The sequence below is a fragment of the Ambystoma mexicanum genome, chromosome 13, assembly GCF_040938575.1.
Source record: "Ambystoma mexicanum isolate Mex_15411 chromosome 13, UKY_AmexF1_1, whole genome shotgun sequence".
NCBI classification, from domain to species: Eukaryota; Metazoa; Chordata; class Amphibia; order Caudata; family Ambystomatidae; genus Ambystoma; species Ambystoma mexicanum.
The window spans coordinates 749,918,350-749,990,438 of NC_090938.1; the positions used below are offsets into that span (position 1 = coordinate 749,918,350).

At 50.8% G+C, this 72,089-nt stretch overlaps 3 protein-coding genes across 3 annotated transcripts; all 3 read left to right on the forward strand.

The window, feature by feature from the left end:
* Positions 1-637: 637 nt before the first annotated feature.
* LOC138521895 (tumor necrosis factor-like) lies at positions 638-6,382 on the forward strand. The gene is made up of 4 exons (XM_069635056.1): positions 638-1,154; positions 2,411-2,453; positions 2,881-2,946; positions 4,587-6,382. Exons 1-4 carry the CDS (start codon positions 960-962, stop codon positions 4,994-4,996), a joined length of 714 nt encoding a protein of 237 aa, XP_069491157.1. The 5' UTR covers positions 638-959; the 3' UTR covers positions 4,997-6,382.
* Positions 6,383-23,225: 16,843 nt separating this feature from the next.
* LOC138521896 (tumor necrosis factor-like) lies at positions 23,226-30,349 on the forward strand. Its single transcript, XM_069635057.1, has 4 exons — positions 23,226-23,735; positions 24,464-24,506; positions 24,935-25,000; positions 28,542-30,349. Exons 1-4 carry the CDS (start codon positions 23,541-23,543, stop codon positions 28,949-28,951), a joined length of 714 nt encoding a protein of 237 aa, XP_069491158.1. The 5' UTR covers positions 23,226-23,540; the 3' UTR covers positions 28,952-30,349.
* An 18,673-nt stretch (positions 30,350-49,022) lies between these two features.
* Positions 49,023-56,000, forward strand: LOC138521898 (tumor necrosis factor-like). The gene is made up of 4 exons (XM_069635058.1): positions 49,023-49,538; positions 50,663-50,705; positions 51,134-51,199; positions 53,880-56,000. The coding sequence occupies exons 1-4, from the start codon at positions 49,344-49,346 to the stop codon at positions 54,287-54,289; spliced, it is 714 nt and encodes a 237-aa protein (XP_069491159.1). The 5' UTR covers positions 49,023-49,343; the 3' UTR covers positions 54,290-56,000.
* The last annotated feature ends 16,089 nt before the right edge of the window (positions 56,001-72,089 follow it).

A 72,089-nucleotide genomic window follows, 5' to 3' on the forward strand; every position in this document is an offset into this window, starting at 1 on the left:
GTATATACTGATAACGACTATCTAACTATATTGCAACCTGTGTATATACTGATAACGACTATGTAACTATATTGCAACCTGTGTATATACTGATAACGACTATGTAACAATATTGCAACCTGTGTATATACTGATAACGACTATGTAACTATATTGCAAGCTGTATATATATTGCTAATGACCATGTAACTACGCTTTGTACTGTAACAAGTGCCACGATGTCCTCGGGCCGTTGTGTGCTATGTAAATATGAATAAAACAAACAAAACAAACTTTAGACTACAACACTGTGCAGTGGTTCGGGGCAGCTGTAATGACACGGGGGATGGGCGGGCCTGCCACAAAGGAGACATTTTGGAATAAACCGCTTTGCGGGCACGGGGAACCCGCATCCGTTGAGACTCAAAACCGAAAGAGGCCTTCAATTTCCAAAATTGCGTGTTTTTCGCCAGTGTCGTTGAATTCCTTCTGCTTTGAATTCCTCTTTTTGAAGTTTCCTTTGCGGCGTGGGGCGCTCGGTGATTGGCTGCCGACCTCTGCTGGAGGAGCTGGGGGCGGGGCAAGCTGAAAGGGAAAGAGGAACTGGCGGTCTCGGCCAATGGGCGTCCTTCCTCTGGGGAGGCTGATGTCACGGGAATTCTCCGATCTCCAGCAGCGCCCCAGTGCAGGGCGCCCTTTAAAAGGGCGCCTGTCCCAGCTGGACACAAACAAGAATACATCCTGCAAGCACTCACGAGGAACCAAGAGGCGGCTCAGCTGTGAGTACAGGCATCCTGGCTAAAGCCTAACCCAAGGAGTGGCAAGAAAGAAGAATACCCAGCCAGTGCCAGGAGAGAGTAAGGGCAGCAAGAGGGGCACGAGCTGACTATACGCAAAGAGCCCAGGAGCCTGGAAGGGCAGCGCCTTGAAGCCGTGCACCAGTCCATCATTCATCCATTCATCCAGGGACACCAAGGACCATGAGCACCGAGAACTTCCTCCACGACATGGAGAAGGGGGGGCTGCAGGTGGAGCGAGACACCTCCCGGCCGTGCCACAACAGGTGCTGGCGGTGGCTGGCCGCTATGTCTTTCGCGGCGCTAGCCGGTGCCACCGTCGTCTTGACTCTGCTGTTCTTCCAGGTCATCCCCTCCCCCCACAGCGCCTCCAAGCAGGTGAGATACGCTGCCACGCTCCTTTCGTTGGCTTTTCTGAGCTTGCAGAATGCGGCCTGGTCTGGGGAAGCATTTCCTGGCCACGTGCATCGTTTGGAGTCTTTCTAGTGCCTGGAGGAGTGGTGTTTAATGCATATATTGATGGGCTCCTGCCAGGATTTTCGAGGCTAGGGTCAACGCTGAGAAGTCCTGATAGTAGTGACTGGCACCGTCAGCGCGGGCTCTTATACACTGGCACAGACGTGTGCCTCCTTAATAATGCAATTCGTTGCCCAGTCTGTCAGCTTCCGTCACCTTGCCATAGCGCCTAGAATCTCAAACGTCCAATCCGTCCTTCCATGCATCCACCCGCTCTCTGCATTCCAGGGTAGAGATGCTGGTGTCCGCCAGTATCCCTCATTCTCATCTGAAGCCCCCAGGCAGCTCTCAGCGTCGCCCCCAGGGTGGCAGCCCCAGCCGTGCATAGCTGCCAGGCAGAGCAGCCCTGGCATAGTTCATGCTGGCACAGCTCATGCTGGCACAGGTGTGCGGAGTTTCCGGCTTGGCCCCGCGCCAGGATGCGCTCACCGTCGCCTGAGAACTCAGGACACGGAATCCGAGCGCTTCTCCTGTTAAGCAGAGCGGGCCCCCTCCTGACCCGCACCTGGCCTCTTGCGACCCCCCCCCTCCACCCCCAATCACCACGGCAGTGGCATCAGAGCACCCGGGCCTGACCCTCCTGCGCCCCCGCCAGCGGCGTCCAGACCTGGAGGAGAAAGGGATGAGCGAGGAAATAGATGCTGGGAACCCAGCGGTGGAGAGGGGGTGGGGGGTGTGGCGGGGACCATAGTCCTGTACAAAGGTGGTGGATGGGCAGCAGGTGTGGGCGTGCCAGGTGGGTGCAACCACCAAGAGGCGAGGGGGGCAGGAACAAGCCGAGAAGAAGACTTTCCATCATTTATTTATTTATTTATTTCTTACTTTCTTTCTCTATTTTTTTCTTTCTTCCTTCCCCTCTTACTTTCGATCTCTCTTTCTCTTTCCCCTCCCTTTCTTTGGTCTTTCTTATACACTGTGTTTCTCCCCTCCACCCTGGACCCCCATCAGCAAGTTTCTCGGTGTATTCTGTTTGATTCAATACAACTGTGTCCCCCCCACTTCCCCTTTTACCCTCATCCCCGCAAGTCAATGCCCAATAAATGCTTTCATATGTTTTTGACAAGTTTTCTGTCCGAAATTCTGTAAATTAAAATGTTCTGTTTGTTTGGTCCCCCTAGTCCGATTGGCAGCACGAGAACTCGCCGGCGGATCCGCATTTAAGTAAGTGTTAAGACCGGGTCTACGATTTCATCAATTCCACCCATTTATATATCCAATGAGAAGGCAGCTCGGTGGGTTGGGGACTTCTGCGGAGATGTGTGTGTGTAAACTGCAGGTCACATGTTGTCTGTTAAGAATCAGCGCGTTAGGTTACGCCGTTCAGCCTCCCATTGTCCGCCAGTCAGTATACAGCATCTGCGCTGATTGTTCTCCCATCAGCTATTCCAGGGAGCTGATTTTGGGGGTCGGGGGCATTTGATAGGACGTTGCCCCCCGTGGACTGATATATGGGCGCCAGATTAGCGGGAGTTTGTTAAGGGGCTTGGTTTCATGCTGGGGGCGTAGGGACACACTGCATTGTGAGGCTTGTGAGGGTGATGTCTGTTCCACCTGAGGGTCTAACTCTGACCCCCCTTTCTTCCTCCAGGTCCCATTCCTCAGCAGCTCAAGCTCCAGGCCATGGAATCGCAGAAACCCGCCGCCCACCTGATAGGTAAGGAGATGAGGGGGTGTAGAGAGCTTCACCCCTTCTCTGGCTGCCTTTCCCACTCTCCTGCCACACTGTTTCCCCTTCCAAGCCACCTACACCAAGCGTGAACCTCAACAAGCTGCCCTTCCATTCTGCAACCCATCCCAACCTACCATGCCAATGCCTGTCCCTCCCTCCAATCATCCATCCACACCAATATTCATCCATCCATCCTTCCACACCAGTATTAATCCATCCTTCCATCCACACCAATATCCACTCACCCATCCTTACATCTACGCCAATATTCATCCATCCTTCCATCCACGCCAATATTCATCCACCCATCCACTCCATATCCACTCACCCATCCTTACATCCATCCACCCACGCCAATATGCATCCATCCTTCCATCCATCCATCCACACCAATATCCACTCACCCATCCTTACATCCATCCACCCACGCCAATATGCATCCATCCTTCCATCCATCCATCCACACCAATATTCATCCATCCATCCATCCACACCAATATCCACTCACCCATCCTTTCATCTACGCCAATATTCATCCATCCTTCCATCCATCCATCCACACCAATATTCATCCATCCTTACATCCATCCATCCACACCAATATCCATCCATCCTTCCATCCATCCATCCATCCACACCAATATCCACTCACCCATCCTTACATCCATCCACCCACGCCAATATTCATCCATCCTTCCATCCATCCACCCACACCCATATTCATCCATCCTTACATCCATCCATCCACACCAATATCCATCCATCCTTCCATCCATCCATCCTTACATCCATCCATCCACACCAATATCCATCCATCCATCCATCCATCCTTACATCCATCCATCCACACCAATATCCATCCACCCATCCATTCATGCCAATATTCATCCACCTATCCTTCATCCATCCATGCACCCATCCATCCACGCCAATATTCATCCATTCATACATCACCCATCCATATATCCATCTATCAATGTTAATATTCATCCATACACCCTTCCATCCATCCGTCCATCCATCAATGCCAATAATCATCCATCCATCCACCCATCTATCCAAGCCGGTGTTCATCCATCCATCCATCTTTCCAACCATCCTTCCATTCACCCATCCATCCATGCAAATAGTCATCCATTCATGCACCCATCCATCCAAGACAATATTCATCCATCCATATATCCACCCATCCACATATCCATCTATCAATGCTAATATTCACCCATTCACCCTTCCATCCATCCGTCCATCCTTCCATCCATCTCTATTTCGATTATTCCATCTCTCTGTTGATCTCTTTGGGTCCATCCCTTTGTCCGTCCTGGCTTTGTCTTTCTCTCTATTACCTATCCATCTCTCTTTCCACCAGCCTGCCACACTTTCCCTGCTCTCGGTCTTTGTTCATCCTCTCTAGTCCCATGATCCTCTCTTTCCACAGGCCTTGTTTCCTTGCATCCTCACCTCCGAGCTGTCCCCACCCATCTATCTCCACATTACTTTCCCAAGTGGTTTTTTGGCCATCCTTCCTCTCCATCTGTCTGCCCACCTGGCTCCCTCTGATAGGCTGTTGCGTTACTATTGGCAACTCACTCTAACTTTCTCCCATTCCTTTTCTGTCCTGGCAGCTGACCTCAGCCACAAGAGCCTGCGCTGGATCTCAGACCGAGGCAACGCCTTCATGGAAAACGGGATGAGGCTGGAAGACAACACCCTGGTCATCCCCGCCCGGGGCCTTTACTTCGTGTACACGCAGGTGGTCTACTATGGGGGGCAGTGCCCCGCCAAAGGCAGCCTGTACTTGGTGCACTCCGTCTACAAGCGTTCGGAGTCCTACTCCGTCGACATGCCCCTATTGAGTGCCACCAAGTCAGCCTGCGAGGGCACCTCCCCCAATGGACAACACTGGTATGAAAGCATCTACCAGGGGGCGGTCTTCAGCCTGGAGGAAGGGGATGTCCTCTCCACGCGCACAACCCAGATCGCTAACTTGGACCCAAAGGGCGCCCAGAATTATTTTGGAGTCATTGCAATGTAACAAGAAAGAAAGAAAGAAAGAAAGAATGAAAGAGAGAAAGAAAGAGAGAGAGAGAACAAGTGGGCGAATGACCAAGTGGACATAAGGAAACTGAAACACTTAAAGGAAAAAGAAGCGATAAAAGAAACTCTGAATGACTACTCAATGAAAACTAAAACAGTTAAAAAGTAAGAGAACAAAAGCAAAGCGAATTAACTCAGCACATATTTATTTTTTATAGATTGTATTTATGTTTAAATATTTATTAATTTATTTAAGTTTAATTGTATAGCCATATTTTATGTTTTGTGACATAATATTAATTTATTCATGTTTATTTGTATAGCCATATTTTATATTTTGTAACATCAAAAAGCGGCTTTGGTATCAAGCTTGGCATTCCGTGGAATCCAAGGGAAGCCCGGCAGTGGCAGGCTGGCCTGACACGGTTGCCCATGCAATGCCACCAACTCGTGTGAAGAGTATGCTTCTGAGAAGTCTCTATGGCAAGATATATGCCCGTCTCATGTGTATCACATTTTGCATATTTCCTCTGCTGTTGGCAGAGAAAATGATAGTGTAAAAATTATGAATTTTGATGCTTTTACTTTTCCAGTCCATGATATTTATTCATGAAATGGAAGAGAACACTTTATGACTTATGTATATTACACGATGCAGCGCTGCAACAGCCATTTTGAAACCACTCCACTATGTCGAGTGCCCTTTGGTGTCAATGCCAATGAAACATCTGCATCTAATGTCACGACCGGTTGGTCAGTATCCTGTAGGAGTTGAGCCAATGTGTTATATGCACCCAGTCAGTGTTAAATATATGTTTCTTGCTCTCTAAGTTCGCAGCGCAACATTACCTTAATTTCAAAATACATCAAAAGGATGACCATGACTATGTGTCAGTGTCACGGGTTGAGTACCATAGTTATGCATTAAGCTGTGACATTAACATTGAGTACTGCTGCAACTATAATGTACTCTGGTATCTATAAAAAGTAAATACAAGTTTTTGGTGAGATTTAATACAACAATATGTCACAATAATATTTATTGTGGCATCCTTTACGTCCTATGCTGGCAGGGATCCTCCAATCCCATTCCTGCTGTTACCGTGGCTATGGTGTATATCTCAAATGTATGTTCTTGCAACATCGTTATGTGTTATATTAACACAAGTTGGTTTATGCCATTCAATGCTGATTTATGTTAAAGTCACATGTTTGCATTGTTGAAATGCTGTCTCACTCTGGCATCTTGGAGGTTCACCTTTTTGCTTCTGTATTGAAATGTGAAACTCTATATTTATGTCTGAACTGCAAAGGGGAGTTCTCCTGTGCATGTGTTTGGATGTATATTGGCACTAGGGGAATAAACTTGAATTGGAGACTTGTAGCCGTTGTGTAATCGTGGTACTCCTTTCACACATGGCTAACCATAGCCAGCGAGGACTGTGCATACCATCCAATTGGCTCACGTGCCTACCCACTTTAATATCATGGATGCTACTTAGTCTCCAGCTCTGCATTTACTTTGAGTCTCGCACTCATCTGTGTTTTCCAGACTCCCGAGCCGTTTTTAAATGCTTGAATGCCCCACCTGGAGGAAACAACTATTCCAACCTTAACCTGTAGCAGGTTCTCACCCCACCACAAGGAAACGACCACTCCACCATTTACCTGTACACATCCCCACAATACCTAGTGGAAACAATCACCCTGACCTTTTCCTGTACATGGTCCCCCGGTTCCGCCAATACCTAGTGGAAGCAATCACTCCAAGCTTTACCTGTACCAGCTCTCCAATCCACCGGGAGGATGAAACACTCCAACATTTACCTCTACCCGGTCCCCACAATACCTAGTATAAACAACCACACTGACCTTTTCCTGTACATGGTCCCAGATTCCGCCAAAACCTAGTGGAAACAATCACTCCAACCTTTACCTGTACCATCTCGCCTCTTCATCTGGAGGAAACAACCACTCAAAACTGGACCCAGGTCCCCACACCACCTGCAGGAACCAACTGCTCCAAACTGTGCCCAGGTCCCCACCCACAAGGAGGAAACAACCACTCCTGTGTTTACCTGTACCGGGTCACCACCCCACCCGGAGGAAACAATCGCTCCGACCTGTACCCAGTCCCCACAATACCTAGGGGAAACAACCACTCCAAGGTCCCTACCACAGCTGGTGGAAATAATCACGCCAACCTTTACCTGTATCATGCCCCCACCCTACATGGAAGAAACAACAACTCCAACATGTACCTGTACCAGGTCCCCACACAACTTGGAGGAAACAACCACTCCAACCTTAACCTGTAGCCTACAGGTGGCTACTACACTCTGCACACATTCTATTTGGCCTAACCCTGCAGTGTGGTCCACAAGTCACCTGGAGGAGACAGCTACCCCAGCACTGGCCTACAGGTGGCTACTCCACTCTGCAGACATTTTATCTGGTCTAACCCTGCATAAGGGTCCACAAGTTACTTGGAGGAGACAGCTACCCCAGCACTGGCCTACAGGTGGCTACTACACTCTGCACACATTCTATCTGGCCTAACCCTGCACTGTTTTCCTCAGGTCACCTGGAGGAGAGAGCTACCCCAGCACTGGCCTACATATGGCTACTACACTCTGCACACATTCTATCTGGCCTAACACTGCACTGTGGTCCACAAGTCACCTGGAGGAGAGAATTACACCAGCACAGGCCTACAGGTGGCTACTATACTCTGCACACATTCTATCTGGCCTAACCCTACACTGTGGTACTCAAGTAACCTGGAGGAGAGAGCAAACCCAGCACTGGCCTAGAGGTGACTACTACACTCTGCACACATTCTATCTGGCCTAACGATGCAGTGTGGTCCACAAGTCACCTGGAGGAGACCGCTTACCCAGCACTGGCCTACAGGTGGCTACTACACTCTGCACACATTCTATCTGGCCTAACCCTGCACCGAGGCCTTCAAGTCACCTGGAGGAGACAGCTAACCCAGCACGAGCCTACATGTGGCTACTACTCTCTGCACACATTCTATCTGGCCTAACCCTGCACTGTGGTCCTCAAGTCACCTGAAGGAGAGAGGTACCCCAGCACTGGCCTACAGATGGCTACTACACTCTGCACACATTCTATCTGGCCTAACCCTGGACTGTGGTCCTCAAGTCACCTGGAGGAGAGAGCTACCCCAGTACTGGCCTACCAGTGTCTACTACACTCTGCACACATTCTATCTGGCCTAACCCTGCACTGTGGTCCTTAAGTCACCCGGAGGAGACAGCTACCTCAGCACTAGCCTACAAGTGGCTACTACACTCTGCACACATTCTATCTGGCCTAACCCTGCACTGTGGTCCTCAAGTCACCTGGAGGATAGAGCTACCCCAGCAATGGCCTACAGGTGGCTACTAACATCTGCACATATTCTATCTGGCCTAACCCTGCACTGTGGTCCTCAAGTCACTGGAGGAGAGAGCTACCCCAGCACTGGCCCACAGGTGGCTAATACACTCTGCACATATTCTATCTGGCCTAACCCTGCACTGTGGTCCTCAAGTCACCTGGAGGAGAAAGCTACCCCAGCACTGGCCTACAGGTGGCTGCTACACTCAGCACACATTCTATCTGGCCTAACCCTGCACTGTGGTCCTCAAGTCACCTGGAGGAGAGAGCTACCCCGGGACGGGCCTGCAGGTGGCTACTACATTCTGCTCACATTCTATCTGGCCTAACCCTGCACTGTGGTCCTCAAGTAACCTGGAGGAGAGAGCTACCCCAGCACTGGCCTGCAGGTGGCTACTACACTCTGCACACATTCTATCTGGCCTAACCCTACAATGTGGTCCCCAAGTCACCTGGAGGAGACAGCTACCCCAGCACTGGCCTACATATGGCTACTACACTCTGCACACATTCTATCTGGCCTAACCCTGCACTGTGGTCCTCAAGTCACCTGGAGGATAGAGCTACCCCAGCAATGGCCTACAGGTGGCTACTAACCTCTGCACATATTCTATCAGGCCTAACTCTGCACTGTGGTCCTCAAGTCACCTGGAGGAGACAGCTACACCAGAACTGGCCTACATGTGGCTACTACGCTCTGCACTCATTCTATATGATGTAACCCTGCACTGTGGTCCTCAAGTCACTGGAGGAGAGAGCTACCCCAGCACTGGCCCACATGTGGCTAATACACTCTGCACATATTCTATCTGGCCTAACCCTGCACTGTGGTCCTCAAGTCACCTGCAGGAGAAAGCTACCCCAGCACTGGCCTACAGGTGGCTGCTACACTCAGCACACATTCTATCTGGCCTAACCCTGCACTGTGGTCCTCAAGTCACCTGGAGGAGAGAGCTACCCCGGGACGGGCCTGCAGGTGGCTACTACACTCTGCTCACATTCTATCTGGCCTAACCCTGCACTGTGGTCCTCAAGTCACCTGGAGGAGAGAGCTACCCCAGCACTGGCCTGCAGGTGGCTACAACACTCTGCACACATTCTATCTGGCTTCACCCTACAATGTGGTCCCGAAGTCACCTGGAGGAGACAGCTACCCCAGCACTGGCCTACATATGGCTACTACACTCTGCACACATTCTATCTGGCCTAACCCTGCACTGTGGTCCTCAAGTCACCTGGAGGAGAGAGCTACCCCAGCACTGGACTGCAGGTGGCTACTACCCTCTACACGCATTCTATCTGGCCTAGCCCTGCACTGTGGTCCTCAAGTCACCCGGAGGAGACAGCTACCCCAGCACTGGCCTACATATGGCTACTACACTCTGCACACATTCTATCTGGCCTAACCCTGCACTGTGGTCCCCAAGTCACCTGCAGGAGAGAGCTACCCCAGCACTGGCCTAGAGGTGGCTACTACACTCTGCACACATTCTATCTGGCCTAAACCTGCACTGTGGTCCTCAAGTCACCTGGAGGAGACAGCTACCCCAGCACTGACCTAGAGGTGGCTACTACACTCTGCACACATTCTATCTGGCCTAGCCCTGCACTGTGGTCCTCAAGTCACCCGGAGGAGACAGCTACCCCAGCACTGGCCTACATATGGCTACTACACTCTGCACACATTCTATCTGGCCTAACCCTGCACTGTGGTCCCCAAGTCACCTGCAGGAGAGAGCTACCCCAGCACTGGCCTAGAGGTGGCTACTACACTCTGCACACATTCTATCTGGCCTAAACCTGCACTGTGGTCCTCAAGTCACCTGGAGGAGACAGCTACCCCAGCACTGACCTAGAGGTGGCTACTACACTCTGCACACATTCTATCTGACCTAACCCTGCAATGTGGTCCTCAAGTCACCTGGAGGAGAGAGCAACCCCAGAACTGGCCTACAGGTGGCTACTACACTCTGCACACATTTTACCTGGCCTAACCCTGCATAGGGGTCCACAGGTCACTGGGAGGAGAGAGCTACCCCAGCACTGGCCTACAGTTGGCTACTACACTCTGCACACTTTCTATCTTCCCTAACCCTGCACTGTGGTCCTCAAGTCACCTGGAGGAGAGAGCTACCCCAACAGTGGACAAGAGGTGGCTACTACACTCTGCACACATTCTATCTGGCCTAACCCTGCACTGTGGTCCTCAAGTCACCTGGAGGAGAGAGCTACCCCAACAGTGGACAAGAGGTGGCTACTACACTCTGCACACATTCAATCTGGCCTAACCCTGCACTGCGGTCCTCAAGTCACCTGGAGGAGAGAACTACCCCAGCACTGGCCTATATGTGGCTACTCACTCTGCACACATTCAATCTGGCCTAACCCTGCACTGCGGTCCTCAAGTCACCTGGAGGAGAGAGCTACCCCAGCACTGGCCTATATGTGGCTACTCACTCTGCACACATTCTATCTGGCCTAACCCTGCACTGTGGTCCTCAAGACACCTGGAGGAGAGAGCTACCCCAGCACTGGCCTACAGGTGGCTACTACACTCTGCACACATTCTATCTGGCCTAACCCTGTACTGTGGTCCTCAAGTCACCTGGAGGAGAGAGCTTCCCCAGCACTGGCCTACATGTGGCTACTCACTCTGCACACATTCTATCTGGCCTAACCCTGCACTGTGGTCCTCAAGACACCTGGAGGAGAGAGCTACCCCAGCACTGGCCTACAGTTGGCTACTACACTCTGCACACATTCTATCTGGCCTAACCATGCAGTGTGGTCCACAAGTCACCTGGAGGAGACAGCTACCCCAGCACTGGCTTACAGGTGGCTACTACACTCTGCACACATTCTATCTGGCCTAACCCTGCATAGGGGTCCACAAGTCACTTGGAGGAGACAGCTACCCCAGCACTGGCCTACACGTGGCTACTACACTCTGCACATATTCTATCTGGCCTAACCCTGCACTGTTTTCCTCAAGTCACCTGGAGGAGAGAGCTACTCCAGCACTGACCTACATATGGCTACTACACTCTACACACATTCTATCTGGCCTAACACTGCAAAGTGGTCCACAAGTCACCTGGAGGAGAGAATTACCCCAGCACTGGCCTACACGTGGCTACTATACTCTGCACACATTCTATCTGGCCTAATCCTGCACTGTGGTACTGAAGTCACCTGGAGGAGAGAGCAACCCCAGCACTGGCCTAGAGGTGGCTACTACACTCTGCACACATTCTATCTGGCCTAACGATGCAGTGTGGTCCACAAGTCACCTGGAGGAGACAGCTTACCCAGCACTGGCCTACAGGTGGCTACTACACTCTGCACACATTCTACCTGGCCTAACCCTGCATAGGGGTCTACAAGTCACTGGGAGGAGACAGCTACCCCAGCACTGGCCTACAGGTGGCTACTACACTCTGCACACATTCTATCTGGTCTAACCCTGCGCCAAGGTCCTCAAGTCACCTGGAGGAGACAGCTACCCCAGCACTAGCCTACAGATGGCTACTACTCTCTGCACACATTCTATCTGGCCTAACCCTGCACTGTGGTCCTCAAGTCACCTGGAGGAGAGAGCTACCCCAGCACTGGCCTACAGATGGCTACTACACTCTGCACACATTCTATCTGGCCTAACCCTGCACTGTGGTCCTCAAGTCACCTGTAGGAGAGAGCTACCCCAGCACTGGCCTACCAGTGTCTACTACACTCTGAACACATTCTATCTGGCCTAACCCTGCACTGTGGTCCTTAAGTCACCTGGAGGAGACAGCTACCTCAGCACTGGCCTACAAGTGGCTACTACACTCTGCACACATTCTATCTAGCCTAACCCTGCACTGTGGTCCTCAAGTCACCTGGAGGAGAGAGCAACCCCAGCACTGGCCTACAGGCGGCTACTACACTCTGCACACATTCTACCTGGCCTAACCCTGCATAGGGGTCCACAAGTCACTAGGAGAAGACAGCTACACCAGCACTGGCCTACATGTGGCTAATACACTCTGCACACATTTTATCTGGTCTAACCCTACACTGTGGTCCTCAAGTCACCTGGAGGAGAGAGCTACCCCAGCACTGGCTACAGGTGGCTACTACACTCTGCACACTTTATATCTGGCCTAACCATGCACTGTGGTCCTCAAGTCACCTGGAGGATAGAGCTACCCCAGCACTGGCCTTCAGGTGGCTACTACACTCTGCACACATTCTATCTGGCCTAACCCTGCACTGTGGTTCTCAAGTCACCTGGAGGAGACAGCTACCACAGCACTGGCCTACATGTGGCTACTACAATCTGCACTCATTCTATCTGATGTAACCCTGCACTGTGGTCCTCAAGTCACCTGGAGGAGAGAGCTACCCCAGCACTGGCCTACAGGTGGCTACTACACTCTGCACACATTCCATCTGGCCTAACCGTGCACTATGGTCCTCAAGTCACCTGGGGGATAGAGCTACCCCAGCACTGGCCTACAGATGGGTAATACACTCTGCACACATTCTATCTGGCCTAACCCTGCACTGTGGTCCTCAAGTCACCTAGGAGAAAGCTACCCCAGCACTGGCCTACAGGTGGCTGCTACACTCAGCACACATTCTATCTGGCCTAACCCTGCACTGTGGTCCTCAAGTCACCTGGAGGAGAGAGCTAGCCCGGGACGGGCCTGCAGTTGGCTACTACACTCTGCTCACATTCTATCTGGCCTAACCCTGCACTGTGGTCCTCAAGTCACCTGAAGGAGAGAGCTACCCCAGCACTGGCCTGCAGGTGGCTACTACACTCTGCACACATTCTATCTGGCCTAACCCTGCAATGTGGTCCTCAAGTCACCTGGAGGAGACAGCTACCCCAGCACTGGCCTACATATGGCTACTACACTCTGCACACATTCTATCTGGCCTAACCCTGCACTGTGGTCCTCAAGTCACCTGGAGGAGACAGCTACCCCAGCACTGGCCTACAGGTGGCTACTACATTCTGCACACATTCTATCTGGCCTAACCCTGCACTGTGGTCCTCAAGTCACCTGGAGGAGACAGCTACCCCAGCACTGGCCTACAGGTGGCTACTACATTCTGCACACATTCTATCTGGCCTAACCCTGCAATGTGGTCCTCAAGTCACCTGGAGGAGAGAGCTACCCCAGCACTGGACTGCAGGTGGCTACTACTACCCTTTACACGCATTCTATCTGGCCTAACCCTGCACTGTGGTCCTCAAGTCACCTGGAGGAGAGAGCTACCCCAGCACTGGACTGCAGGTGGCTACTACTACCCTTTACACGCATTCTATCTGGCCTAACCCTGCACTGTGGTCCTCAGGTCACCTGGAGGAGACAGCTACCCCAGCACTGGCCTAGAGGTGGCTACTACACTCTGCACACATTCTATCTGGCCAAACCCTGCATACGGGGCCACAAGTCACTTGGAGGAGACAGCTACCCCAGCACTGGCCTACACGTGGCTACTACACTCTGCACACATTCTCTCTGGCCTAACGCTGCATATGGGTCCACAAGTCACCTGGAGGAGAGAGCTACCCCAACAGTGGCCTAGAGGTGGCTACTACACACTGCACACATTATATCTGGCCTAACCCTGCAGTTTCCCTCAAGTCACCTGGAGGAGACAGCTACTCCAGCACTGGCCTACTTGTGGCTACTACACTCTGCACACATTCTATCTGGCCTAACCATGCAGTGTGGTCCACAAGTCACCTGGAGGACACAGCTACCCCAACAGTGGCCTAGAGGTGGCTACTACACTCTGCACACATTCTATCTAGCCTAACCCTGCACTGTGGTCCTCAAGTCACCTGGAGGAGAGAGCTACCCCACCACTGGCCTACAGGTGGCTACTACACTCTGCACACATTCTACCTGGCCTAACCCTCCATAGGGGTCCACAAGTCACTGGGAGGAGACAGCTACCCCAGCACTGGCCTACAGGTGGCTACTACACTCTGCACACATTCTGTCTGGCCTAACCCTGCAGTGTGGTCCACAGGTCACCTGGAGGCGAGAGCTACCCCAGCACTGGCCTACAGGTGGCTACTACACTCTGCACACATTCTATCTGGCATAACCCTGCACTGTGGTCCTCAAGTCACCTGGAGGAGAGAGCTACCCAGCACTGGCCTACATGTGGCTACTACACTCTGCACACATTCTATCTGGCCTTAACCTGCACTGTGGTCCTCAAGTCACCTGGAGGAGAGAGCTACCCCAGCTCTGGCCTACATGTGGCTACTACACTCTGCACACATTCTATCTGGCCTAACCCTGCACGATGGTCCTCAAGTCGCCTGGAGGAGACAGCTACCCCAGCACTGGCCTACAGGTGGCTACTACACTCTGCACACATTCTATCTGGCCTAACTCTGCACTGTGGTCCTCAAGTAACCTGGAGGAGGCAGCTACCCCAGCACTGGCCCACATGTGGCTAGTACACTCTGCACACATTCTACCTGGCCTAACCCTGCATAGGGGTCCACAAGTCACTGGGAGGAGACAGCTACCCCAGCACTGGCCTACAGGTGGTTACTACACTCTGCACACATTATATCTTCCCTAACCCTGCACTGTGGTCCTCAAGTCACCTGGAGGAGCGAGCTACCCCAACACTGGCCGAGAGGTGGCTGCTACACTCTGCACACATTCTATCTGGCCTAACCCTGCACTGTGGTCCTCAAGTCACCTGGAGGAGAGAGATACCCCAGCACTGGCCTACAAGTGGCTACTACACTCTGCACACATTCTACCTGGCCAAACCCTCCATAGGGGTCCACGTGTCACTGGGAGGAGACAGCTACCCCAGCACTGGTCGACAGGTGGCTACTACACTCTGCACACATTCTATCTGGCCTAACCCTGCACTGTGGCCCTCAAGTCACCTGGAGGAGAGAGCTACCCCAGCACTGGCCTACATGTGGCTACTACACTCTGCACACATTCTCTCTGGCCTAACCATGCAGTGTGGTCCACAAGTCACCTGGGGGAGAGAGCTACCCCAGCACTGGCCTACAGTTGGCTACTACACTCTGCACACATTGTACCTGGGCTAACCCTGCACTGTGGTCCACAAGTCACATGGGGGAGAGAGCTACCCCAGCACTGGCCTACATGCGGCTTCTACAATCTGCACTCATTCTATCTGATGTAACCCTGCACTGTGGTCCTCAAGTCACCTGGAGGGGAGAGCTACCCCAGCACTGGCCTACAGGTGGCTAATACACTCTGCACACATTCTATCTGGCCTAACCCTACTCTGTGGTTCTCAAGTCACCTGGAGGAGAAAGCTACCCCAGCACTGGCCTACAGGTGGCTACTACCCTCTACACACATTCTATCTGGCGTAACCCTGCACTGTGGTCATCAAGTCACCTGGAGGAGATAGCTCCCCCAGCACTGGCCTACAGGTGGCTGCTACACTCTGCACACATTCTATCTGGCCTAACCCTGCACTGTGGCCCTCAAGTCACCTGGAGGAGAGAGCTACCCCAGCACTGGCCTACATGTGGCTACTACACTCTGCACACATTCTCTCTGGCCTAACCATGCAGTGTGGTCCACAAGTCACCTGGGGGAGAGAGCTACCCCAGCACTGGCCTACAGTTGGCTACTACACTCTGCACACATTCTACCTGGGCTAACCCTGCACTGTGGTCCACAAGTCACATGGGGGAGAGAGCTACCCCAGCACTGGCCTACATGCGGCTTCTACAATCTGCACACATTCCATCTGACCTAACCGTGCACTATGGTCCTCAAGTCACCTGGGGGATAGAGCTACCCCAGCACTGGCCTACAGGTGGCTAATACACTCTGCACACATTCTATCTGGCCTAACCCTACTCTGTGGTTCTCAAGTCACCTGGAGGAGAAAGCTACCCCAGCACTGGCCTACAGGTGGCTACTACCCTCTACACACATTCTATCTGGCGTAACCCTGCACTGTGGTCCTCAAGTCACCTGGAGGAGATAGCTCCCCCAGCACTGGCCTACAGGTGGCTGCTACACTCTGCACACATTCTATCTGGCCTAACCCTGCACTGTGGTCGTCAAGTCACCTGGAGGAGAGAGCTACCCCGGGACGGGCCTGCAGATGGCTACTACACTCTGCTCACATTCTATCTGGCCTAACCCTGCACTGTGGTCCTCAAGTAACCTGAAGGAGAGAGCTACCCCAGCACTGGCCTGCAGGTGGCTACTACACTCTGCACACATTCTATCTGGCCTAACCCTGCAATGTGGTCCTCAAGTCACCTGGAGGAGACAGCTACCCCAGCACTGGCCTACATATGGCTACTACACTCTGCACACATTCTATCTGGCCTAACCCTGCACTGTGGTCCTCAAGTCACCTGGAGGAGAGAGCTACCCCAACACTGGCCTAGAGGTGGCTACTACACTCTGCACACATTCTATCTGGCCTAACCCTGCACTGTGGTCCTCAAGTCACCTGGAGGAGAGAGATACCCCATCACTGGCCTACAAGTGGCTACTACACTGTGCACACATTCTACCTGGCCAAACCCTCCATAGGGGTCCACAAGTCACTGGGAGGAGACAGCTACCCCAGCACTGGTCTACAGGTGGCTACTACACTCTGCACACATTCTATCTGGCCTAACCCTGCACTGTGGCCCTCAAGTCACCTGGAGGAGAGAGCTACCCCAGCACTGGCCTACATGTGGCTACTACACTCTGCACACATTCTCTCTGGCCTAACCATGCAGTGTGGTCCACAAGTCACCTGGGGGAGAGAGCTACCCCAGCACTGGCCTACAGTTGGCTACTACACTCTGCACACATTCTACCTGGGCTAACCCTGCACTGTTTTCCACAAGTCACATGGGGGAGAGAGCTACCCCAGCACTGGCCTACATGCGGCTTCTACAATCTGCACTCATTCTATCTGATGTAACCCTGCACTGTGGTCCTCAAGTCACCTGGAGGAGAGAGCTACCCCAGCACTGGCCTACAGGTGGCTACTACCCTCTGCACTCATTCCATCTGACCTAACCGTGCACTGTGGTCCTCAAGTCACCTGGAGGAGATAGCTCCCCCAGCACTGGCCTACATGTGGCTGCTACACTCTGCACACATTCTATCTGGCCTAACCCTGCACTGTGGTCCTCAAGTCACCTGGAGGAGAGAGCTACCCCGGGACGGGCCTGCAGATGGCTACTACACTCTGCTCACATTCTATCTGGCCTATCCCTGCACTGTGGTCCTCAAGTCACCTGAAGGAGAAAGCTACCCCAGCACTGGCCTGCAGGTGGCTACTACACTCTGCACACATTCTATCTGGCCTAACCCTGCAATGTGGTCCTCAAGTCACCTGGAGGAGACAGCTACCCCAGCACTGGCCTACATATGGCTACTGCACTCTGCACACATTCTATCTGGCCTAACCCTGCACTGTGGTCCTCAAGTCACCTGGAGGAGAGAGCTAACCCAGCACTGGCCTAGGGGTGGCTACTACACTCTACACACATTCTATCTGGCCTAACCCTGCACTGTGGTCCCCAAGTCACCTGGAGGAGAGAGCTACCCCAGCACTGGCAAACATATGGCTACTACACTCTGCACATATTCTATCTGGCCTAACCCTGTACTGTGGTCCTCAAGTCACCTGGAGGAGAGAGCTACCCCGGCACTGGCCTAGAAGTGGTTACTACACTCTGCACACATTCTATCTGGCCTAACCCTGCACTGTGGTCCTCAAGTCACCTGGAGGAGAGAGCTACCACTGGCCTAGAGGTGGCTACTACACTCTGCACACATTCTATCTGGCCTAACCCTGCACTGTGGTCCTCAAGTCTCCTGGAGGAGAGAGCTACCCCAGCACTGGCTTAGAGGTGGCTACTACACTCTGCACACATTCTATCGGGCCTAACCCTGCAATGTGGTCCTCAAGTCACCTGGAGGAGAGAGCAACCCCAGCACTGGCCTACAGGTGACTACTACACTCTGCACACATTCTATCTGGCCTAACCATGCAGTGTGGTCCACAAGTCACCTGGAGGAGACAGCTATCCCAGCACTTCCCTAGAGCTGGCTACTACAGTCTGCACACATTCTATCTGGCCTAACCCTGCATAGGGGTCCACAGGTCACTGGGAGGAGACAGGTACCCCAGCACTGGCCTACAGGTGCTACTACACTCTGCACACATTCTAACTTCCCTAACCCTGCCCTGTGGTCCTCAAGTCACCTGGAGGAGAGAGCTACCCCAACAGTGGACAAGAGGTGGCTACTACACTCTGCACACATTCTATCTGGCCTAACCCTGCACTGTGGTCCTCAAGTCACCTGGAGGAGAGAGCTACGCCAGCACTGGCCTACAGGTGGCTACTACACTCTGCACACATTCTATCTGGCCTAACCCTGCACTGTGGTCCTCAAGTCACCTGGTGGAGACAACTACCGCAGCACTGGCCTACAGGTTGCTACTACACTCTGCACACATTCTATCTGGCCTAACCCTGCACGGGGGTCCTCAATTTACCCGAAGACACCTGCTCCAGCTGTGACCTGTAGGAAGTTACTGCACTGCACAATGAGACCCCCCCCCCCCCCCATGGCCTAGCCTTGCATGGGGGTCATCAAGTCACCTGGAGGAGACAACTACTCCAGCGGCTGCACACACGAGGTTATTATCCTGAACTGTACTTCTAGCAATTTCGTGATTGCTAAATCCACTGCAAAATTAGAAAAATAGGCATTTTTTTTGCCCTTTTTGCAAAAACTGCAGTTACAAAAAAGCAATCTGCATTATTAAAAAAATTACATGATAGCCACGATATGAAGGGAAAGAAGGAGAGCGAGGGAGAGAGAAATAGAGAGAGAAGGAGAGAGAGAGAGAGAGAGAGAGAGAGAGAGAGGGAGAGAGAGCGCGCAGTGGGCCATATGAGTGAGCCATAAAGGGGGAAAAGTGGCCCAGAGAGTGGGAGAGATGGGCCAGAGAGCGGGAGATGTGGGCCAAAAAGCGGGAAGAGTGGGCCAGAGAGTGGGAGAGGTGGGCCAGAGAGCGGGAGAGGTGGGCCAAAAAGCGGTAAGAGTGGGCCAGAGAGTGGGAGAGGTGGGCGAGAGCGGGAGAGGTGGGCCAGAGAGTGGGAGAGGTGGGCCTGAGAGAGGAAGCGGTGGGCCATGAGAGCGGGAGAGGTGGGCCAGATGAGGCGCAGTGAGCCAAAAAAACGGGAAGAGTGGGCCAAAAAAACGGGAAGAGTGGGCCAGAGAGTGGGAGAGGTGGGCCAGAGAGCGGGAGAGGTGGGCCAGATGAGGCACAGTGAGCCAAAAAGCGGGAAGAGTGGGCCAGAGAGTGCGAGAGGTGGGCCAGAGGGCAGGAGAGGTGGGCCAGAGAGCGGGAGAGGTGGGCCAGAGAGTGGGAGAGGTGGGCTAGAGAGCGGGAGAGGTGGGCCAGAGAGTGGGAGAGGTGGGCCAGAGAGTGGGAGAGGTGGGCCAGAGAGTGGGAGAGGTGGGTCAGAGAGTGGGAGGGGTGGGCCAGAGAGTGGGAGAGGTTGCTCAAAAAGCGGGAAGAGTGGGCCAGAGAGTGGGAGAGGTGGGCCAGAGAGCGGGAGAGGTGGGCCAGAGAGTGGGAGAGGTGGGCCAGCGAGCGGGAAAGTTGGGCCAGAGAGCGGGAGAGGTGGGTCAGAGAGCAGGAGAGGTGGGTCTGAGAGTGGGAAGGGTGGGCCAGAGAGCGGGAGAGGTGGGTCAGAGAGTGGGAGGGGTGGGCCAGAGAGTAGGAGAGGTGGGCCAGAGAGTGGGAGAAGTGGGTCAGAGAGTGGGAGGGGTGGGCCAGAGAGCGGGAGAGGTGTGTCAGAGAGTGGGAGGGGTGGGCCTGAGAGCGGGAGAGGTGGGCCAGAGAGTGGGAGAGGTGGGCCAGAGAGCGGTAGAGGTGGGCCAGAGAGTGGGAGAGGTGGGCCAAAAAGCAGGAAGAGTGGGCCAGAGAGTGGGAGAGGTGGACCAGAGAGCGGTAGAGGTGGGCCAGAGAGCGGGAGAGGTGGGTCAGAGAGCGGGAGAGGTGGGCCAGAGAGCGGGAGAGGTGGGCCAGAGAGTGGGAGAGGTGGGCCAGAGAGCGGGAGAGGTGGGCCAGAGATCGGGAGAGGTGGGTCAGAGAGTGGGAGAGGTGGGCCAGAGAGCAGGAGAGGTGGGCCAGAGAGCGGGAGTGGTGGGTCAGAGAGTGGGTGAGGTGGGCCAGAGAGTGGGAGAGGTGGGCCAGAGATCGGGAGAGGTGGGCCAGAGAGTGGGAGAGGTGGGCCAGAGAGTGGGAGAGGTGGGCCAGATAGCGGGAGAGGAGGGCCAGAGAGCGGGAGAGGTGGGCCAGAGAGTGGGAGAGGTGGGCCAGAGAGCGGGAGAGGTGGGTCAGAGAGTGGGAGGGGTGGGCCAGAGAGTAGGAGAGGTGGGCCAGAGAGTGGGAGAAGTGGGTCAGAGAGTGGGAGGGGTGGGCCAGAGAGCGGGAGAGGTGTGTCAGAGAGTGGGAGGGGTGGGCCTGAGAGTGGGAGAGGTGGGTCAGAGAGTGGGAGGGGTGGGCCAGAGAGTGGGAGAGGTTGCTCAAAAAGCGGGAAGAGTGGGCCAGAGAGTGGGAGAGGTGGGCCAGAGAGCGGGAGAGGTGGGCCAGAGAGTGGGAGAGGTGGGCCAGCGAGCGGGAAAGTTGGGCCAGAGAGCGGGAGAGGTGGGTCAGAGAGCAGGAGAGGTGGGTCTGAGAGTGGGAAGGGTGGGCCAGAGAGCGGGAGAGGTGGGTCAGAGAGTGGGAGGGGTGGGCCAGAGAGTAGGAGAGGTGGGCCAGAGAGTGGGAGAAGTGGGTCAGAGAGTGGGAGGGGTGGGCCAGAGAGCGGGAGAGGTGTGTCAGAGAGTGGGAGGGGTGGGCCTGAGAGCGGGAGAGGTGGGCCAGAGAGTGGGAGAGGTGGGCCAGAGAGCGGTAGAGGTGGGCCAGAGAGTGGGAGAGGTGGGCCAAAAAGCAGGAAGAGTGGGCCAGAGAGTGGGAGAGGTGGACCAGAGAGCGGTAGAGGTGGGCCAGAGAGCGGGAGAGGTGGGTCAGAGAGCGGGAGAGGTGGGCCAGAGAGCGGGAGAGGTGGGCCAGAGAGTGGGAGAGGTGGGCCAGAGAGCGGGAGAGGTGGGCCAGAGATCGGGAGAGGTGGGTCAGAGAGTGGGAGAGGTGGGCCAGAGAGCAGGAGAGGTGGGCCAGAGAGCGGGAGTGGTGGGTCAGAGAGTGGGTGAGGTGGGCCAGAGAGTGGGAGAGGTGGGCCAGAGATCGGGAGAGGTGGGCCAGAGAGTGGGAGAGGTGGGCCAGAGAGTGGGAGAGGTGGGCCAGATAGCGGGAGAGGAGGGCCAGAGAGCGGGAGAGGTGGGCCAGAGAGTGGGAGAGGTGGGCCAGAGAGCGGTAGGGGTGTGCCAGAGATCGGGAGAGGTGGGCCATAGAGTGGGAGAGGTGGGCCAGAGATCGGGAGAGGTGGGCCAGAGAGTGGGAGAGGTGGGCCAGAGATCGGGAGAGATGGACCAGAGAGCGGGAGAGGTGGGCCAGAGAGCGGGAGAGGAGGGCCAGAAAGAGGACACGGAGCGAGCAGAGGAGGAGTGGCGGGCTGGGGAGAGGGAGCGAGCTGCAGATTGGGAGAAAGGATAGGGGAAGCGGGCAGTCGGGCGCAAGATACAGAAGGAGAGAGAGAAGGAAGCTCTGGACACTGCAGGTGCGACTGGAGAGCCTAAGGTGTGAGTTGGGAGTGTGACAGCGGGGTGTGCGAGTTGTGTCTTAGCAGTGTGGCAGAGCAAGTGAGTATGCACATGACGGGCAGCGTGAGAGGTTTGGGAGTGTAAGCTGTGATGGGGATTGGTAAAAGTGAGGAGTGTTGGTGAGTGGGTGCTTGGACAACACAGAAGGGGAATATTTGCCCTATTACGACTGATAAAACTCAATAAAGTTAATCATTTTACATATGCATGCACATTAAATTAAAAAAAAAAGTAGAGCACAACAAACGATGTTCTGTCAAGCTATGGACATCAGGCGCTCTTTCTTTTAACTTGATACCTCTTTAACTTGGCACACACCAAAAGTGCTATTGTGACAACCTGGCTCCCCGGCAGCCTCACGCACATTTCCTCTTTCTAGAAGCCTGGCTCCCTAAGACCTCGCAGCCAATAAAATATCTACTGCAAAAAGGAAGCAATACATATCATGGTGTGATGCGAAATGTGCCTGTTTGTGCTGCAAAATTGCAAATTCATGCTGTAACAGTGCAGGTGTCTGACTATAGAAAGAGCCCTTCCTGCCTAACCCTGCATGGGGGCCCTGAAGTCCCCCGGTAGAGGGGTGGGGGGGGGGGGGGATAACTGCAGCCTTCTTATGTTCTCAAACTGCATGGAGGTAATAGCCACGGCAGCAGCTATTGCTCTGCCCGGTCATAGCTCCTAGTCACGGGAATCCAGGCACTTTACACTACAACACTGTGCAGTGGTTCGGGGCAGCTTAATGACACGGGGGATGGGCGGGCCTGCCACAAAGGAGACATTTTGGAATAAACCTCTTCGCGGGCACGGGGAACCCGCATCCGTTGCGACCCAAAACCAAAAGAGGCTTTCAATTTCCAAAATTGCGGGTTTTTCGCTAGTGTCGTTTAATTCCACGAGGTTTTGATTCCTCTTTTTGAAGTTTCCTTTGCGGCGTGGGGCGCTCGGTGATTGGCTGGCGGCCTCTGCTGGAGGAGCTGGGGGCGGGGCAAGCTGAAAGGGAAAGAGGAACAGGCGCTCTCGGCCAATGGGCGTCCTTCCTCTGGGGAGGCTGATGTCACGGGAATTCTCTCCAGCAGCGCCCCAGTGCAGGGCGCCCTTTAAAAGGGCGCCTGTCCCAGCTGGACACAAACAAGAACACATCCTGCAAGCACTCACGAGGAACCAAGAGGCGGCTCAGCTGTGAGTACAGGCATCCTGGCTAAAGCCTAACCCAAGGAGTGGTTAGAAAGAAGAATACCCAGCCAGTGCCAGGAGAGAGTAAGGGCAGCAAGAGGGGCACGAGCTGACTATACGCAAAGAGCCCAGGAGCCTGGAAGGGCAGCGCCTTGAAGCCGTGCACAAGTCCATCATTCATCCATTCATCCAGGGACACCAAGGACCATGAGCACCGAGATCTTCCTCCACGACATGGAGAAGGGGGGGCTGCAGGTGGAGCGAGACACCTCCCGGCCGCGCCACAACAGGTGCTGGCGGTGGCTGGCCGCTACGTCCTTCGCGGCGCTAGCCGGTGCCACCGTCGTCTTGACTCTGCTGTTCTTCCAGGTCATCCCCTACCCCCACAGCACTTCCAAGCAGGTGAGATACTCTGCCACGCTCATTTCGTTGGCTTTTCTGAGCTTGCAGAATTCAGCCTGGTCTGGGGATGCATTTCCTGGCCACGTGTATTGTTTGGAGTCTTTCTAGTGCCTAGAGGAGTGGTGTTTAATGCATACATTGATGGGCTCTTGTCAGGATTTTCGAGGCTAGAGTCAACGCTGAGAAGTCCTGATAGTAGTGACTGGCACCGTCAGCGCGGGTTCTTATTCACTGGCACAGACGTGTGCCCCCTTAATAGTGCAATTCGTCGCCCAGGCTGGCAGCTTCCGTCACCTTGCCATAGCGCCTAGAATGTCAAACGTCCAACCCGTCCTTCCATGCATCCACCCGCTCCCCTGCATTCCAGGGGAGAGATGCTGGTGTCCGCCAGTATCCCTCACTCTCATGATGGGGGCTGGGGGTGGTTGCGGCGGGGACCATAGTCCCGTACAAGGGTGGTGGATGGGCAGCAGGTGTGGGCGTGCCAGGTGGGTGCAACCACCAAGAGGCGAGGGGGCAGGAACAAGCCGAGAAGAAGAATTTCCATCACTACTACTGCTAAGTTTCTCGCTGTATTCTGTTTGATTCAATACAACTCTGTCCCCCCACTTCCCCTTTTACCCTCTTCCCCGCAAGTCAATGCCCAATAAATGCTTTCATATGTTTTTGACAAGTTTTCTGTCCGAAATTCTGTAAATTAAAATGTTCTGTTTGTTTTGTCCCGCTAGTCCGATTGGCAGCACCAGAACTCGCCGGCGGATCCGCATTTAAGTAAGTGTTAAGCCCGGGTCTACGATTTCATCAATTCCACCCATTTATATATCCAATGAGAAGGCAGCTCGGTGGGTTGGGGACTTCTGCGGAGATGTGTGTGTGTAAACTGCAGGTCACATGTTGTCTGTTAAGAATCAGCGCGTTAGGTTACGCCGTTCAGCCTCCCATTGTCCGCCAGTCAGTATACAGCATCTGCGCTGATTGTTCTCCCATCAGCTATTCCAGGGAGCTGTTTTTGGGGGTCGGGGGCATTTGATAGGACGTTGCCCCCCGTGGACTGATATATGGGCGCCAGTTTAGCGGGAGTTTGTTAAGGGGCTTGGTTTCATGCTGGGGGGCGTAGGGACACACTGCATTGTGAGGCTTGTGAGGGTGATGTCTGTTCCACCTGAGGGTCTAACTCTGAGCCCCCTTTCTTCCTCCAGGTCCCATTCCTCAGCAGCTCAAGCTCCAGGCCATGGAATCGCAGAAACCCGCCGCCCACCTGATAGGTAAGGAGATGAGGGGGTGTAGAGAGCTCCACCCCTTCTCTGGCTGCCTTTCCCACTCTCCTGCCACACTGTTACCCCTTCCAAGCCACCTACACCAAGCGTGAACCTCAACAAGCTGCCCTTCCATTCTGCAACCCATCCCAACCTACCATGCCAATGCCTGTCCCTCCCTCCCATCATCCATCCTTCTACCCACACCAATATTCATCCATCCATCCATCCATCCATCCATCCAAACCAGTATTCATCCATCCTTACATCCTTCCATCCGCACCAATATCCATCCATCCATCCATCCATCCACGACAATATTCATCTATCCTTCCATCTACGCCAATATTCATCCGTCCATTCATCCATCCATCCACACCAATATCCACTCACCCATCCTTACATCCATCCATCCACACCAATATTCATCCATCCATCCACGCCAATATTCACCCATCCATCCACACCAATATTCACCCATCCATCTACACCAATATGCATCCATCCTTCAATCCACGTCAATATTCATCCATCCATCCACACCAATATTCACCCATCCTTGCATCCACGCCAATATTCATCCATCCTTCTATCCACACCAATATCCGTCCATCCTTCAATCCACGTCAATATTCATCCATCCATCCACACCAATATTCACCCATCCTTCAATCCACGTCAATATTCATCCATCCTTCCACACCAGTATTCATCCATCCTTCCATCCTTCCATCCACACCAATATTCATCCATCCATCCACGCCAATATTCACCCATCAATCTACACCAATATTCATCCATCCTTCCATCAACACCAATATTCATCCATCCACCCATCCAATCCAATATTCATCAATCCTTCCATCCATGGCAATATTCATCCATGCATCCATGCCAGTATCCACTCACCCATCCTTACATCCATCCATCCACACCAATATTCACCCATCCTTACATCCATCCATCCACGCCAATATGCATCCACCCGTCCATCCACGCCAATATTCATCCATCCTTCCAACCACGCCAATATTCATCCATCCATCCACCCACTCCAATATTCATCCATTCATCCATCCAAACCAATATTCATCCATCCTTCCATCCATGCCAATATTCATCCATCCATCCTTACATCCATCCATCCATCTATCCACGCCTCTATTCATCCATCCTTCCATCCATCCATCCACACCACTATTCACCCATTCTTACATCCTTACATCCACGCCAATATTCATCCATCCTCCCATCCAAGCCAATATTCATCCATCCATCCACACCAATATCCACTCACCCATCCTTACATCCATCCATCCATGCCAATATTCATCCATCCTTACATCCACCCATCCACACCAACATTCACCCATCCTTACATCCATCCATCTACGCCAATATTCATCCATCCATCCATACATCCATTCATCCATCCACACCAATATTCATCCATCCATCCTTACATCCATCCATCCTTACATCCATCCACCCACCCATCCATCCATCCTTACATGACAGTTCAACCAATACCTGGCACTCCTCGTCCACTGCATTGCCGCTCTCTGCCCCAACTTTCAGTGCTATGCAGCCGAAACTCAGCTCATTTTCAGGCTCCCTCCCGTCAACTCTTCTCCTTCTCTCATCTCTGACTGTCTGTCTGCTATCCATGAGTGGTGTGCCTAAGATTATCCCTGCCTTAATGCCATTAAGACTGAGATTCTCCTCATCGGCACACCCGCTACCTCCTTTCCTGTCACTCTCTGGCTGGCCTCTCTTGGCCCTCTTCCTGCTCCCACCTGCGAGGCTAAGAACCTCAGGGTCATCTTCGACTCCACTCTCTCCTTCTCTCCTCACATCTCTGACATCTCTAAGAAGTCAAACTGCCAACTACACCTCCTCAGAGCTATTCCCCCCTTCCTCTCCTTCCCCCAGAAGCTCACTGTCTCTAGAGCTCTGGTTCTTTCCAGGCTGGACTACTGCAACAGCCTCTTTCTAAATCTGCCTGCTTCTACTCTCCACCCTTTACAACTTATCCAGAACAGGGCTGCGAGTCTTGTCCTTGGCCTCAAGCCCAGGGTTCGTATCTCTCCAGCACTGAAATCTCTGCACTGACTCCCAGTGGCTGCAAGGATTACGTCTAATACCCTTTGCATTGTTCACAAGGCCTTCTGGGGCCTGGGTCTGCAATACCTTCAACTCTCAATGCCTTTCTACACGAGGCCTTTGCTCCTTCACCTACAACTCCCTCAGGGTCAGTCGCTTCTCCAAGCAATGAGTTGGTGGTAGATCTCTTTGTTCAGCTGGGGCCTCCCTCTGGAACAGTCTCCCTGCCTTTCTGAAATTTGAGGAGAACCATCTTCGGTTCCGGAAGCACCTCAAGACCTTCCTCTTTGCTTCTCCCGTCTCTCTTCCTCTCCCCTGATGATTTCCTACCTGATACTGCACTGGTCACCTGGCTACCCTCTGATTTTGGGCCCAGGTCCCTGACCACCCAGCTGTATACCCACACTGCCTCCGGCAACCCATGCACTTGTGTCTGTACCTGCAACCCTACAGTCCCCTACATGCACTTATTGACATCCGCCTCTGCACTTAATTCCTGCACTTTTCACCGGCTGACCGCACTACCTGTTGTTTCTTTCACATGTTCAGCACTTTCCACTCCTCTCCTGCCTCCCCTGCACTTGCGCGTTCTCAATGTCACTGGGCCTAGTAAGATCATTGTTTTTGTTGCTCCATTATACCCCTCCCTTGCCTCGATGCACCCTGAAACACTTGTTTATGGGTGCAATATAAATAAAATATCATATCATATCTATCAAGCCATCCAGGCCAATCTTCATCCATCCATGCCAATATTCATCCATCCACCCATCCATCCATCCATCCACGCTATTATTCATCCACCCACCCATCCATCCACCCATCTATCAATGCCAATATCCATCCATCCATCCATCCATCCATCCATCCATCCATCCATCCATCCATCCATCCATCCATCCATCCATCCATCCATCCATCCATCCATCCATCCTTCCACCCATCCATCCATGCAAATAGTCATCCATTCATGCACCCATCCACGACAATATTCATCCATCCGTACATCCACCCATCCACATATCCATCTATCAATGCTAATATTCACCCATTCACCCTTCCATCCGTCCATCCTTCCATCCATCACTATTTCGATTATTCCATCTCTCTGTTGATCTCTTTGGGTCCATCCCTTTGTCCGTCCTGGCTTTGTCTTCCTCTCTATTACCTATCCATCTCTCTTTCCACCAGCCTGCCACACTTTCCCTGCTCTCGCTCTTTGTTCATCCTCTCTAGTCCCATGATCCTCTCTTTCCACAGGCCTTGTTTCCTTGCACCCTCACCTCCGAGCTGTCCCCACCCATCTATCTCCACATTTCTTTCCCTAGTGGTTTGTTGGCCATCCTTCCTCTCCATCTGTCTGCCCACCTGGCTCCCTCTGATAGGCTGTTGCGTTACCATTGGCAACTCACTCTAACTTTCTCCCATTCCCTTTCTGTCCTGGCAGCTGACCTCAGCCACAAGAGCCTGCGCTGGATCTCAGACCGAGGCAACGCCTTCATGGAAAATGGGATGATGTTGGAAGACAACACCCTGGTCATCCCTGCTCGGGGCCTTTACTTCGTGTACACGCAGGTGGTCTACTATGGGGGGCAGTGCCCCGCCAAAGGCAGCCTGTACTTGGTGCACTCCGTCTACAAGCGTTCGGAGTCCTACTCCGTCGACATGCCCCTATTGAGTGCCACCAAGTCAGCCTGCGAGGGCACCTCCCCCAATGGACAACACTGGTATGAAAGCATCTACCAGGGGGCGGTCTTCAGCCTGGAGGAAGGGGATGTCCTCTCCACGCGCACAACCCAGATCGCTAACTTGGACCCAAAGGGCGCCCAGAATTATTTTGGAGTCATTGCAATGTAACAAGAAAGAAAGAAAGAAAGAAAGAAAGAAAGAAAGAATGAAAGAGAGAAAGAAAGAGAGAGAGAGAACAAGTGGGCGAATGACCAAGTGGACATAAGGAAACTGAAACACTTAAAGGAAAAAGAAGAGATAAAAGAAACTCTGAATGACTACTCAATGAAAACTAAAACAGTTAAAAAGTAAGAGAACAAAAGCAAAGCGAATTAACTCAGCACATATTTATTTTTTATAGATTGTATTTATGTTTAAATATTTATTAATTTATTTAAGTTGACTTGTATAGCCATATTTATATTTTGTGACATAATATTAATGTATTCATGTTTATTTGTATAGCCATATTTTATATTTTGTGACATCAAAAAGCGGCTTTGGTATCAAGCTTGGCATTCCGTGGAATCCAAGGGAAGCCCGGCAGTGGCAGGCTGGCCTGACACGGTTGCCCATGCAATGCCATCAACTCGTGTGAAGAGTATGCTTCTGAGAAGTCTCTATGGCAAGATATATGCCCGTCTCATGTGTATCACATTTTGCATATTTCCTCTGCTGTTGGCAGAGAAAATGATAGTGTAAAAAATTAGGAATTGTGATGCATTTACTTTTCCAGTCCATGATATTTATTCATGAAATGGAAGAGAACACTTTATGACTTATGTATATTACATGATGTAGCGATGCAACAGCCATTTTGAAACCACTCCACTATGTCGAGTGCCCTTTGGTGTCAATGCCAATAAAACATCTGCATTTAATGGCATGACCAGTTGTCCAATATCCTGTAGGATATGAGCCAATGTGTTATATGCACCCAGTCAGTGATAAATATATGTTTCTTGCTCTCGAAGTTCATTGTGTAACATTATCTTAATTTCAAAATACATCAAAAGGATGACCATGACTATGTGTCAGTGTCACGGGTTGAGTACCATAGTTATGCATTAAGCTGTGACATTAACATTGAGTACTGCTGCAACTATAATGTACTCAGGTATCTATAAAAAGTAAATACAAGTTTTTGGTGAGACTTAATGCAACAATATGTCACAATAATATTTATTGTGGCATCCTTTACATCCTATGCTGGCAGGGATCCTCCAATCCCATTCCTGCTGTTACCGTGGCTATGGTGTATATCTCAAATGTATGTTCTTGCAACATCGTTATGTGTTATATTAACACAAGTTGGTTGATGCCATTCAATGCTGATTTATGTTAAAGTCACATGTTTGCATTGTTGAAATACTGTCTCACTCTGGCATCTTGGAGGTTCACCTTTTTGCTTCTGTATTGAAATGTGAAACTCTATATTTATGTCTGAACTGCAAAGGGGAGTTCTCCTGTGCATGTGTTTGGATGTATATTGGCACTAGTGGAATAAACTTGAATTGGAGACTTGTAGCCGTTGTGTAATCGTGGTACTTCTTTAACAAATGGCTATCCATAGCCAGTGAGGACTATGCAACCCACCCAATTGGCTCACTTGCCTACCCACTTTAATATCATGGATGCTACTTAGTCTCCAGCTCTGCATTTACTTTGAGTCTCGCACTCATCTGTGTTTTCCAGACTTTTTAATTGCTTGAATGCCCCGCCTGGAGGAAACAACTATTTCAACCTTAACCTGTAGCAGGTCCTCACCCCACCAGAAGGAAACAACCACTCCAACATTTAGCTGTACCCGGTCCCCACAGTACCTAGTGGAAACAATCACTCTGACCTTTTCCTGTACATGGTCCCAGGCCCGGCCAATACCTAGTGGAAACAATCACTCCAACCTTTACCTGTAGCGGCTCATCTATTCACCTGGTGGAAACAACCACTCCAACCTGTATGCAGGTTCCTACCCCACCTGTAGGAATCATCCCCTCCTACCTTTACCTTAATCACGTCCTCACAATACCTAGCAGGAACAACCACTCCAACCTGTGCCAGTTCCCCAATCCACCTGGAGGAAACAACCACTCCAAACTGTGCCCAGGTCCCCACCGACCAGGAAGAAACAACCAATCCTGTGTTTACCTGTACCAGGTCACCACCCCATCTGGAGTAAACAACCACTCTGACCTGTACACAGTCCCCACAATACCTAGGGGAACAAACCACTCCAAGACCACAGCCAAGAATCATGCCAACCTTTACCTGTACCATGTCCCCACCCCACCTGGAAGAAAGAACTATTCCAACCTTTACTTGTACCAGGTCCCCACCCCACTTGGAGGAAACAACCACTCCAACCTTAACCTGTAGCAGGTCCCCACCCCACCTGGAGGAAACAACCACTCCCACATGTACCTGTCCCACCTGAAGGAAACAACTACTCCAAACATTACCTGTAGCAGGTCCCCACTCCACCTGGAGGAAACAACCACTCCCACATTTGCCTGTACCAGATCCCCGCCCCATCAGGAGGAAACAACCACTCCAACCTTTACCTGTAGCAGGTCCCCACCCCACCTGGAAGAAACAACCACTCCAACTTTCACCTGCCCCAGGTTCCCACACCACCGGAAGAAACAACAACTACCACATTTACCTGTTCCAGGTCCACATCCCACCTGGAAGAAATAACCACTCCAAACTTTACCTGTACCAGGTCCCCACCTCACCTGGAGGAAACAATCACTCTAATTCTCAGGAGTCTGTTGGAGGCAATACACTGCCCACCCAGGAGGAACCCACCCACAGGTAAACCAGAGTGGTACACTGTGAGGAAGGTCCTGCCAGGCGGGAGTGCTACTTGACACACCCCCTAGTTCTCACTTTCTGGACAGAAGCTCTGGCGAGGCGATGAAGGGAAGTAATTAATAAAATGCCATTATTCAATAAATCTTGCAATAAGGAGTCCGGACATTAACCCCCCCCCCCGCACCCCCCCCCCCCGGGGTACCTGTAGATATTCTGCTGTCCTTCTTGTGCTTAATATCAAGTATATCAAGTATAACGTGGCAGGTTAAAAACAAACAAGTACCTAATTCACTAACTCTAACCTGCTGCCTGGATCCATAATCACAACCGTCATGAGAACGTCAGATTTCGGATGTTCTGAGCCTAATATAGGCTCATTCTGGTGATCTCAGGCAGGAGCATGACCTGGAGGTTAGAGTAAAGCAGCCCACGACGTGGTCACACTCCGAGACCGCGCCACCTGTGAGCCCCGACACGTCCGCTCCGATGCGCATTGCCATGCAACCCTCTGGATGCCGTTATGCGCCCGGGGGCACAGAGGAAGCAGGCGCTGCGGTGCCAAAACCCTGCTGTATGAGGTTCGGGCACAGCAGCACCCAGAACCCCTCCCACCTAGACCCCTGGAAATCCCTGAGGGCAGAAAAGTACGCAGGAGCCTCGGGACATGACATCATTAACAGGAATCAACAAACGGTCCTCCAGCCCATTGCACTTCCAATGACCAGATAATGAACCTTGCACCTGTGCACACAGGAATCTATGATCTTTTGGGCCTTGTATTCTTCTTGAGGACCCATGGGGAGAGGCATGGGTCTAACATGGCATCGCTAAAGGAAAGAGACATTGAAATGATGTAGGCTTACACCATATGTGGGAAGGATGATACTTTATTAAGTATACAGGTTAGCCCACAGGCTCCATCAGCAACACAAACTGTAATGATTGCTAAATGTTCTTACCAAGCATGTTCCCTTCACATTCCATGTTCCACACTCCACATCTGCTCATGCCCATGCTTGCCTTGTTATGACTACCTATAACAGCAGACATACAATAAGATATTACAGACATGAACAGGTTTCAAAAGGGAGACATGAAATACAAGGTGAATATGGTCATGCAAGGGTAGATGTAATTCTACTGCAGCTGGATTGATAATCACAATAATTGGAAAAGGACCAATGAAACGAGCTTTGAGTTTCTTACTAAAAGAAGGGAGATTTATGTGACTGGTGGACAACCAAACAAGATCAGTAACCTGATAAGAAGGGGAAGGTCTGTGTTTTCTGTTGGCATATTTACAGGCTTGCTCCTGGGCTTGGGACAGATGTTGGTTAGCCTTGTCTAGTTCGTCCTTGATTTTTCTCATAAAGGCATGGGCTGCTGGAATGGAGGAATCCACAGGTGAATGGATAGGAAGAGAACTAGGATGTATATCATTTGAGAGATGAAAAGGAGTATCTTGATGGAGGTGTGATAGGAATCATTATGTGCAAATTCCAGTAGTGGTAAGAGATTGGTCCATCCATGTTCATATTCTGTCAGATAACACCGAAGATATTGACCAATCGTCTGGTTGGCTCTCTCGCTCTATCACTTTTGAGATAGTAAGCTGAGACACAGTTCAGGCGTACACCCATTTCTCTGTTACAGCTCTTCAAAAAGTAGAGACAAACTGAGTTCCTCTGTCAGTGATAATAGAGTTGGGTATGCGATGGAGACGGATTACGTTCTTTAGGAAACAATGAGCCAGTTTCAGGGCTGAAAGAACTTCCTTGAGGACTATGAAATAAGCTATTTTTGTATACGAATCCCTTTACTGTTTGTATCACAGTATAACTGCTTTTTTGTCGGGAGATCTAGGATGAAGTCTATGGAACATATTTGTCATGGTCGCTCCGGAAGGGGTAAGGGTTGTAATAATCTAAAAGGCTTCCCACGTAGTGTCTTGGATTGGACAGAGATCTCACATCTGTGAATATAATCAACGATATCATCCTTTAACGTCTTCCACCAGGCATATTGTTGTGCTTTCTCTATGGTCTTTTCGGATACCAAAGTGTTCTGCTCCAGGGAGATCATGGCACCAGTACAGCATGGTGTGTGGGCTTTCTTTGGTTGGCAACCATGAACGATGGTGGTGAAACAAAAACCCTTGTTCTTCGATATGGATTATGTTTTCCATTAGGAAGGATTTCTACTTCTGTGCAGTATAGGTATTCCTCAATACATCTTCATATGCCATTGAAGGAGAATCCTTAATTGAAATGCTTTTCTCAGGAGATACGAAAGGGATCCCTTGAATGTCATCTTCTACTCCACGATAAACACTGGATAAAACGTCAGCCTTGGTATTTTGGCTGCCCGGTTTGAATGTGACAAAAAAATCAAACCTCGAAAAATGGTACCCAACGGTTCTGTGGTTGGTTCATTGACAGAAGCTGTTATAAAAAAACAGGTTATGGTGATCCGTATAGACCGTTATGGTGTGCCTAGCTTGTTCCAATAAGTGTCTCCAATTCAGGAAGGTAACTTTTAAGGCCAATAGCTCCTTCTAAAAAATGGTGTAATTCCTCTCCGCAGGATTCAAGGTCCGGGAGTAATAGAGCAGAGGATGTGAACAGGCAGTCGTGCATTCTTTTGTAAAAGGATTGCTCCTAAAGCATAATTGGAGGCCTCTGTTTCCCAAAAAATATGGTACGTTTGGATCTGGTAACCGTATGACCGGTACCGCGATACACAATGTTTGGAGATTCTCAAAAGCATGGTCAGTGTCTTGATTCCATGTGAAAGAAACATCCTTTTTCAACAAATGGTTTAAGGGGACAAGAATGTCTGAATATCTTGGGATGAACCTATGATAGAAGTTTGCAAAGCCTAGGAATCTTTGTAATGCTTTTATTAAAGAGGGTACAGGCCATTCTAAGATGGCAGAGATCTTCCTGTGATCCACTCCGATACATCCATACGTAACCCAAATAGGTGATTCATTGTTTGTGAAATTCACATTTCGTAATCTTGGCATAAAGCTGGTGGTTACGTAGTCTTAGAAGGATTTCTCTCACGTTTTACATGTTGTTCATAAGAAGGTTAAAAAATAAGTATATCATATGTCCAAGAGGTCACCAAATATATTGTAAAGGAAATGTTGAAAAACCTCAGGGGCGTTACAAAGCCCAAAGGGCATGAAAAGGTACTCATAATGTCCAAGCTGGTTGGAAAGGCGGTCTTCCACTCATCGCCTTCTGCCATTCGAACCAGTAATATGCTCCCGTCAAGTCAGGTTTTGTGTAAATGCTACTATCCTTCGCCTGGTGTAAGAGTACTTGTATTAATGGTAGGGGAAAGCAGTTCTTGATGGTAATCGCATTTAGTTGTCTATTTTCGATACAAGTTTGGAGCTCTGTTTCGTCTTTCTTAGGGATAAAAAACAATGGGGCCTCTGCAGTGGATGTGGAATGACAAATAAATCCTTTTCTCGAGATATCCTCTAGGTATTAATTTAACACAAGGTTTTCTTTTTTCAGAGAGAGCATACGTTCATCCATGTGGAATTCAGGGATAAAGTTCTATTCGGCAGTCATGCTCCCTGTGTGGAGGCAACCTTTTGGCTTCTTTGGGGTCAAATGCATTGGAAAAAACCATGATATTCAGAAGGTAGTTGAGGAGGGATGACTAATGCGTGTTAAAAAGAAGGAGAGAGGCCACAACTTCCAGGATCTTGTGTTAATAGCGGAAAATATGGGCGCAGAGGCTTGGAACAAGAGGCTGGGCATTCGTTTACTTGGAACGTGAGTTTCTGGTCTTTCCAGTCAATCAAAGGATTGTGGTGGCACAACCACGGAATACCTAGAAATAACCTGAAAATGGGGTGCAGACATAGCATCAAAGGACAAATACTCATGGTGGTACGTAGCACATACCATCAAGAGAGTACTTGTCTGTAAGGTAAGTGGTTCGGCGATTAAGGGTGAACCATCTACAGACCTAACAGGGTTGTCTCTGTCTTTGAGTCTCAAAGGTATCTGTCCACTATGTGCAAAGGCAATGTCAATAAAGCTTCCTGTGGCGCCGCTGCCTATCAGGGCTACAATCCCTTCCCATCTCTTTTGTTCAAAGAATAAATCTAGAAGGGCTACTGGCCAATGGTATTCCAATTTTCTGGGAATTCCGTAGCGGATCACCCGGGCCAAGATTCCCTATTAAGGGCGGTGGAATCATTTCCCATGGTCTGAGAAAATCTTCGTGGTGAGGCTTGGACGGCATGCCCAGTGTCACCACAATAGAAGCAGAGCTTGAATTTCTTTCTACTTTCCTGTTCGTCAGGTGACATGGGACCCCTAGTGCTACCTAATCGTATAGGCTCAGGAACAATGGCAGAGGGTACTTTTGTTTCGAGGGAAAACAAGGGTCTATGTGTCTCCCGTCTTCTTCTTTCACGCTTGCGATCATTACTACACTGTTCTAGACAGATGACTATAGTAAGGTAATCCACAAGATTTTCTGGAAGTGACTACTTGGCTTAAGGCATCTTTCAACTCTTCTCAGAGCCCTTTATGAAACATCGCAAGCTGTGCATCTTCGGGCCATTCCGTTTGCGAAACTAAAACACGAAAATGAGCTGCATCAGCGAACAAATCCCTCTGATCATTTTTGCCTGATGGATTGTGGTGCGTAGCGCCTGTCAATCATAGCTTGGAAGGCTTCCAAAAAGAGACCATAATTTGTTAGTAAGGGACTGCTGGTGTTGATAAGCGGGGCTGCCCAGGAGGGTGCGGTCTTCTCCAGATTGTACAAAGGCTACCATAGCTTGATCAGAAGGACACAGAAGGGGTTTATTTAGGTAGTGAATGCAACATTGAGTCAAAAAGGGCTTTAACCCCTTTGGGTCTCTCCCATATTTAGTAGGCATGAGTGGAGAAGGAATGCTGGGTACTCCCCCCCTCACCCTCCTGGGCCAGGTAGGGTAGCAGGAGCAAGGATGGCTCTACTATCAGTTCTGGACGTGGTCCCGCCTGAACCAGAAGAAGTGGCTTGTCCAACAGCAGATCCCCAAGGGTTACTAACTGAAATAGGCTTTTTAACCAAACCTTCCATTGTCTTTTGTAAGACGGGCATAGATTGGAATAGTACTGTCTTTTCCTGGCGGTATGTGGTAACTGTAACCTGCAATTCATGCACAGCTGCCATTAGGTCCTGTATTATTGCCTCCATGACTCAGGAGAACAAAGGTTCTGGCAATCTGTCAGCTCTGGAAATCTTTCCAGGAATTCTCAGGAGTCTTTTGAAGGCAATACACTGCCCACCCGGGAGGAACCCACCCCCATGCAAGCCAGACTGGTACACTGTGGGGAAGGTCCTGCCAGGCGGGAGTGCTACTTGACACACCCCCTAGTTCTCACTTTCTGGACAGGAGCTGTAGCGAGGTGACAAAGGGAATGAATTAATAACACGCCATTATTCAATAAATCATCCAATAAGGGGCCTGGACATTAATCACCCCCCACCGGTACCTGTAGATATTCTGCTGTCCTTCTTGTGCTTAATGCCCAGAATAAAGTGGCGGGCACAAAGAACTGAATCTAAATACCCAATTCCCTAACACTAACCTGCTGCCTGTCTCCATGATCACGTGTCTTAGCCAAATATAGGCTCATGCTGGTGACGGCAGGCAGGAGCGCGACCTTGTGGTTAGAGTAAAGCAACCTACCACATGGTCACACTACGAGACCGCGACACCTGTGAGCCCTAGTGCGCCGTGTCCGACGAATGATGCCATGGAGCACGATGGACACCGTTATTGCGCCAGGGAGCATGGAAACTCCATAAAAGTGGGTTTGCAGTGTTGAGGAAGCGGGTGCTGCCACACCCGAAGCCTAGCTGTGTGATGGCTCGGGCACAGCAGCACATGACCCTCACACCTGTACCATGTCCCAACCTCACCGGGAGGAAAGACCCACTCCTATCTTTAACTGTATGAGGTCCACACCGCACCTGGAGAAAAAAAAAACCTCTCCAACATTTACCTGTTATAGGTCCCCTTCCCACCTGGAGGAAGCAACCCCTCCAACCTTTACCTGTACCAGGTTTCCACCCCACCTGGAGAAAACAACCTCTCCAACCTTTACTTGTACCAGGTTTAAACCGCACCTGGAGGAAACAACCCCATCCAACCTTTACCTGTACCAGGTTTCCACCCCACCTGGAGAAAACAACCTCTCCAACCTTTACCTGTTATAGGTCCCCACCCAACATGGAGTAAGCAGCCACTTCAACCTTTACCTGTATCAGGTTTCCACCCCACCTGGAGAAAACAACCACTCCAACCTTTACTTGTACCAGGTTTCCACCACACCTGGAGGAAACAACCCCTCCAACCATTGCCTGTACCAGGTCCCCACACCACCTGGAGAAAACAACCTCTCCAACCTTTACCTGTACCAGGTTTCCACCCCACCTGGATGAAACAACCCCTCCAACATTTACCTGTACCAGGTTTCCACCCCACCTGGATGAAACAACCCCTCCAACCTTTACCTGTACCAGGTTTCCACCCCACCTGGATGAAACAACCCCTCCAACCTTTACCTGTACCAGGTTTCCACCACACCTGGAGAAAACAACCCTCCCACCTTTACCTGTACCAGGTTTCCACCCTTCCTGGAGGAAACAACCCCTCCAACCTTTACCTGTACCAGGTTTCCACCCCACCTGGATGAAACAACCCCTCCAACCTTTACCTGTACCAGGTTTCCACCCCACCTGGATGAAACAACCCCTCCAACCTTTACCTGTACCAGGTTTCCACCACACCTGGAGAAAACAACCCTCCCACCTTTACCTGTACCAGGTTTCCACCCTTCCTGGAGGAAACAACCCCTCCAACCTTTACCTGTACCAGGTTTCCACCCCACCTGGATGAAACAACCCCTCCAACCTTTACCTGTACCAGGTGTCCACCCCACCTGGATGAAACAACCCCTCCAACCTTTACCTGTACCAGGTTTCCACCACACCTGGAGAAAACAACCCCTCCCACCTTTACCTGCACCTGGTCTCCACCCCACCTGGAGGAAACAACCACTGCAACCTTTATCTGCACATGGCAAACAACCACACCAACCTTGACCTGTACAAGGTCCCCACACAACCTAGTAGAAACAGCCACTCCAACCTTTACCTGTACCAGGTCCCCACCCCACCTGGAGGAAACAACCATTTCAAGGTTTACCTTTACCAGGTCCTCACCCCACCTGTGGACACAACCACCCCAAACGTTATCTGTATGTGGTACACACAACCTGAAGCAAACAACCACTCACACCTTTACCGGTACCAGGCCCCCACTCCACTTGCCTCGAGGAAACAACCACTCCAACCTTTAGTTGTACCAGGCCCACACACCACTAGGAGGAAACAACCCCTCCAACCTTTACCTGTACCAGGTCCCTACACCACCAGGAGGAAACAACCACTCCAACCTTTACCTGTTCCAGGTCCCCACCCCAGCCGGAGGAAACAACCACTCCAACCTTTACCTGTATCAGGTCCCCACCCCACCTGGTGGAAACAACCACTCCAATCTTTACCTGTACCCGGTACCCAACCCACTAGGAGGAAACAACCACTCCAACATTTACCGGTACCAGGTTCCACACCACCTGGAGGAAAGAAACACTCCAACCTTTACCTGTATAAGGTCACCACCCCACCTATTGGAAACAACTACTCCAACCTTTACCTATACCAGGTCCCAACACCACCAGGAGAAAAGAACCACTCCAACCTTTACCTGTAACAGGTTCCCACACCACCTGAAGGAAACAACCACTTCAACCTATACCTTTACCAGGTCCACACACTACCAGGAGGAAAAAAACACTCCAACCTTTACTTGCACCATGTGCCACACCACCGGGAGGAAACAACTACTCCAACCTTCACCTGCACCAGGTGCCACACCACCGGGAGGAAACAACTACTCCAACCTTCACCTGCACCAGGTGCCACACCACCGGGAGGAAACAACTACTCCAACCTTTACCTGTACCAGGTCCCCACCCCACCAGGAGGAAACAACCTCTCCAACTTTTACCTGTACCAGGTTTCCACCCCACCGGGAGTAAACAACCATTCCTACCTTTACCAGTACCAGGTCATCAGGACACCTGGTGGAAAGAGTCACTTGAATCTTGTCATTTACACAGTCATAACACCACCCAGAAGACACAATCACTTCATCATTCGGTGATATGAAGCAACAGCATGGGCAACAATACCACTGTTTCAGTATTTCACATCCACAAGTGTACCCCAGCACCAGGATAAAGCAATCACCCCAGTCTTGGCCTCTATGTGCTAGCCACATCACGTGGTAGGAGTACCACTACAGTCTCTGCTGTAAGAGGCCTCTCCAGCCTAACCCTGCACTGTGGTCCTCAAGTCACCTGGAGGAGACAGCTACCCCAGCACTGGCCTACATATGGCTAGTACACTCTGCACACATTCTATATGGCCTAATCCTGCACAGTGGTCCTCAAGTCATCTGGAGGAGAGAGCTTCCCAAGCACTCTTTATAATATGTTTATCTCTTGTACCCTTGGTATTTTATTCTCTTTTCTTCTTTTTGCTGCTTTTGTATAATTGTGTATTTTTGTATATATTTGAAAAGTTGTGTATCAACTAAATCAAATTAAAAATAAAATAAATAAAAATCATGCAGTGTAGTCCACAAATCACCTGGAGGACACAGCTACCCCAGCACTGGCCTAGAGGTGGCTACTACACTCTGCACACATTCTATCTGGCCTAACCCTGCATAGGGGTCCTCAAGTCACCTGGAGGAGACAGCTACCCAAGCACTGTCCTACAGGTGGCTACTGCATCCTGCACACATTATATCTGGCCTAACCCCGCACTGTGGTCATCAAGTCACCTGGAGGAGAGGGCTACCCCAGCACTGGCCTACATGTGGCTACTACACTCTGCACACATTCTATCTGGCCTAACCCCGCACTGTGGTCCTCAAGTCACCTGGAGGAGAGAGCTACCCCCGCTCTGGCCTACAGGTGGCTACTACACTCTGCACACATTCTATCTGGCCTAATGCTGACTGTGGTCCTCAAGTCGCCTGGAGGAGAGAGCTACCCCTGCTCTGGCCTACAGGTGGCTACTACACTCTGCACACATTCTATCTGGCCTAACACTGCTCTGTGGTCCTCAAGTCACCTGGAGGAGAGAGCTACCCCAGCACTGGCCTAGAGGTGGCTACTACACTCTGCACACATTCTATCTGGCCTAAACCTGTACTGTGGTCCTCAATTCACCTGGAGGAGAGAGCTACCCAGGCACTGGCCTACAGGTGGTTACTACACTCTGCACACATTCTATCTGGCCGAACCCTGCACTGTGGTCCTCAAGTCACCTGGAGGAGAGGGCTACCCCAGCAATGGCCTACATGTGGCTACTACACTCTGCACACATTCTATCTGGCCTAACCCCGCACTGTGGTCCTCAAGTCACCTGGAGGAGAGAGCTACCCCCGCTCTGGCCTACAGGTGGCTACTACACTCTGCACACATTCTATCTGGTATAATGCTGTACTGTGGTCCTCAAGTCGCCTGGAGGAGAGAGCTACCCCCGCTCTGGCCTACAGGTGGCTACTACACTCTGCACACATTCTATCTGGCCTAACACTGCTCTGTGGTCCTCAAGTCACCTGGAGGAGAGAGCTACCTCAGCACTGGCCTAGAGGTGGCTACTACACTCTGCACACATTCTATCTGGCCTAAACCTGTACTGTGGTCCTCAATTCACCTGGAGGAGAGAGCTACCCAGGCACTGGCCTACAGGTGGTTACTACACTCTGCACACATTCTATCTGGCCGAACCCTGCACTGTGGTCCTCAAGTCACCTGGAGGAGAGGGCTACCCCAGCAATGGCCTACAGGTGGCTACTGCATTCTGCACACATTATATCTGGCCTAACCCTGCAGAGTGGTCCACAAGTCACCTGGAGGAGACAGCTACCCCAGCACTGGCCTACAGGTGGCACCTACACTCTGCACACATTCTATCTGGCCTAACCCTGCACTGTGGTCCTCAAGTCACCTGGAGGAGAGAGCTACCCCAGCAGTGGCCTACTGGTGTCTACTACACTCTGCACACATTCTATCTGGCCTAACCCTGCACTGTGGTCCTTAAGTCACCTGGAGGAGAGAGCTAACCCAGCACTGGCCTACAGGTGGCTACTACACACTGCACACATTCTATCTGCCCTAACCCTGCACTGTGGTCCTCAGGTCACTAGGAGGAGACAGCTGCCTCAGCACCGGCCTACAGGTGACTACTACACTCTGCACACATTCTATCTGGCCTAACCCTGCACTGTGGTCCTCAAGTCACTAGGAGGAGACAGCTACCCCAGCACTGGCCTACAGGTGGCTACTGCATTCTGCACACATTATATCTGGCCTAACCCTGCAGAGTGGTCCAAAAGTCACCTGGAGGAGACAGCTACCCCAGCACTGGCCTACAGGTGGCACCTACACTCTGCACACATTCTATCTGGCCTAACCCTGCACTGTGGTCCTCAAGTCACCTGGAGGAGAGATCTACCCCAGCACTGGCCTACGGGTGTCTACTACACTCTGCACACATTCTATCTGGCCTACCCCTGCACTGTGGTCCTTAAGTCACCTGGAGGAGACAGCTACCTCAGCACTTGCCTACAGGTGGCTACCACACTCTTCACCCATTCTATCTGGCCTAACCCCGCACTGTGGTCGTCAAGTCACCTGGAGGAGAGGGCTACCCCAGCACTGGCCTACAGGTGGCTACTGCATCCTGCACACATTATATCTGGCCTAACCCCGCACTGTGGTCCTCAAGTCACCTGGAGGAGAGGGCTACCCCAGCACTGGCCTACATGTGGCTACTACTCTCTGCACACATTCTATCTGGCCTAACCCCGCACTGTGGTCCTCAAGTCGCCTGGAGGAGAGAGCTACATCCGCTCTGGCCTACAGGTGGCTGCTACGCTCTGCACACATTCTATCTGGCCTAACACTGCTCTGTGGTCCTCAAGTCACCTGGAGGAGAGATCTACCCCAGCAGTGGCCTAGAGGTGGCTACTACACTCTGCACACATTCTATCTGGCCTAAACCTGCACTGTGGTCCTCAATTCACCTGGAGGAGAGAGCTACCCCAGCACTGGCCTAGGGGTGTCTACTACACTCTGCACACATTCTATCTGGCCTAACCCTGCACTGTGGTCCTTAAGTCACCTGGAGGAGACAGCTGCCTCAGCACTGGCCTACAAGTGGCTACTGCATTCTGCACACATTATATCTGGCCTAACCTTGCAGAGTGGTCCAAAAGTCACCTGGAGGAGACAGCTACCCCAGCACTGGCCTACAGGTGACACCTACACTATGCACACATTCTATCTGGCCTAACCCTGCACTGTGGTCCTCAAGTCACCTGGAGGAGAGATCTACCCCAGCACTGGCCTACGGGTGTCTACTACACTCTGCACACATTCTATCTGGCCTACCCCGCACTGTGGTCCTTAAATCACCTGGAGGAGACAGCTTCCTCAGCACTTGCCTACAGGTGGCTACTACACTCTTCACCCATTCTATCTGGCCTAACCCCGCACTGTGGTCGTCAAGTCACCTGGAGGAGAGGGCTACCCCAGCACTGGCCTACAGGTGGCTACTGCATCCTGCACACATTATATCTGGCCTAACCCCGCACTGTGGTCATCAAGTCACCTGGAGGAGAAGCACTGGCCTACATGTGGCTACTACACTCTGCACACATTCTATCTGGCCTAACCCCACACTGTGGTCCTCAAGTCACCTGGAGGAGAGAGCTACCGCCGCTCTGGCCTACAGGTGGCTACTACACTCTGCACACATTGTATCTGGCCTAATGCTGTACTGTGGTCCTCAAGTCGCCTGGAGGAGAGAGCTACCCCCGCTCTGGCCTACTGGTGGCTACTACACTCTGCACACATTCTATCTGGCCTAACACTGCTCTGTGGTCCTCAAGTCACCTGGAGGAGAGAGCTACCCCAGCACTGGCCTAGAGGTGGCTACTACACTCTGCACACATTCTATCTGGCCTAAACCTGCACTGTGGTCCTCAATTCACCTGGAGGAGAGAGCTACCCAGGCACTGGCCTACAGGTGGTTACTACACTCTGCACACATTGTATCTGGCCTAATGCTGTACTGTGGTCCTCAAGTCGCCTGGAGGAGAGAGCTACCCCCGCTCTGGCCTACAGGTGGCTACTACACTCTGCACACATTCTATCTGGCCTAACACTGCTCTGTGGTCCTCAAGTCACCTGGAGGAGAGAGCTACCCCAGCACTGGCCTAGAGGTGGCTACTACACTCTGCACACATTCTATCTGGCCTAAACCGGCACTGTGGTCCTCAATTCACCTGGAGGAGAGAGCTACCCAGGCACTGGCCTACAGGTGGTTACTACACTCTGCACACATTCTATCTGGCCTAACCCTGCACTGTGGTCCTCAAGTCACCTGGAGGAGAGGGCTATCCCAGCAATGGCCTACAGGTGGCTACTGCATTCTGCACACATTATATCTGGCCTAACCCTGCAGAGTGGTCCACAAGTCACCTGGAGGAGACAGCTACCCAAGCACTGGCCTACAGGTGGCACCTACACTCTGCACACATTCTATCTGGCCTAACCCTGCACTGTGGTCCTCAAGTCACCTGGAGGAGAGAGCTACCCCAGCACTGGCCTACAGGTGTCTACTACACTCTGCACACATTCTATATGGCCTAACCCTGCACTGTGGTCCTTAAGTCGCCTGGAGGAGAGAGCTACCCCAGCACTGGCCTACAGGTGGCTACTACACTCTGCACACATTCTATCTGGCCTAACCCTGCACTGTGGTCCTCAAGTCACTAGGAGGAGACAGCTGCCTCAGCACTGGCCTACAGGTGGCTACTACACTCTGCACACATTCTATCTGGCCTAACCCTGCACTGTGGTCCTCAAGTCACTAGGAGGAGACAGCTACCCCAGCATTGGCCTACAGGTGGCTACTGCATTCTGCACACATTATATCTGGCCTAACCCTGCAGAGTGGTCCAAAAGTCACCTGGAGGAGACAGCTACCCCAGCACTGGCCTACAGGTGGCACCTACACTCTGCACACATTCTATCTGGCCTAACCCTGCACTGTGGTCCTCAAGTCACCTGGAGGAGAGATCTACCCCAGCACTGGCCTACGGGTGTCTACTACACTCTGCACACATTCTATCTGGCCTACCCCTGCACTGTGGTCCTTAAGTCACCTGGAGGAGACAGCTACCTCAGCACTTGCCTACAGGTGGCTACTACACTCTTCACACATTCTAACTGGCCTAACCCCGCACTGTGGTCGTCAAGTCACCTGGAGGAGAGGGCTACCCCAGCACTGGCCTACAGGTGGCTACTGCATCCTGCACACATTATATCTGGCCTAACCCTGCACTGTGGTACTCGAGTCACCTGGAGGAGAGGGCTACCCCAGCACTGGCCTACATGTGGCTACTACACTCTGCACACATTCTATCTGGCCTAACCCCGCACTGTGGTCCTCAAGTCGCCTGGAGGAGAGAGCTACATCCGCTCTGGCCTACAGGTGGCTGCTACGCTCTGCACACATTCTATCTGGCCTAACACTGCTCTGTGGTCCTCAAGTCACCTGGAGGAGAGATCTACCCCAGCACTGGCCTAGAGGTGGCTACTACACTCTGCACACATTCTATCTGGCCTAAACCTGCACTGTGGTCCTCAATTCACCTGGAGGAGAGAGCTACCCCAGCACTGGCCTACGGGTGTCTACTACACTCTGCACACATTCTATCTGGCCTAACCCTGCACTGTGGTCCTTAAGTCACCTGGAGGAGACAGCTGCCTCACCACTGGCCTACAAGTGGCTACTACACTCTGCACACATTCTATCTGGCCTAACCCTGCACTGTGGTCCTCAAATCACTAGGAGGAGACAGCTACCCCAGCACTGGCCTACTGGTGGCTACTGCATTCTGCACATATTATATCTGGCCTAACCCTGCAGCGTGGTCCAAAAGTCACCTGGAGGAGACAGCTACCCCGGTACTGGCCTACAGGTGGCACCTACACTCTGCACACATTATATCTGGCCTAACCCTGCACTGTGGTCCTCAAGTCACCTGGAGGAGAGATCTACCCCAGCACTGGCCTACGGGTGTCTACTACACTCTGCACACATTCTATCTGGCCTACCCCTGCACTGTGGTCCTTAAGTCACCAGGAGGAGACAGCTACCTCAGCACTTGCCTACAAGTGGCTACTACACTCTGCACACATTCTATCTGGCCTAACCCTGCACTGTGGTCCTCAAGTCACTAGGAGGAGACAGCTACCCCAGCACTGGCCTACAGGTGGCTACTACATTCTGCACACATTCTATCTGGCCTAACCCTGCACTGTGGTCCTCAAGTCACCTGGAGGAAACAGCTACCCCAGCACTGGCCTACATGTGGCTACAACACTCTGCACACATTCTATCTGGCCTAACCCCGCACTGTGGTCCTCAAGTCACCTGGAGGAGAGAGCTACCCCAGCACTGGCCTACAGGTGGCTACTACATTCTGCACACATTCTATCTGGCCTAACCCTGCACTGTGGTCCTCAAGTCACTAGGAGGAGACAGCTACCCCAGCACTGGCCTACAGGTGGCTACTACATTCTGCACACATCATTCTATCTGGCCTAACCCTGCACTGTGGTCCTCAAGTCACCTGGAGGAAACAGCTACCCCAGCACTGGCCTACATGTGGCTATTACACTCTGCACCCATTCTATCTGGTCCTCAAGTCATCTGGAGGAGAGAGCTACCCCAGCACTGGCCTACAGGTGGCTATTACATTCTGCACACATTCTATCTGGCCTAACCCTGCACTGTGGTCCTCAAGTCACTAGAAGGAGACAGCTACCCCAGCACTGGCCTACAGGTGGCTACTACATTCTGCACACATTCTATCTGGCCTAACCCTGCACTGTGGTCCTCAAGTCACTAGGAGGAGACAGCTACCCCAGCACTGGCCTACAGGTGGCTACTACATTCTGCACACATTCTATCTGGCCTAACCCTGCACTGTGGTCCTCAAGTCACCTGGAGGAAACAGCTACCCCAGCACTGGCCTACATGTGGCTACAACACTCTGCACACATTCTATCTGGCCTAACCCCGCACTGTGGTCCTCAAGTCACCTGGAGGAGAGAGCTACCCCAGCACTGGCCTACAGGTGGCTACTACATTCTGCACACATTCTATCTGGCCTAACCCTGCACTGTGGTCCTCAAGTCACTAGGGGGAGACAGCTACCCCAGCACTGGCCTACAGGTGGCTACTACATTCTGCACACATCATTCTATCTGGCCTAACCCTGCACTGTGGTCCTCAAGTCACCTGGAGGAAACAGCTACCCAGCACTGGCCTACATGTGGCTATTACACTCTGCACACATTCTATCTGGTCCTCAAGTCATCTGGAGGAGAGAGCTACCCCGGCACTGGCCTACAGGTGGCTATTACACTCTGCACACATTCTATCTGGTCCTCAAGTCATCTGGAGGAGAGAGCTAACCCAGCACTGGCCTACAGGTGGCTATTACACTCTGCAGAGATCGGGAGAGGTGGGCCAGAGAGTGGGAGAGGTGGGCCAGAGATCGAGAGAGGTGGGCAGAGAGTGGGAGAGGTGGGCCAGAGAGCAGGAGAGGTGGGCCAGAGAGCGGGAGTGGTGGGCCAGAGAGTGGGTGAGGTGGGCCAGAGAGTGGGAGAGGTGGGCCAGAGATCGGGAGAGGTGGGCCAGAGAATGGGAGAGGTGGGCCAGAGAGTGGCAGAGGTGGGCCAGAGAGCGGGAGAGGAGGTCCAGAGAGCGGGAGAGGTGGGCCAGAGAGTGGGAGAGGTGGGCCAGTGAGTGGGAGAGGTGGGCCAGAGAGCGGTAGGGGTGGGCCAGAGATCGGTAGAGGTGGGCCAGAGAGTGGGAGAGGTGGGCCAGAGATCGGGAGAGGTGGGCCAGAGAGTGGGAGAGGTGGGCCAGAGATCGGGAGAGATGGGCCAGAGAGCGGGAGAGGTGGGCCAGAGAGCGGGAGAGGAGGGCCAGAAAGAGGACAGGGAGCGAGCAGAGGAGGAGTGGCGGGCTGGGGTGAGGGAGCGAGCTGCAGATTGGGAGAAAGGATAGGGGAAGCGGGCAGTCGGGCGCAAGATGCAGAAGGAGAGAGAGAAGGAAGCTCTTGACACTGCAGGTGGGACTGGAGAGCCTAAGGTGTGAGTTGGGAGTGTTGGTGAGTGGGGCTGGGTGCTTGGAGAACACAGAAGGGGGATCTTTTCCCTATTATAACTGGTACAAATCAATGAAGTTACTAATTTTAAATAGGCAAGCACATTAAATAAAAAAGCAGAGCAAAACAAACTATGTTCTGTCAAGCTGTGGACATCTGGCACTCTTTCTGTTAACTTGATAGCAGAAACCACTTACTAAAGGTGCCATTATGACAACCTGGCTCCCTGGCAGCCTCTCACCCACTTCCTCTTTCTAGAAATCTCTAGGACCCTGCGGCCAATAACAGACATGCTGCAAAAAGGAAGCAATTAATGGCACTGTGCGTCGCAGGATGCGCCTGTTTATGCCGCAGACTGGCAACATGTGCGACGCAGAATGCGCCTGTTTATGCCGCAGACTGGCAACATGTGCGACGCAGAATGCGCCTGTTTATGCCGCAGACTGGCAACATGTGCGACGCAGAATGCGCCTGTTTATGCCGCAGACTGGTCACTTTAATGCTGTAGCACCCTGGGGGTGCAGGGGTCGGACTGTAGGGAGAACCCTTCCCGCATAACCCGGTACGGGGGCCCCGAAGCCCCCTGGAGGGGACAATAACTGAAGCCTTCCTCTGTCCTCAAACTGCATGGAGGAAACCGCCACGGCCTCAGCTATTGTTCTGCACAGCCATAGCTCCTAGTCACCGGAGTCGAGGCACTTTAGACTACAGCACTGTGCAGTGGGTCAGGAAGGGGTCAGTTGTATTTGGGGTGGGTGGCGGGTATGCCACAAAGGAGACATTTTGGAATAAACCTTTACAGTTGCGACCCAAAACCGAAAGAGGCCTTTATTTGCTAGTTTTTCGCCAGTGTCATTTAATTCCACTAGGTTTTGATTCCTCTTTTTGAAGTTTCCTTTACTGCGTGGGGCGCTCGGTGATTGGCTGGCGGCCTCTGATGGAGGAGCTGGGGGCGGGGCAAGCTGAAAGGGAAAGAGGAACAGGCGCTCTCGGCCAATGGGTGTCCTTCCTCTGGGGAGGCTGATGTCACGGGAATTCTCCGATCTCCAGCAGCGCCCCAGTGCAGGGCGCCCTTTAAAAGGGCGCCTGTCTCAGCTTGACACAAACAAGAACACATCCTGCAAGCACTCACGAGGAACCAAGAGGCGGCTCAGCTGTGAGTACAGGCATCCTGGCTAAAGCCTAACCCAAGGAGTGGCAAGAAAGAAGAATACCCAGCCAGTGCCAGGAGAGAGTAAGGGCAGCAAGAGGGGCACGAGCTGACTATACGCAAAGAGCCCAGAGCCTGGAAGGGCAGCGCCTTGAAGCCGTGCACCAGTCCATCATTCATCCATTCATCCAGGGACACCAAGGACTATGAGCACCGAGAACTTCCTCCACGACATGGAGAAGGGGGGGCTGCAGGTGGAGCGAGACACCTCCCGGCCGCGCCACAACAGGTGCTGGCGGTGGCTGGCCGCTATGTCTTTCGCGGCGCTAGCCGGTGCCACCGTCGTCTTGACTCTGCTGTTCTTCCAGGTCATCCCCTCCCCCCACAGCGCCTCCAAGCAGGTGAGATACGCTGCCACGCTCCTTTCGTTGGCTTTTCTGAGCTTGCAGAATGCGGCCTGGTCTGGGGATGCATTTCCTGGCCACGTGCATCGTTTGGAGTCTTTGTAGTGCCTGGAGGAGTGGTGTTTAATGCATACATTGATGGGCTCCTGCCAGGATTTTCGAGGCCAGGAACACCGCTAAGAAGTCCTGATAGTAGTGACTGGCACGGGAGAGTCCGTGTGGGGTCTTATTCACTGGCACAGACGTGTGCCTCCTTAATAATGCAATTCGTTGCCCAGTCTGGCAGCTTCCGTCACCTTGCCATAGCGCCTAGAATCGCAAACGTCCAATCCGTCGTTCCATGCCTCCACCCGCTCTCTGAATTCCAGGGTAGAGATGCTGGTGTCCGCCAGTATCCCTCATTCTCATCTGAAGCCCCCAGGCTGCTCTCAGCGTCGCCCCCAGGGTGGCAGCCCCAGCCGTGCATAGCTGCCAGGCAGAGCAGCGCTGGCATAGCTCATGCTGGCACAGCTCATGCTGGCACAGGTGTGCGGAGTTTCCGGCTTGGCCCCGCGCCAGGATGCGCTCACCGTCGCCTGAGAACTCAGGACACGGAATCCGAGCGCTTCTCCTGTTAAGCAGAGCGGGGCCCCCTCCTGATCCGCGCCTGGCCTCTTGCGACCCCCGCCCCCTCCACCCCCAATCACCACGGCAGTGGCATCAGAGCACCCGGGCCTGACCCTCCTGCGCCCCCGCCAGCGGCGTCCAGACCTGGAGGAGAAAGGGATGAGCGAGGAAATAGATGCTGGGAACCCAGCGGTGGAGAGGGGGTGGGGGGTGTGGCGGGGACCATAGTCCTGTACAAAGGTGGTGGATGGGCAGCAGGTGTGGGCGTGCCAGGTGGGTGCAACCACCAAGGGACGAGGAGGGCAGGAACAAGCCGAGAAGAAGACTTTCCATCACTACTACTGCTAAGTTTCTCGCTGTATTCTGTTTGATTCAATACAACTGTGTCCCCCCACTTCCCCTTTCTACCCTCATCCCCGCAAGTCAATGACCAATAACTGCTTTCATATGTTTTTGACAAGTTTTCTGTCCGACATTCTGTAAATTAAAATGTTCTGTTTGTTTTGTCCCGCTAGTCCGATTGGCAGCACCAGAACTCGCCGGCGGATCCGCATTTAAGTAAGTGTTAAGCCCAGGTCTACGATTTCATCAATTCCACCCATTTATATATCCAATGAGAAGGCAGCTCGGTGGGTTGGGGACTTCTGCGGAGATGTGTGTGTGTAAACTGCAGGTCACATGTTGTCTGTTAAGAATCAGCGCGTTAGGTTACGCCATTCAGCCTCCCATTGTCCGCCAGTCAGTATACAGCATCTGCGCTGATTGTTCTCCCACCAGCAATTCCAGGGAGCTGATTTTGGGGGTCGGGGGCATTTGATAGGACGTTGCCCCCCGTGGACTGATATATGGGCGCCAGTTTAGCGGGAGTTTGTTAAGGGGCTTGGTTTCATGCTGGGGGGCGTAGGGACACGCTGCATTGTGAGGCTTGTGAGGGTGATGTCTGTTCCACCTGAGGGTCTAACTCTGACCCCCCTTTCTTCCTCCAGGTCCCATTCCTCAGCAGCTCAAACTCCAGGCCATGGAATCGCAGAAACCCGCCGCCCACCTGATAGGTAAGGAGATGAGGGGGTGTAGAGAGCTCCACCCCTTCTCAGGCTGCCTTTCCCATCCTCCTGCCACACTGTTTCCCCTTCCAAGCCACCTACACCAAGCGTGAACCTCAACAAGCTGCCCTTCCATTCAGCAACCCATCCCAACCTACCATGCCAATGCCTGTCCCTCCCTCCCATCATCCATCCATGCCAATATCCATCCATCCATCCATCCTTCCATCCACGCCCACATTCATCCATCCATCCGTCCTTCCACACCAGTATTCATCCATCCTTACATCCACACCAATATCCACTCACCCATCCTTACATCTACGCCAATATTCATCCATCCATCCACACCAATATCCATCCATCCATCCATCCATCCATCCATCCATCCATCCAGCCATCCATCCACGCCAATGTTCATCCATCCTTCCAGCCACGCCAAAATCCATCCATCCATCCATCCATCCATCCATCCATCCATCCATCCATCCATCCATCCATCCATCCGCCCGATTATTCATCCGTCCTTCCAGCCATGCCAATATCCATCCATTCATCCATCCATCCACCCCATTATTCATCCATCCATACACACCAATATTCATCCATCCTTCCATCCACGCCAATATTCATCCATCCATGCCATTATCCACTCACCCATCCTTACATCCATCCATGTCAATATTCATCCATCCATCCATCCACGCCACTATCCACTGACCCATCCATACATCCATCCTTGCCAATATTCATCCACCCTTACATCCATCCACCATTCCACGCTAATATTCATCAATCCTTCCATCCACGCCAATATCCATCCATCCATCCATCCATCCATCCATCCATCCATCCATCCATCCACACCAATATTCATTCATCCACACCAATATTCATCCATCATTCCATCCACACCAATATTCATGCATTCATCCATCCACTCCAATATTCATCCATTCATCCATCCACACCAATATTCATTCATCAACACCAATATTCATCCATCCATCCATCCACACCAATATTTATCCATCCATCCACACCAATATTCATGCATTCTTCCATCCATCCATCCATCCATTCATCCATCCATCCATCCATCCACCACACAAGTATTCATCCATCCATCCTTCCATCCACGCCAATATTCATCCATCCATCCATCCACACCAATATCCACTGACCCATCCTTACATCAATTCATCCATCCATCCACGCCAATATTCATCCATCCATCCATGCCACTATCCACTCACTTATCCTTACATCCATCCATGCCAATAGTCATCCATCCATCCATCCATCCATCCCAATATTAACCTATCCCTACATCCTTTCTTACATCCATCCATCCATCCATGCCAATATTCATCAATCCATCCTTACATCCATCCACCTACCCATCCATCCATCTTTACATGGCTTTTCAAGCAATACCTGTCACTCCTCGTCCACTGTATTGCTGCTCCCTACTCCAACTTTCAGTGCTATGTGGATGACACTCAGCTTGTATTCAGGCTTTCCTCTCTTCTCCCTCTCTCATCTCTGACTGTCTTTCTGCAATCCAGGAGTGGTGCACTGCCAACGACCTCTGCCTTCATGCCAGTAAGACAGAGATCTTCCTTATTGGCACACCTTCTCCCTCCTTTCCTGTCGTTCTCTCGACGGCCTCCCTTGGCCCTCCTCCTACCCCCACCTTTGAGGCTAAGAACCTAGGGGTCATCTTTGATTCCACGCTCTCCTTCTCTGCCCACATCTCTGACGTCTCTAAAAATTCAAACTGCCAACTGCACCTCCTCAGAGGTATTCTTCCTTTCCTCTCCTTCCCCCAGAAGCTCACTGTCTCTCCGCCCTTTGCAACTCATCCAGAACAGGACTGCGAGACTTGTCCTTGGCCTCAAACCCAGGGATCATATCTCCCTAGCCCTGAAATCGCTTCATTGGCTCCCAGTGGCTGCAAGGATTAAGTTTAAGAACCTTTGCATTGTTCACAAGGCCTTCTGGGGCCTGGGTCCACAATTCCTTCAACTCTTGTGTGTATGGACGCGATATAAATAAAATATCATATCTTATCTATCCATCCATCCACGCCAATCTGCATCCATCCTCGCCAATATTCATCCATCCACACTATTATTCATCCATCCATTCACCCACCCATCCATCCACACCAATATTCATACATCCACACACCCACCCATCCATACATCCATCTATCAATGCTAATATTCACCCATTCACCCTTCCATCCGTCCGACCACCCATCCATCTCTATTTCCATTGTTCCATCTCTCTGTTGATCTCTTTGGGTCCATCCCTTTGTCCGTCCTTGCCTTGTCCTCCTATTATCCATCTATCTCTCTTTAAACTAGCCTGCCACTCTTTCACTTCTCTCACTCTTTGTTTGTTCTTCTTTGACTTCATTCATCTTCTCGTTCACCTCCTCTTCTGCCATTCCCTCTTTTCATCGCCCCCTCTAGTCCCATGATCCTCTCTTTCCACTGGCCTTTTTTCTTTTCATCCTCACCTACGAGCTGTCCCTACCAGTCTATCTCCCCATTCCTTTGCTGGTGATTTGTTGGCCATCCTCCATCTCCATCTGTCTGCCCACCTGATCCCTCTGATAGGCTGTCGCGTTACCATTGGCAACTCACTCTAACTTTCTCCCATTCCCTTTCTGTCCTGGCAGCTGACCTCAGCCACAAGAGCCTGCGCTGGATCTCAGACCGAGGCAACGCCTTCATGGAAAACGGGATGAGGCTGGAAGACAACACCCTGGTCATCCCCGCCCGGGGCCTTTACTTCGTGTACACGCAGGTGGTCTACTATGGGGGGCAGTGCCCCGCCAAGGGCAGCCTTTACCTGATGCACTCTGTCTACAAGCGCTCAGAGTCTTACTCCGTCGACATGCCCCTATTGAGTGCCACCAAGTCAGCCTGCGAGAGCACCTCCCCCAATGGACAACACTGGTATGAAAGCATCTACCAGGGTGCAGTCTTCAGCCTGGAGGAAGGGGATGTCCTCTCCACACGCACAACCCAGATCGCTAACTTGGACCCAAAGGGCGCCCAGAATTATTTCGGAGTTATTGCAATGTAACAAGAAAGAAAGAAAGAAAGAAAGGAAGGAAGAAAGAAAGACAGAAAGAAAGAAAGGAAGAAAGGAAGAAAGAAAACAAGTGGGTGAATAACCCAGTGGACATAAGGAAACTGAAACAGAAGAGATACAAAAAATCTGAAAGAATACTCAATGAAAACTAAAACAGTTAAAAAGTAAGAAAACCAAAGCAAAGCAAATGAACTCTCAGCGCATATTTATTTTTTTTTTATAGAAGATTGTATGTTTAAATATTTATTTATTAATATATTTATGCCTATTTGTATAGCTATATTTTGTATTTTGTGACATCAAAAGGCAGTTTTGGAATCAAGCGTGGCCTTCCGTGGAATCCAAGGGAAGACCAGCGGTGGCAGGCTGGCCTGACATATCTGCCCAAGTGATGCCATCAACTCTTGTGAAGAATCTGCTTCTGAGAAGTCTCTATGGCAAGATATATACCCGTATCATGTGTATCACATTGTGGTTATTTCCTCTGCTGTTGGCAGGGTAAATGCTAGTGTATAAAATTATGAATTTTGATGAGTTTACATTTACAGTCCATGAAATTTACTCATGGAATGGAAGAGAACCTTTTATGACTTATGTATATTACATGATGCAGCGCTGCAGCAGCCATTTTGAAACCACTCCACTATGTCGAGTGCCCTTTGGTGTCAACGCCAACAAAACATCTCCATCAAATGGCAGTCCCAGTGGGCCGGTATCCTCTATGATTTGAGGCAATGTGTTATATGCATCCAGTCAGTGATAAATATATGTTTCTAGCTCTCTAAGTTTGCAGAACAGCATTATCTTAATTACAAAATACATCAAAAGGATGACCATGACGTATGCGTCAGTGTCACAGTTGAGCACCATAATTATGATTTAAGCTGTGACATTACATCAGGGTTCAACATTGAGATTCGATGATAGGTGCTAAAACCAGCTCCTGGGTGTCGGGCATCACCCTGTAGGCAGGAGCTACCGCAGGGGAACCAGGAGCTACCAGAGATGCCCCTTTAAATGTGTATCTATTTTGTATGAACCATTGTGTTTAAATGTATATTAGATGTGTTCTAATTCTTCTTTATCATTATTCTCAAATACTCAAAGCAAATGTTACATTTACATGTTTGGAAGGCACCAGTTGGCCTTAGGAGCCACAGGTAGCTCCTGGTAGCTGTTGATGACAAGCTAACCAGGCTCTTCTAGGCTAGAAGCAGGAGCTAAATATCTCCCAGATACCCGCAATTTCAAACCCTGTACGTTGAGTACCGCTGCACCTAAAATGTATTCAGGTATCTATAAACGGTAACTACAAGTTTTTGGTGAGACTTAATACAACAATATGTTCCAATAATATTTATTGTCGCATGCTTTATGTCCTATGCTGGCAGGGATCCTCCAATCCCATTCCTGCTGTTACCGTGGCTATGGTGTATATCTCAAATGTATGTTCTTGCAACATCGTTATGTGTTATATTAACACACGTTGGTTTATGCCAATCAATGCTGATTTATGTTAAAGTCACATGTTTGCATTGTTGAAATGCTGTCTCACTCTGGCATCTTGGAGGTTCACCTTTTTGCTTCTGTATTGAAATGTGAAACTCTATATTTATGTCTGAACTGCAAAGGGGAGTTCTCCTGTGCATGTGTTTGGATGTATGTTGGCTCTAGTGGAATAAACTTGAACTGGAGATTTGTATCCTGCATGTAATCGTGGCACTCCTTTCACACATGGCTAACCATAAACAGTGAGGACTGTACAACCCATCCAGTTTTAGTTTAGTTTAGTTTAATTAACTTATTATGCTCAGCAATGAGCCCATAGGCATGATGACGCACACAAGACAAATACAACAGAGAAACACATCTAAAGAAACAGTCCAGGTGAGTGGCCAGGGTTGATTTAGAAGAGATTTATTCAAACAACCATGTTTTGAGCTTTTTATTGAAGCGCTCAAGTTTAGTTTCCAGCCTTAGGTCAAGTGGCAGGCAATTCCATGGCTGCAATAACAAAAGCTCCTTTTTCAGCATTTTTTGAATTACTTCTCGGGACCATGAGACTTTTAGTGTCATTGGATCTGAGAGACCGGGGAGTGTGCTTGGGGATAAGAAGTTCATTCAAGTAACAGGGCACAATGCCCAGGAGACCCTTTAAAGTAACAAAGAGGAGACGATATTGAATTCTCGACTCTACATGCAGCCAGTGCAGTGATCTTCCAGCTGGTGCAACATGGTCCCGTCTAGCAAGACCTGTAACTACCTGCAGTGCTTCATTTTGGATGACCTGGAGTCGCTTTAATTCAGTTTTGCTGATGCCAGTCAGCAAGCTGCAACAATAATCCATTTTGGATCCCACTATGGCTCTGTCCATTGTTTCTGCATTGGTCTGTGAGATCATAGGTCGAAGATGGGCAAATAGTTTTAAGTAATAAGCGGCTCTGGAAACCACACTCCCCATATGGGCTTTCATGCAGAGGTGCTGGTCCAGGATCACCCCTAGGGACTTGATCTTCTTCAGTATGTGAACCTTAACTTCACTGAGCTGGAAGTTGCTGTACATAGTGTCCAGTTTGGAAATCCGACTGGGGGATCCCACGATCATAAGTTCGGTTTTTGATCTATTCAGTGTTTTGATCTATTCAGTATTCTGCACCATCCAATTTTCTATGCATGTGCATGCTTTCTTGATGCGCTCTTCATCTCGTACATGATCACCACTCAATGGGATGATACATTGCGTATCATCTGCAAAATTGGAGAAGGCAGATATCTTCCTGCTCACGCAGGGTAAAGAAGGGAACAGTGAAAACATTGTAGAAACAGGGCGAGAGACTTGCTCCCTGGGGGACTCCTCATTCAATCTGAGCCATTGCTGCCTCTGCAATTTCTGAGCAAAGGCAGCTGACCAGATTCTGCAGAAAGGAGGCTACCCATTGAGAGGCTTCGGAAGAAAATGCTAAGTTGGCTCACGTGCCTACCCTCTTTAATATCATGGATGCTACTTAGTCTCCAGCTCTGCATTTACTTTGGGTCAAGCACTCACCTGTGTTTTCCAGACTCCTGATGCCTTTTTTGGACGCTCTTTCTCATTTTCCCTAAATCATTCTTGCACAGACACTAACACATGTGCATTCCACCCACACAGACATACACAGAGACACACACAGAGACAAACACACACACACAAAGATATACACAGACACACACACAGACTGACACACACACAGACATACAGAGACACACACACAGACTGACACACACACACACAAACTTACACACACACAGACAGATACACACACAGACAGATACACACACAGACTGACACACATGAGCGCGTGCACACACACAAACTGACATACATCACATACACAGAGACACTCACACACAGACTGACATAAACACACAAACTGACACACACAGACATACACAGAGACACACATGCAGACTGTTACATACACAGAGACTGAAACACACGCACGCACCCACAAACACACAAATTGACATACACACATACATCACATACACAGAGACACACACAGACTGACACAAACACACAAACTGACACACACACAGACATACACAGACACACACACACACACACACACACACACACACACATGCAGACTGTTACACACACAGAGACTGAAACACACGCGCGCACGCTCACACACACACAAACTGACACACACACACACATACACACATACATCACAGACATAGCCAGACACACACACACAGACTGACACAAACACACAAACGGACACACAAACAGACATATACAGAGAGACACACACACATAGTTATACACACACACAGACTGACACACGCGCACGCACAAACACACACGTCTTATTTTATACTCCCAGACGTAGCAAAATGACATGTTTGCATCCCCAGACAATGCACACGAAGGTCCTTGCGCCTCAATGAAAGCTCCGCCGGCGAGCTGGCAGCACCTTGGCAGCTCTCCTGTGCTCAAGGAGACAGATGCCATCTCTGGGATCCGGCCCAACACGCAAGATACGCCTTGAACACAGGCACTGTCCTGTAGAACAAGGCACAGGACTCCAGAGGAGGTCTTCAGAACCAAACGCGAGACCTCACGCGAGGCACCCAGAGCCTGGGCAATATGTTAGGTGCAGTCGCGTGAACCTGACACAAGTCACAATGGGAGGCCGTGCCGCTGGTGTGCACAGTGGGAACCTCTGCTTTGCCTTTGTCGACAGCTGTGGCATTTCACTGCAAGGTCTCTCACCTCCAACTCAACTCCTAGCCGCCATCTCACGGCAAGTCCTCTCACCCCAATCTCCGCTCATTGCAGCCACCTCACTGCAAGCCCTCTCACCCCAAACTCAGCTCATTGCAGCTACCTCACGGCAAGTCCTCTCACCTCAAACTCAGCTCATTGCAGCCACCTCACTGCAAGCCCTCTCACCCCAAACTCAGCTCATTGCAGCTACCTCACGGCAAGTCCTGTCACCTCAAACTCAGCTCATTGCAGCTACCTCACTGCAAGTCCTCTCACCCCAAACTCAGCTCATTGCAGCCACCTCACTGCAAGCACTCACCCCAAAATCAGCTCTTGGCAGCCACCTCACTGCAAGCCCTCTTACCTCAAACTAATTGCAGCCACCTCACTGCAAGCCCGCTGACCTCTAACTCATTTCAGCCACCTCAATGCAAGCCCTCTCACCTCAAACCCAGCTCATTGGAGCCACCTCACTGCAAGCCTTCTTACCTCAAACTCCTTGCAACCACCCCACTGCAAGCCCTCTCACCTCAAACTCATTGCACCCACCTCACTGCAAGTCCTCTCACCTCAAACTGACTGCAGCCACCTCACTGCAAGCCCTCACACCTCAAACTCATTGCAGCCACCTCACTGCAGGCACTCTCACCTCAAACTCAACTCCTCAACGGCATCTCACTGCAAGCCCTCTCACCTCAAACCCAGCTCATTGCAGCCACCTCAATGCAAGCCCCCTCACCTCAAACTCATTGCAGCCACCTCACTACAGGCCCTCTCACGTCAAATTCAACTCCTCGACAACAACTCACTGCAAGCTCTCTCACCACAAACTCAGCTGATTGCAGGCACCTCACTGCAAGCCCTCTAACCTCAAACCCAGCTAATTGCAACAACCTCACTGCAAGCCCTTTCACCTCAAACCCAGCTCATTGCAGCCATCTCACTGCAAGCCAGCTCACTTAAAACCAAACTCCGTGCAGCTATCTCACTGCAAGCCACCTCCCTTCAAACCCAACTCCATGCAGCCATCTCACTGCAAGGTATCTCACTTCAAACCCAACTCCTTGCAGTCATCTCACTGCACACCCTCTCACTTCAAACCCAACTCCTTGCAGCCATCTAACTGCAAGCCCTCTCACTTTAAACCCACCTCCTGCAGTCATCTCACCGCAAGCCCTCTCACTTCAAACCCAACTACTTGCAGCCATCTCACTGCAAGCCCTCTCACTTCAAACCCAACTCCTGCAGCCATCTCACTGCAAGCCCTCTCACTTCAAACCCACCTCCTTGCGGCCATCTCACTGCAAGCCCTCTCCCCCTAAACCCAGCTCATTGCAGCCACCTCACTGCAAGCCCTCTCACTGAGAACTCAACTCCTCGACGACAACTCACTACAAGCTCTCTCACCCAGAACTCAGCTGATTGCAGCCACCTCACTGCAAGCCCTCTAACCTCAAACCCAGCTCATTGCAGCCACCTCACTGCAAGCCCTCTCACCTCAAACTCATTGCAGCCACCTCACAGCAGACCCTCTCACCTCAAACTCAACTCCTCGACGACATCTCACTCTGCAAGCCTTTTCACCCCAAACTCAGCTCATTGCAGCCACCTCATTGCAAGCTCTCTCACCTCAAACCCAGCTCATTGCAGCCACTTAACTCCTCAACGACATCTCACTGCAAGCCCTCCCACCTCACACCCAGCTCATTGCAGCCATCTCATTGCAAACACCTCCCACCTAAGACCAAGCTCTTGCAGCCACCTCACCGCAAGCCCTCCCACCCCAAACCCAGATCATTGCAGCCACCTCACTGAAAGTCCTCTCACCTCACACCCAGCTCATTGCAGCCAGCTCACTGCAAGCAATCTCACCTCAAACTCAACTCCTCACCGACATCTCACTGAAAACCCTCTCACCCCAAACTAAGCTCATTGCAGCCCCCTCACTGCAAGCCCACCGACCTCAAACCCAGCTCATTGCAGCAAGCCCTCTCACCTCCAACCCAGCTAATTGCAGCAACCTCACTGCAAGCCCTCTCACCCCAAACACAGCTCATTGCAGCCACCTCACCGCAAACCCTCCCAACCCAAATACAGCTCATTGCATCCACCTCACGGCAAGCTCTCTCACCTCAAACCCAGCTCATTGCAGCCACCTCACTGCAAGCCCTCTTACCTCAAACACAGCTCACTGCAGCCACCTCATTGCACTCCCTCTCACCACAAACCCAGCTAATTGAAGCAACCTCACTGCAAGCCCTCTCACCTCAAACCCAGCTCTTTGCAGCCACCTCATTGCAGTCTCTCTCACCTCAAACTCAGCTAATTGCAACAACCTCACTGCAAGCCCTCTCACGTCAAACCCAGCTCATTGCATCCATCTCACTGCAAGCCAGTTCACTTCAAACCAAACTCCGTGCAGCTATCTCACTGCACGGCACTCACTTCAAACCTAACTCCCTACAGCCATCTCACTGCAAGCCATCTCCCTTCAAACCCAACTCCTTGCAGCCATCTCACTGCAAGGTATCTCACTTCAAACCCAACTCCTTTCAGCCATCTTACTGCAAGCCCTCTCACTTCAAACCCAACTCCTTGCAGCCATCTCACTGCAAGCCCTCTCACTTCCAACCCAACTCCTTGCAGCCATCTCACTGCAAGCCCTCTCAGTTCAAACCCAACTCCTTGCAGCCATCTCACTGCAAGCCCTCTCAGTTCAAACCCAACTCCTTGCAGCCATCTCACTGCAAGCCCTCTCCTCCTAAACCCAGCTCATTGCAGCCATCTCACTGCAAGCCCTCACTTCAAACCCAACTCCCTGCAGCCATCTCACTGCAAGCCCTCTAACTTCCAACCCAACTCCAAGCCATCTCACTGCAAGCCCTCTCACTTCCAACCCAACTCCTTGAAGGCATCTTCCTATATTCTGGCAGTATTTATTGGTAAAGGAACATCGCTCCACAGCCCCAAGTGTCACCCGGATCTATCTCATTTTCCCGCAGGAGACATTGTACCTCAGATTTTGCAGCATGTTTATGGGGGAGGGGGAAAGACCCCATATTCCCTTGGTGGCTGTCGGCAGATGCTTAATAAATCTAATCACCACCTGTTCTTTTTCTTTTGGTTCCACACTTCTCCCACCAAATGTTGTTACTGTCGACATTTGACAGATTTGTACCAAATATTCTGCATTGAAAAATATGTGCAATGAATATTCTGCAAGGACTTTCCCGGGCACCTTCTGCCAATGGCACCAGATGCCCGGGGAAGGTCTCGTTCTATGAACCATGTCAAGGAATCAGATTCAGGATTAAAAGGAGCGTGGATCATCTAAAGAGGTTTCCTTGAAAGTAGCAACCAATGTATGGATCTAGGTCACAGCGCAGTACATAGAGCACAAGCCGAGGTGGGGCAGGAAGAAGGACCCCCGGAACGGGGAGAAGTAGGGTTCAATGGAGCAATCCGTGACTTTCAAGATTTCGTTTGGAGAGTAGGGTCTTCAGCATCTCCCGGAAGTGCAGAAAGCAAGGAGGTTGGGGCAATGTGTGCTCAGCATAGAAAATAAGACAACTAAGGATCTTAGCAGAACCAGCCAAGTTCCTAGAGGAGCCAACACAGCGTCTAGCAGAGCCAACACAGCGTCTAGCAGAACCAACACAGCGTCTAGCCGAACCAACACAGCGTCTAGCAGAGCCAACGCAGCGTCTAGCCGAACCAACACAGCGTCTAGCAGAACCAACGCAGCGTCTAGCAGAACCAACGCAGCTTCTAGCAGAGCCAACACAGCGTCTAGCACAGCCAACACAGCTTCTAGCCGAACCAACACAGCGTCTAGCAGAACCAACACAGCGTCTAGCCGAACCAACACAGCGTCTAGCAGAGCCAACACAGCGTCTAGCCGAACCAACACAGCGTCTAGCAGAACCAACGCAGCGTCTAGCAGAGCCAACGCAGCGTCTAGCAGAGCCAACACAGCGTCTAGCAGATCCAACACAGCATCTAGCAGAACCACACACAGCATCTAGCAGAGCCAGAACTGTGTCTAGCAGAGCCAACCCAGCGTCTAGCAGAGCCAACGCTGCCAAACAGCAATAGTGGGCTGGCCATGAAGGACTGCATGGACTATATTCAAAGAGTCACCATCTGGCAAGGCTGAGTAATTCGAGCCACAGAGCATCTCTCCACAGCCCCTTCCCCCTCTATGAAAGTAACTCCTGCCTTAGAATATCTCTCCACAGCCCCAGTGCCTGCATCTCTATGAAAGTACCTCTTGCCATAGAACATCTCTCCACAGCCCCGAGGCCCCCCTCTCTATGGAAGTACATCTTGCTATAGAACATCTCTCCACGGCCCCCAGGACTCCTTCTCTATGGAAGTACCTCTTGCCATAGAACATCTCTCCACAGTCCCAGGTCACCTTCTCTATGGAAGTACCTCTTGACGCAGAACATATCTCTTAACAGCCCCTGGATCTCCCTCTCTATGGTAGTACTTCTTGCCATAGAACATCTCTCCACAGCCCTGAGTCTCCCTCTCTATGAAAGTACCTCCTACCACAGAGCATCTCTCCACAGCCCATGGTCTCCCTCTCTATGAAAGTACTTCTTACCATAGAGCATCTCTCCACAGCCCAGGGTCTCCCTCTCTATGAAAGTACCTCTTACCATAGAGCATCTCTCCACAGCCCGGGTCTCCTCCTCTATGAAAGTACCTCTTACCATAGAGCATCCCTCAACAGCCCAGGGTCTCCCTCTCTATGAAAGTACCTGTTACCATAGAGCATGCCACCACAGCCCAGGGTCTCCCTCTCTATGAAAGTACCTCTTACCAAAAAGCATCTCTCCACAGCCCAGGGACTCCCTCTCTATGAAAGTACCTCTTATCATAGAGCATCCCTCCACAGCCCAGGGTCTGCCTCTCTATGAAAGTACCTCTTACCATAGAGCATCCCTCCACAGCCCCGGTTCTCCCTCTCTATGAAAGTACCTATTGCCATAGAGCATCTCTCCACAGCCCCAGGTCTGCCTCTCAATGAAAGTACCTCTTGCCATAGAACATCCCTCCACAGCCCAGGGTCTGCCTCTCTATGAATGTACCTTTTACCATAGGGCATCTCACCACAGCCCCGGGTCTCACACTCTATGAAAGTACCTCTTGTCATAGAACATCCCTCCACAGACCATGGTTTCCCTGTCTATGAAGGTACCTCTTACCATAGAGCATCTCTCCAGAGCCCAGGGTCTCCCCCTCTGTGGAAGTACCTCTTACCAAAGAGCATTCCTCCACAGCCCAGGGTCTGCCTCTCTATGAAAGTACCTCTTACCATAGAGCATCAGTCCACAGCCTCGGTTCTAACTCTCTATGAAAGTTTATTGCCATAGAGCATCTCTCCACAGCCCCAGGTCTCCCTCTCTATCAAAGTACCTCTTGCCATAGAACATCTATCCAAAACCCCTGGGTCTCCCTCTCTATGTAAGTACCTCTTACCATAGAACATCCCTCCACAGCCCAGGGTCTGCCTCTCTATGAATGTACCTTTTACCATAGGGCATCTCTCCACAGCCCCGGGTCTCCCCCTCTATGAACATATCTCTTACCATGCATTATCTCTCCACAGCCCTCGGGCTCTCTCTCTATGGTAGTACCTATTACATAGAGCATCTCTCCACAGCCCAGGGTCGCCCCCTCTATGAAAGTACCTTTTGCCATAGAGCATCTCTCCACAGCCCAGGGTCTCCCCCTCTATGAAAGTACCTCTTGCCATAGAACATCCCTCCACAGACCAGGGTTTCCCTCTCTATGAAGGTACCTCTTACCATAGAGCATCTCTCCACAGCCCAGGGTCTCCCCCTCTATGAAAGTACCTCTTGCCATAGAGCATCCCTCCACAGACCAGGGTTTCCCTCTCTATGAAGGTACCTCTTACCATAGAGCATCTCTCCACAGCCCGGGTCTCCCTCTCTATGAAAGTACCTCTTGCCATAGAACATCTCTCCACAACCCCTGGGTCTCCCTCTCTATGGAAGTACCTCTTACCATAGACCATCTCTCCATAGCCCCAGGTCTCCCTCTCTATGAAAGTACCTCTTGCCATAGAACATCTCTCCACAACCCCTGGGTCTCCCTCTCTATGGAAGTACCTCTTACCATAGACCATCCCTCCACAGCCCAGTGTCTGCCTCTCTGTGAATGTACCTTTTACCATAGAGCATCCCTCCACAGCCCGGCTCTCCCTCTCTATGGTAGTTCCTATTACCATAGAGCATCCCTCCACAGCCCAGGGTCTCCCCCTCTATGAAGTTACCTCTTGCCATAGAGCATCTCTCCACAGCCCAGGGTCTCCCCCTCTATGAAGGTACCTCTTGCCATAGACCATCCCTCCACAGCCCCGGGTCTCCCTCTCTATGGAAATAACTCATGTACAGACTCTTTTTATGACACTTATTCTTCTCCCTTTAATCTGGGGCAGTAAATCCCCGGACTGTCACCACGAGATGCTCCGTTAAAAATCTCCAGCTCTGCGTTACTTGGCGTGATGTTTAATTCAAGAGAAAGGAGACCTGCCAGAGGGGAGGGGGGAGATCACACCCGCCCAGGCCAGAGAAGGAAAGAGCCTCGTGACTCAGAAAGAGCTGCTTATCAGGTTTGGTGGCAGGAGCTGGGAAACCCCAGGCAGGGATGAGTCCAAAACAAGCAGTTTAACCCCACTGCTGCCGGAGTCCAAAGAAGACGCACAGCCCTTCCTTTGCAGCGTCCTTTCAATGTGGCTTATGCGGGCCCTTCTGACCAGTTAACCCCGGAACAGCCTCGTGCAATGCCACCCCTCGCCCCACAGAACAAGAGGAAATGGGCCGTGCCACTGGCCATTCTTACGAACCCCGCACACCTATACTGTGGCGCAGGGGAGTTGCTAGGTCTGGAAAAGACCCGGGGCTAAGCTGATGTCAGAACTGTTGGGACTGGGGGCTAGCTAGTCTTTTTGCTGTAGCTCCTGAGATTCTATCCGGGGCTACAACCAAAAGATCAGGGGCTATAGCCCCCTTAGCCCCCCCCTAGCAACGCCCCTGCTGTGGCGCCTGTAGCAATCAACTTTAGGGGGGCACACAGGGTACACCCACACAAGTAGGGGGGGCATCTACAGCGGGCGAAAGCAAAGTCCAACATCATACAAAATGAAATACATAACATGCTGTGTACAAACACTAAAGGCCCTTCGCTGCACTTTGCAGGCGCCGACAACAAAGTTTAAAATCAAAAGTTATGGTTAATCGTGAAAAAAGTTAGTTTATAAAGAGCGGGGAAAACATAGTTAAGGAAACACTCACTGTCTACCACTACAAGTTCAACCATTAACCTCAGAAGTATAAACACTCACTCCATACCACTACAAGTTCAACCATTAACCTCACAAGTATAAACACTCACTCCATACCACTACAAGTTCAACCATTAACCTCAGAAGTATAAACACTCACTCCATACCACTACAAGTTCAACCATTAACCGCAGAAGTATAAACACTCACTCCATACCACTACAAATCCGACCTGAACACTCTCTTCAACTATGGTATGGAGGTTACCTGCCCAATACTCGAAGTGTGTGCTTAGGTTGGATATCGTTTGAGGGTATGGGAACACAATCAGGATTGTGCAGTAAAAAACAATGGTGCACAGTGGTTTTTAGTGAAGTTTTCCTAAAGTCTGTCTGGTGTAAGACTTTATTAAACTATCGCCTCACTTTTATTTCCTTTACCACTGAGCCCTCTGTCTTTACACATATCTTTAAGTTGATCTACACTGAGATTGATACGAGACTCAGCTGTATAGTAGTTACAGTTTAGGTAACACCAGCCTTGTGGAAGGGCTCTCTGGACACAGGCACAAACGAGAGTCAATGTAATCCAGCACTACTCACTCCCACCAGCTGTAACACCAGTATTAGGAGAGATTTCCTAAAGTCCACCTGTGGTAAGACTTTATAAAACAATCACTTGGTATAAAGGACCCAACTTCTAGTACAGGTCTGTACCTCTCAGAGGTTTGATAGAATGGCAGAGCAGATAGGCTTACATTAAGAGGGAGATGTGAGCTATAGGCAAGTACAATGAACTTAAAAAGAAGCTCTTGTAGTAGACTTGTAGTTTTAGTAAAATAGTTATTTCTTTTATATACACAAAGATAAAGTTACACAGGTAAGGAAATACTATTTCAAATAAACACAATAGGAAAAAAATATAGTAGTCCGGTGAGTAGACAAATAGGAGATATACAGATTATGAAAACAGTTCAAGGTAAGTAAAATCACTTTCTTATAACCATGCAATGTTCTGTGGTAGGAATAAAAAGGGTCATTCAACACCAACAATAGCAGGTCAGTACTTTAAAAGACTTACATTACTTTTCAGAGGCTAGGTATGACTTCTTCAAAGTGAAATTGGAGGTAAAGCAGGTCAGAATCAGAAAAGGCAAGTCTCCAGAGGATTCTTCAATTACAAGTAAATAAGATGCTTTTGTGGTTCAAAAATGTTTCAGGCACTGGGCGAACTATATGGGCGAACACCCAAACACTGGAATCAGTGCTCCAGCAGAAAAGGAGCGAGAGAATGAGTTGCGGTATGTATTAGCTGAGTCCCACAGTACCTGAGGAGTTGTGAAGAAGATGTAGATGGATTATTTCATGGTGCAGCAGCGGTGGACCCGGTCTCCTGTTCCTTGGTCATGGTGACGAAAGGAGGGACTCTGAGAGGGATGTTGCAGCAGCAGTTGGAAGAAAGGACTCAAAACAAAGGATTATTCATGCTCCAACGTCGGTCGGCAGTTTTGGCACCTTTTCACAGTTTCCAAGGATGAACGTTTACTGCACAGTCAATCCACCTAGATTTTACAGCCCTGCACTCAGTTAAGGGGACTTTGAGGAGGAGGAGCCTGTCCAACTGGAGCTCACCAAAGTTCTGGTAGGATTCATTCACCGGAATCTGATGCACTACAATGTGTTCGGAGGTCCCCAGTTATTGGCTGTTTGCAGCCCAGTGTTACACTTCCGGCTTCCTGTGGGCCTCCTTGCAGAATACGACTTCTTTACAAGCTCCTCTGTGGACCAGATACAGGTTGCCATGGCGCCTGTACAAACTACGACGGACTCTGTGTCAGCTGACACGTCCTGTACGTGGAAGACGTACGGCAAGACACGCCCCATACGGTTTTAAAACACCGTCTTTCAAAGGGCTCGTTGCTGCTAATTAACGTTACAAGCTACAAGCGGTTACGTCTGTTACTACTTCGTGTCTTCTCCACACGATTCCTTATCTGCTTTCCTGGTTTTGACCCTTGCTTGACTACTGGATTGGCTTGCCTCCTCCTTTATTCCTGTCGTGCTCATCTGGCTTTTTGACTCGGAACGTTATTGGATCCGGCTTCCTGCTGTCTCTTGTGGTACTTCATTCCAGGTTTCCGCTTCTGGACACGGAACCAAAGCCTTCCTAGCAGAGGACTTGCTGTCAACAATCTGGAACTTTTCTAAACCTACTCTAGATGCGTGTGTTCTCAGGTACATACTTATAATTGATAAATCCCGTCTCTGCTATTATTTCTCTCCACGGCTTTGTTTGGATATTTGTCTTCTGTTGGATTCTGGGACATTGAGTGACTATATTGTGAACTTGTCTTCAAGTGCATATAAACGCTCTGCTGAAACTGCACCAACCCGGCACTAGTGCGACCCTCGTGCTGTTCGGGGCTACTTCCCTATACTAACATTCCTGTTTGTTATTTTCTCCTTTCGTTGTCTTCTGTTTCCTGGATTACTTTCCTCAAAATATCCTTATTCAGGTTAGTTGTTATCAGTTCGATATATTAGCTGGGATTGATACTTTAGAAGGCTCTTTAGAATTATCCCACTCATTGTGTTATATTTTTTGTAGATCCACCCCGGGGAAGCTTCTCTCCAATACCTACCTAGGTAGTTTCCTGTAAAATACAAATATTCTGATTACTTGCTTTAATTTCAACACTGTCTAATATCTTTGTATTCCTTTGCAGCATTGGTATTGGCGGTGTGTGTTCTCCCCGCTCTTTTATTCATATGACACCTCTGTCTGTCCCAACTGAAACAGCAGAGAGGTACATTGTAGAAAAGAGCCCCTCTTTGAGGAAGCCTGAGTCTTGTACTCAGGGGAGCTGGGATGGAAGGCTGAATATCGATTCTTGTATACACCATCATCTCCAAGGTCACTCCTCCACATCTTCGGCCTATTTCGGAGTGGTGAGTAACACCCAGGAATGTCACAGCACGTTGGAGGATGGCTTGTCTTGCAGGTTGTCTTATTGCTAGTTGGTCGCACCAGCCAAAGGGAAGGAATACTCCTCTTCGGAGCTCCTGTGTTGACTAGAATAAAGGGTCAGGACAACAGTGTTCTTTTTGCGGTTGCTGGAAGGGGCTGCAGGTGTCTCTGGTCATCTCCTTTGTCAGTTTCTTGTGTTCCAGTGGTCGACTTGTCTTCTGCCTCAGGAATATCACCGTTTATCAGGATTTTACACTCATCCTCTGCAAACTCTCCCTCCAGTTTACAGAAAGAGGCGGGTGGGTGTCCAAACTGGACAGCCAGTCCCCCAGTAGGAACGGGTTCCTTTCAGGCACATCAGCAGACAAAGGATAGCAGAGTTTCGGGATCCTCCCATGCTTCCTGTCCTTGCAGACACACTAGAGCTTCAATGGGCTACACAAAGGCTTCCCATTCGAAGACAAAACTCCAATTTGGACCTCCCCCACCCAGGAGGGCAGAGGATGGACCACGAAAGAACAACCACACAAGAAATGGCGATAAAAGAAAGAAGCCACAATTTTAAGTCAATGGTGACCCTTCAGTGCACAGCCGCAGCTGTGAAGACAGCCTGCAAGCAAACATTGCACAAAAGTTGGTAGCACACGTCCACTGCCGCCAGCCATAATTGTATGCTTGTCACCATAGCATAAATGTTACAGGATTAGTGAGAAAGGGGGTGCTAGGTATCCACTCAGAACTCCACCTAGGGGGGTGTTTGCTGATCTCAGTAAGGGAAAATCTACGAAGGATAAAAAGTATCCTTCTAACCTTGAGAACGGAATTTCTTAAGGAAAATAAAAAGAATATGAAAAGGAAAGGCCAAAGGGCTGTCAGCAACACTGCACAAAAGCTGCTGTCTGCTGCAAAAGTAAGTGCCAGATGCCTTTACAAAGTATGGATGAAAGCATGACTCCATAAAACAAAGTGAAACCACAATGAACAGGGGTCCCAGGGCCAGAGCAAAAAGAATGAATGGGGTGGAAAAAGAATGTCCTCATTCAGGAGAACAAGAAAAGGGTGCAGAAGTCCAGCAAAACGGGTGGGGGTGTCAAAGGTAGAGGGTATTTGGCATATAAATGAAAATTCTCCCTAACAGTAGTGCACTAGAAAACGAGGGTTCACTGCCACTGGCCTGTCCTGGGCACATCTTAAAGGCATAGACAATGTCACCAGGCAAAACCAAAAAAAAGGGCTACCAACTACCCCGAAACATGCAGGCAATATGTTATAAGACAAAAACACAGAAGAATGCAAAAAGAGATAGCGGTCCTCATTACGAGTCCGGCAGTAACCGTGGCGTTAAAAGCCAGCAGGTAGCCACCGGACCCGTGATGATTTACCGCCGCCTGACTTGCCGGAAACACTGAGGCATTACAACCACAATGGTCCAGTAAATCAGGTGCTGGTAATTGTAAATCCCCATTTCCATTACAGGACTCAATGGGAATGGGGACCACGGAAGCACTGGCACTGTTAATAAAGTCATCCTAGGCCTTCCATGGCTTCAATACCACAATCCAGTTGTAGACTGGGCTCTGTGTATGATCCAGTTCCCGTCTACCACTTGTAACAGCCAGTGTATGCTTGTGTATGGTATTACCACAGGCACGCACAGTCAAGCATTGATGACTACTTCTGCGCTGATTGGGTCAGTTTCTCCTGCAACACCTACCTACATACCTCCTGAATATGCTGACTTCCATGATGTTTTTGATAAGGGCATGGGTGAAACCTTACCGCCTCATCTGGTTTGTGATTGCCTAATCGACCTTGTACCTGGTGCAAAAATACCATTGGGTCGAGTGTATTCTTTGACTCTGAAAGAGGACCAAGTCCTCAAAGAATATATGGACAAGCCACTCAAAATGGCATTCATTAGACCCTCGAAATCACCTGTGGCCTCTCTCCTCTTTTTCGTCCCTAAAAAGAAGGGGATTTGAGGCCTTGCATCGACTACTGGGTGTTGAACGTTGTTACTGTAAATAACCAATATCCACTGCCTCGCATATCTGTTCTCCTAGATAGGTTGGGTTCCTCCCAGATATTCACTAAGTTGGATTTTAGAGGTTTTTAAAACCTAGTGTGCATCAGGAAGAACAATGAGTGGAAAACGGCCTTTAAAACCAAGTTCGGATTGTATGAATACATGGTAATGCCCTTTGGGCTCTGCAATGTGTCTGCCACTTGTCAGGCGTTCATGAACGACATTTTCATGACATCATGGACCAATTCATTGTGGTGTGTCTTGACGACATCCTCATCTACTCACCTTCCACATCCGAACATGTCCAACATATGCGCAATGTTTTACAACATCTCTGTGAGAATCACCTGTTTGTCAAGGCAGAGAAATGCTTATTTCATGCTACAGAAGTGGAGTTTTTGGGGTATGATTTAACCAATTTTGTGATTTAGATGAGCAAGTCCAAAGTAAAAGCAGTCTTTGAATGGCCTGTACCGAAGTATGTGAAATCCTTACAATCGTTCCTGGGATTTGCGAACTTTTATAGGCGGTTCATACACTCCTTTTCATCCATTTCAGCACCTCTCACGGCTCTTACTAGTGCCAAGATCCATTTTACCTAGTTTCCGGAAGCCCAGGTTACTTTTGATGTATTGAAAGCTGCCTTCTCTTTAGCTCCTGTACTCCAGCACCCTAATCCTGACCTGCCATTTATTGTCATGGCCGATGCTTTGGGTTTTACGGTGGGAGCTATCCTTTCTCAATCTTGTCTGGAATCCGGCAAGATCCATCCAGTAGCATATTTTTCAAGGAAACTGTCAGTTTACGAGCAAAATTATACCATCATGGTACGTGAACTCTTAGCTATCAGAGATACATTTACTGAATGGAGACATCATCTCCTGGGTGCTAAGCACTCAGTCACTGTCTACTCCGATCATCAGAGCCTTTTGGCCTTTCAATCCATGAAATGCCTGACAGTAAGGCAAGTGCGTTGGCACCTTTTTTTCTACTAATTCCATTTAACGATTATTTACCGTCCTGCTAAACAGCAGGCTACGGCAGACACTCTTTCTCGACTTCATTCAGCGGATCCTCCTTTGCATGCTGAGCCTCCCTTATTGCGAAACAGAGTCGTATGTGGATGTACCGTAATACAATCCTTGCGGTCTTTGCTTTTGGACTGGGTGGTTACTCATCCTACGGAAATTGGGGAGTTCAACCTGGACATCCTGCAAGGTTTACCCTACAT

What these genes read in the sequence shown, in the direction of transcription:
- LOC138521895 (XM_069635056.1), top strand. Translation starts at nt 960, where the DNA reads ATGAGCACCGAGAACTTCCTCCACGACATGGAGAAGGGGGGGCTGCAG. An exon ending in GCCGGCGGATCCGCATTTAA is followed by an intron (nt 2,454 to 2,880) that starts GTAAGTGTTAAG and finishes TTCTTCCTCCAG; the next exon opens with GTCCCATTCCTCAGCAGCTC. An exon ending in ACCCGCCGCCCACCTGATAG is followed by an intron (nt 2,947 to 4,586) that starts GTAAGGAGATGA and finishes CTGTCCTGGCAG; the next exon opens with CTGACCTCAGCCACAAGAGC.
- LOC138521896 (XM_069635057.1), top strand. Translation starts at nt 23,541, where the DNA reads ATGAGCACCGAGATCTTCCTCCACGACATGGAGAAGGGGGGGCTGCAG. An exon ending in CCCACAGCACTTCCAAGCAG is followed by an intron (nt 23,736 to 24,463) that starts GTGAGATACTCT and finishes TTGTCCCGCTAG; the next exon opens with TCCGATTGGCAGCACCAGAA. An exon ending in GCCGGCGGATCCGCATTTAA is followed by an intron (nt 24,507 to 24,934) that starts GTAAGTGTTAAG and finishes TTCTTCCTCCAG; the next exon opens with GTCCCATTCCTCAGCAGCTC.
- LOC138521898 (XM_069635058.1), top strand. Translation starts at nt 49,344, where the DNA reads ATGAGCACCGAGAACTTCCTCCACGACATGGAGAAGGGGGGGCTGCAG. An exon ending in GCCGGCGGATCCGCATTTAA is followed by an intron (nt 50,706 to 51,133) that starts GTAAGTGTTAAG and finishes TTCTTCCTCCAG; the next exon opens with GTCCCATTCCTCAGCAGCTC. An exon ending in ACCCGCCGCCCACCTGATAG is followed by an intron (nt 51,200 to 53,879) that starts GTAAGGAGATGA and finishes CTGTCCTGGCAG; the next exon opens with CTGACCTCAGCCACAAGAGC.